We start from the raw sequence: 71,379 nt of genomic DNA on the forward strand, positions 1-71,379 counted from the left end.
AGACCCTGCTGAATGTCACACCCCACTATTTTAAGATTTTTATCTTGCTGCACTCTGACAAAAATGTGCTTTGGAGCCGAGCTTATCATGTGCAGTTTGGCATCCGAGGGGCTGGTGAGGGGTGATGGGGTTTATCCCACGAGCTGGCAGCAGGCAGCGAGGCATCAGAGGGTGCTATCGGCGGAGCCACAGGCACTGCCGTGGGATATAGGCAGGAATGGGCACAGGCATCACCCAGCCAGCCCCTCTGGCAGCTCTCCAGGGGGACAGATAAAGTCCAGGTATCTGAGTCAAATCCCAGCCTAGGTCTGAATCTGGGGAGTGTCAGGCTTCAACGTGCTCCCGCCTTCCCCACTTCACCCAGCCCAAGGACTGGCCTTGGCTGGGACCTTCTCTACCTCCCTTTTCCAAACCTTGGATCTGCCTAAACAGGGTGATACTGCCTACTGCCCACCTTTCCTCAGGGAGCACAGGGCACCGAGTGCACAGGCAAGTGGAATGGGCCAGTGATTGCCACCACCACCACCTCCCGCTGGCTCCTGAGGGAGGGCAAGAGGGTGCTGGGCTGGGGAGGAGACACTGCAGACAGCCCCCTCCCCCTGGGGTGAGGGCAACTCTGCAAACTCTCCAACTGGCAGCACCCCCACCCCCACTGCTGTGGGAGGTGAGAGTTATCACCCTCACCCTCTGGGCTGCTGGGGCTGGAGATTAGGGAGCTGCTCCTTATCGGCTGCCAGCTCCAGCCAGCCCCGCACCCACGGGGCTCCTCTCTCGGTCTTACTCACTGCAGAAATGAGTAAGGCTGTTGTAACCGTCACGCTGCGATGCTCTCAGGCAGCAGCCTCGGCCTGTGCTTGGCTGGGCTGAGGTGAGGTGGGTTTTTTTTAAGCATCTCATATCATAGACCTACAGCAACCAGGATGCACTGCAGACACCCACAGGAGCTGGAGCTGTGCTGGAGTGAGTGCCTTGCATGTACAGAGCTCACTGTGTCTGATATGAGGATGGGAAGAAGAAACTGTGTGTGTGAGATCTGCCACTGCTTCACTCATACAGAGACCTCACACCCACCCCTAAACCCAGTGGCTGTCCACAAAGCTCTTGGTCCAGCCTCTGAACCGAACTCCATAGAAATATGGATTCATTTTGGTTCCATTTTTTGGAAAAAGATCTTTAATTCATAAAGTCCAACCACTCCCCTCACACTGCCAAGCCCACCACTAACCCATAACCCTCAGCACTTCAGCTATGTGGCTTTTAAATATCTCCAGGATGGGGACTCCACCACCTCTCTGGGCAGCCTGTGACAGTGTTTAATAACCCTCTCAGTGAAAAACTCTTCCTAATCTCCAATCTAAACCTGCCCTGATGCAACTTGAAGGCACTTCCTCTTGTCCTATCACTTGTTACTTGGGAGAAGAGACCAGCCCCCACCTCACTACAACCTCCTTTCAGGTAGTTGTGGAGAGTGATCATGTCTCCCCTCAGCCTCCTCCAGACTAAACATCTCCATCTCCCTCAGGCACTCCTCATCACACTTGTTCTCCAGACCCTTAAATCAACTCCAATTCTCATCTTTGGACATGCTCCTGCACCTCAGTGTCTCTCTTGTTGTGAGATCCAGGCTGTGCCCATCCATCCCTCTGTCCGAGCCGCTCTGCACCAAACCAGGATGCTCCATTTCTGGTGGTTTAGATGGCAGCTACAAGGAAATATCTGTGCGCTCCTCAGCTTTACTGGGCACCTGACCTGCACAGTGCCAGTGGTACAAACATCTGGATGCAATTGATTCTTTTTCTGCAGGCTCTGTTTCAGCTGGGTGGCTGCAGAGTGGCTCTGGGGCTGGGGCTTCTCCCCTGCCCAGCAGGACAGGGCCCGGGGAAGCCTGGCACCATTTACCCAACTCGATGGGATATTTTGGGTTTTTTTCCACTGAAGCCTGTGCAGAGCTGCTGGCAGCACTTGAGCTTTCATCCAGATTGCAAATACCAAAAATATCTGTATTCTGGACTGAGCAGACTGAGGCTGAAGTGCCTGTGGTTAGCTGACTGAAGTGAGCATATGGGAATGCAGACAGACAGGCGAAGTGCCTGAGCATCTGTGGCAGCAGTGGGCAGAGGATGGGGAATGCCCCTGGGCACTGCAAGCCCAGAGCTCCCTCCAGCTGGAGCCAAGGATGACCCTGGACTGCGTGAGCCCATCTCCCAGCCACAGCTCTTACACCAGCACATCATCTTTTTACTGATTTTTCCAGCCTGCTGAAACCTGGGCTCAGTCCAGGGCTGTTTTGACCCAGACTAACTTGTGCTCATCCCAGCAATAACTGAGCACAGCTCAAGGGCTGGATACTGCCCAGCCTTGTCCAGTCTCCCAGCAAATCAACTGTGTCCACACCACTGTGTCTTACTGGGACAGAGATGATGTTTCCAGTCCTAAGTGCATCAGAAACACAGTCCCAGATTGAGCCTGCAGGCTAGGGAAGGCTGAGCTGGGGCAACAGTAAGTGCTGGGGCTCCTGCCGAGCTCCAGCAGCCCTTGGGGTGGGCTCAGCAGGTGGGGAGTGGGCAGGAGTGGGGTGAGGGAGCGCAGAACCCAGCGTGGTTGATGTCCTGGCACAAAATGACTGAGCATCCATCAGCTGGTCCTACCTCCTATTAAATGTGGTTAGGTTGCTGTTTATGTCCTCATTTTAAACTCTCTTTTGATCTGTGGCTCAGGTGGCATCTTCAGCAGCCTGGACTTACGTAATGAAAGTTACCACATCAGTTGAAATCAGGCATTGCTTTGTATCCATTCACACACACACAGGTGTGAATACACAGCTACTGCAAGAAAAACCTGCTTGTTCATACATACATGTTTCTAATCACTTTTATGTATAATATAAATATAATAAAGGATTTTTGTACATAAAGAGTTCAGTGGAAACAGGAAATCAAATTAGTTTACCTTACTAAAGTGGTATCAAATAAAAAGTAGTGCACACTGTTGAAAACTAAGTAGGATGTGGTTTTTTGAGGGTTTTTCTTCCCCTGAGGACTCATTCTACCATGTTTATGTCTAAAACCTGCTAATTTTAAAGGCAGCTCACAACAAAACCCTAATGATGTGATTGATTCCTTTAATTTCATTTTCATTTTGCAGAGCTCATGCAAACAGGAACAGCTGACACCACAGGAGGAAGCAAAGGGCTCTTGGTCCCTGCCTGAGAACAGATTAAATGGGAACTACTCAAGGATGCTTAGTCTGATTTTAAAAGAGCTTTTGAGCATTAAACATGTAACAAGATGCTCAGTGCTATTTTCAAACCAAGATACGTTCCTGGCTGATTTACAGAAGGACATGGTCTCAAGCTTTATGTGGGTGAATGCCTTTAACTGGCTCCTCTGATTTTGGGGCTCATCAGTTCAATGACTGAATGATCAGGCTGCCTGAGCTACTTCCTAAAGTGGGAGCTGAACTCCTCTCTCAAGTCAGGCCTTTCTATTATTTCACTTTATGGTTCCTTATCTCATTTCTGCTAAAAGATGAGGATGGCAACTCTTGAAGATGCAAAGCATATTTAATAAGGGGCTAAGGATAATAATGGTGTCCCAGTGCAATTTTTAATACCACTTGTGTCTCCTCTCTGTTGGCCCCAGGAGCCATAGGCCATGCCTGGGATAAGAAGACACCAGCATGCTGGCAGTAAAGGTGCAGCTCATGGCATGTGAGTGCAGCAAGTCTGCTGCAGGACAAAGGTGCCCATGGGGGGGAAGAAAAAATACTGACTTTCTGTATATGTATTTTTTATATAAACTATAGATGTGCATTTAAACATAGCTGTATATAATTCTATATTCCATTTAAATATAAATATGTATACAAATAAACACACACTCATGCATGTATCTTTAGGGATCTCTAGAGAAAGAGCTGTGTGCCCTGTGCTCATGGGCAGCACTGCCCTGAGTCCTTCTGTGGGCAAACTCTTGTGCCTCAGTGCTGGGCACAGCCTGCACCCTCCACAGTCTGCAGGGATGGCCTCTGCTTATTGCCCTGTTTCACCCTAAAACATTGCAACACTTTCAAAACAACAATCTCTGACTTTCCATCTCCAGCCTCTCCATCATCACCATCAGCCTCCCAAGCACAGGCACACAGTTAATCAATCTGAGCCTTTAATTGCTCTTCCACACAGCCTGGCCTTATCTGAGCTATCATCCCTCTCACTGGGCCTTGTCACACCTGTGTTTCCAGCTTTGTGGTGCTGGTGTCAGCAAAAAGATAAAAGAGCAGTTATTTGGCTTTGGTTTAGGGACAAATCCCCCCAGCACCACAGTCCTGGTTGTGTGGTCCCACAACTTCTGATGTGAAGTGGCTCAGCCTGAGAGGGGATTCAAACCCTTTGCTTTTATCTCATGTAAAGTCCCACTTCTTTGATTATGTATCTAGCTAAAACTATGCAAAGATTAAAACAAAAAAGATTAAAACAAAAAAACCCCTCCCAACCCAAACCATAAATCCCATTGCTATAGACATCACTAAGGGCAGAGGGGACTACTGACCTGGAGAGCCAGTGCTGGGACCACTGAGGCTGGAGAAGCCCCAGTCATCACAATCAGCTGGGTGTTAATCAGGTCCCAGGAAAACCTGGTACCAATGGAGATTTATTTCTACCTCCTGGCCCTGGCAGCTGAGGAAGCAGCTCTCCCTGGGGAGAGTGGGGCCAGCACAGGGCAGGCACAGTGGTATCAGCAGCCACAGGTCTATCGGGCTCAGCAGCAGCTTTTCCAGGAACTATCTAGTGAAACATATGATGGTGCCCTGGCCAAGGGCTGATACGTGACAGGCATTCACCGGGCTCCAGAGAGTCAGGCCACTTTGTTATTCAAACTATTTTAGTGATGGGTTTTAATCCTGGGCTTAAGTTTTTCTTTTACTCTTTTTTTTTCCCTCCCACTCTCTTTTTTCCCTTTCTTTTTTTGTCTCTGAACAAGGGAATCTCTACGCTGGCAGGATTCAGAGAGGCACAAAGCAGGGAAAACAAGCCTCAGCCAGACAAAAAAAAAAAAGAGAAAGGATGCTGTTAGCATTGCCTGTATGTGAGGGGGTAAAAACATTTTGCTGTGAACTTGATTTTAAAGGGTAAGTGCAGACAGCAGTGCAGTTCCTATGCAAACCAACCCTGTGCTCAGCTGTTGGGGTCTGGTGCTGGAGCTCGGTGCCCCCTGTATCCCCAGCCTGGTACTGTCTCCTGGGAATGGCCACTGGCTGCGGGTGCCAGTGCAAAGCCTGAGACCTCGATGGGCTCCCCAGCTGTCTCAGGCAGATAATGTGGGGCAGTGGGAACAAGCACTGCGGAGCTGTGGGCTCAGTGCTCCCCTGTGCCCCTTATCATGAGCAGGGTCAGGCAGCAGCTGACAGATGAGCCCTCAGCTGTGCCTCCCTACAGGGGACACTCTGGGACCAGGCAATGCCTGGAAAGTGCCAACTCACCCAGGCCTTCCCCTTCCCACGCTGGCAAGTGGGGAGGGACTGGCACAGGCCATGAGCCTGAGGCATGGAGCTGTGTCTGAGCTCACTGCTGCAGGGCAGAGGGAGGCAATGGCCAAGACCCCAGTACTGGTATTTATAGCGACACTTCCCCATGACAGCAGAGGGGCTGCATGTGCTCCAGTGCACACAAGCCAAAGCTCACCCTGGCAGCCCTGGTGTGATGGCTTCCTACGAAAAAGATTTGAATTTGTCATGCAAATGTCTGGGCACGTGGGCACAGCTGCTGGGAGGTGACCTGGATGGAGCCAGCCACCAGCAAGGTCACAGGGATGTACCCAGGACGGGGTCTGGAGGATTCTGTGCCAAGCAGATGAGGCTGCCCTGCTATGACCATCCAGCCCTTGTCATTCCCTGCGTCCCTGTGGCTGCACAGTGCTGCATCAAAGCTCTTACAATGGCACTCTGATTCCCCAGCTCGTGCCCACTCTAGGCCCTCCTCTGCCCAGAGCAGAGCTGAGCTGCTTTCTTCATGCTGGGACAACACAAGGTCCGTGATACAGTTAAAAGAAGATGCTCTGTTGAGCAATGCTTGCAAACAGAAAAGAAATTAACACTTTTAAGTAATTGCAAAGTGATTTAAACACTTGCCCTGTGACCTGTCAGGAGCCACACAGCCGCTGCCTCACACCACATCCCACTGCTCATACCCTGCATTTAACTCTTGTCCCTCTACCACAGCAGCCCATCAGGCTCTTCCCCCTTCCCCAGCCTCTCACTGAGCCAAGTAAGGTCTCAGGGGGGGCTGTGGGTTTCCCTCACCACCTGCCACCGCACTCCCACTTCCACCTGGGAAGCTGCACGGCGGGTTTCACGATCCTGCCTGGCCAGGATTTCACAGCTGGGTTTTTGCAAACAGGAAGGCAGCAGGTCAGGCTGATGTTTGGATGTGGTTGTTTCTCTGAATGAACGAGCCCAGAGCACAAGCGAGCGGGATGCGGGAGCGGCACTGAGCAGCGGCACCAGGCCGTGAGCTGCTGCTCCTGCCGCCCCCGCTGCCCGCCAGCCTGGGCCATCTCTCAGGAAATCAGAGTCAGCCAAATGGCAAATCATCACTTCAAAACACACTGGACACTTCTTAGGTTTTGAACAACGAATTGGTTTTTGGAGGCCTTGGTCTTCCCATTGACCAGGGAAGATGGGGGTCCTCAGGGAAGACAAAGGCTGAGATTGGCACCCCAATGCAGTGGGGCCAGGGCCGAGGGCTCCCCGGCAGCTCCCACCATCCCATTCTGCCTCCAAAATCCTCCCCTCCCTCTTCTTCCTCCAAAAAAACTCATGACAGGGAGAAAGAGGCATTGCCAAATAATCTCCAGCCCTGATAGTACTTCAAAAGCAGGTTTCTCAGGCCAGGCTGCACTCCCTGCCAGCGCTGCGCTGGATGCGGTGCTCAGCTCGTATCCCTCTGGCAGCCCCACAGCCATATCCAGAAAGTAATTACTTAAAAAGGAAATAAATGTCACCCACAGAGTTGTAAGCAAAACCCCAGGCAGGATGAACAGAGCTCCACCAGGATCTGTATTCTCACACAATATGAACAAGGGAGGAATGAGCTGTTTCCATTCATCCCGATGGGCTGTTTACTCTGAGACCTACCGATGACGTTACACATGCCCACTGTGTGCTTTTAGGTTCACCAAGGCAGTTGATCAGACATGATGAACTGCCTCTGCTTTCATCCTCTAGCACTCTCTTCCCCTGAGATGTCTTTAAGGCATCATCACCTTCAACAAGCACTATTTGCTGGTGCCAAAGATGTGGGGGCTTCCATGCCCCAGTTCTGTCATCACCTTTACAGAGATGATCCAGGTACCTGGCATGACCAAACAGAATAGCTTTATTCACTTTTAAAAATTGAGACTTGAAGTTTGTCAGTCTCAAAACCTGACAACCAAATTTCTAAAGCAAGTTGGCTGGGGAAAGTCAACTGCTGCCATCTCACTGCCACCAGAGAGGCTCAGGGACGTGAGCACCCTGAGAGAGCCTCACTGCTGCCTGCAGCCTGCCTGGGCCCTGCTCATCCCAGGGGCCCTCACCCAGCACAAGCACCCCGCTCTATTGGATGGATTCCATTTTGGAAACAATATTATTCTAAGCAGATAACAGAAGGAAGGTCATATCCTGAGGATTTGGGGATGAGATCTGATCTCAGCTGTCCTGGTTTTCACTGCAGCTGCAGGACAGCAGCTCTCCACCAAGTGGGAACAAGTGCCCAGCCCTGGGGATTCTGTGGCTCTGGCAAACATGGTACCAAAACAGCACTGAGTAAGCTTAAAAGTTAAAATAGTTTATTGCTGTTCTTTGTAGAAATGCACTTAACTTACATTGTCTGTTCTCTTCATTTGGCTGTTGGATCATAGGCATTAACAGGTTATGGTAACCCGTTTGTTCAGTGACATAACTCTTTAGCTCCACTCATGATATTCTCCTACACTGTGCTGGCCAACAGCCCCAGATCTCTTTTACATAAATACTGTAAATGTCTCCATAGGTTGCAGCATTGTAACAAAAGATCTACCAAAGTAGACAAAGTGTTCGGTATTCTTGGTTGGGTTTCTTTTTTGCATTTAAAAATAGACCTAAATTTGAGATAATCTTAACAGAGTAACAATTACAATAAGAAAATAGTACAGTGCGTTGACTAAAGGAATATCCTGCTCTCCTTCAAGCCAATATTCCCTTTTGCATGTTGAAGTGATTCAGCAATTACTTCAGAACCTACATACAATAATTTAGTAAAATGAGAATTAAACAAGGCAGATACTTACTCCTACTCCTGTGTCTGCAATTCACAGCTCATGCGACTCAAATCGCAATAAATATTAAAAAATAGTTTCTTTGTCTTTTGTGGTTTGTTTTTCTTTTTCTTCTGTAAGGCATCTCTGAGTATTACAAAGTTTTTGTACAACCAAAAAATAAGATTGCTCTTTTCCGCGTTCTCCGAGTACCTCTGTAGCTCAGTGTAAATAAGAGGATTGCAGGTTTGATGAGGAAGGAAGGGATGGCAGGGCAGGGGTGGAGAGAAGCCCAGGGGTGATGGAAGCAGCCCACCACGTGTGCAAGGAGCTGCAGCTTTCCTGTGAAACGTTTCAGTCACGTTAAGGACATCTTCGAGACAGTTATCTGTCCAGATTGAAACAAAGAAAAACCCCCAAAAAACCCCCCAAACAAACTTACCAGAAGTCCATTTTCATAAGCACAGTCAGACTGCAAGGGTTTGGGTTGGCCCTTAACACTATAAATAGCTCAGGTATTGATATGCACCTACGTGGAGGGGACAAAGGGGAAAGGGGGTGGGGGGTGATTTATTTTTCCTTTTTTATCCCGTTTTGTTTCTTTTCCTGGGGTTTTTGGTGGTGGTGGTGTCCTAGTTGTATCCTTCCATGGTCAAAGATTGTCCTAGGTGGCAGGGCAGGGCCTCACTGCATGCGGTCGGGCTGCAGCTGCTGGGGCTGGTACTGCACGAAGGCGGTGGCGGGCGCTGCCGGGGTGCCGGCGCTGAGCGGGGGCTGCACCGTGCCCGTGTAGCCGTAGCCCACGAAGCCGGCGGCGGGGGAGGCAGCGTAGGGGTACTGGTCGTAGGCAGCTGTGGTGTACTGGGAATAGGCTTGGCTGGCGGCGGTGTAGTCGATGTAGGGAGAGGTGATGGACTGCACGGGGGTGGGGATCACCACGCTGGGCTGGATGATAGCTTGGGGGTAAACATAGTGAGGCGTGAGTCTGTGGAGGCAAAGGGAGAGAGTCAGTGAGGGGCTGGGCTCTGAGTGCCCCCCTCTTTTCCCCCCAGAGTCATGTGCATCAAGCCACAGAAAGAGTGCGGCCCAGCAGTGCTGCCCTCCAGCGAGGGGTGCTGCTCGGCGTGGAGGGAACGAAAAGCAAAACACTCCTCGGCTCCAAGGGTGGAAGTAGTGCAAGTTGAAGCATGGACTGCAAGGACAGACACACACTCTGGTCTCCATGTCTCCCGTTATCACTGCTGGTCCCCAAAATAACCTCTCTGGATGGCCAGGACACAGCCGCTGCCTGACTGGCTCACCACATCTCTCTGGCCCTCACATGCTCTGCGTGTCCCTGCCAACATCCCCACCTCCTGTACCCTCCAGGTCCAAGCTCTCCCAATGCCCAGACCATGGCAAAGGCTCCTGAGGACCCACAGCCCCCATGGGGCACCTCCAGGGATACTGGATCCTATACTCACCCCATCAGGGGATGGCCACAGCCCTGGGGTAAAGCCACAGGCCTTCCAGCTTGCCAGCTGTCATCAGCCACTACACAGTTCAGCCTGTGTTTCCATAACACTGGATGTTTAGGGCAATGCTACAGGGTGTTTGTTGTAAAACACAAGATAGTAATTCTGGTTTTCCTCACTTCAGTAACACTCCTCGAGAAGCAAACATGCCAGCAGCCCCAACCCTGCAGCAACACTGGTGTGCCCAGGAGCTTTCACACTCACGCTCTGTGGCCAGTCAGCTCCTGGCATTCCCTCTGCCCTCTCCAGGTCCTCAAGTGCTGCTTTTCCCAGCCAGTTTGCCCCTGCCCTGGGGTAACCACACTGGTGAGAGGAATTTAACAACCCCAGAGTCAATTAAAGTCCATAGACTGAAAGATCCTGGAGATGATTAATGCTGGATTCCCCACTAATTTGCTTGAAACTGCTAATGAGGAGGGGGGAAAAAAAGCATCAAAATGAAAGGGCTGTATTTTCCAAAGCACTCACAAGTCAGGCCTCAGACAAGAGCAAAAACTGTGCAAATCTGAAGGTTTACATCCATCCACACAAACTGCCACGGGGAAGACAAAAAGGGGCAACTGCACATTGTGCACATTGTGCTGAGCTGCCCTCAGCAGCTCCACTGTGCACAGGTTTGACAAATCTGGGACTTGTTTAAGAAACAGGGTGCAGACTGTCACCAGCAAACAGCACCTGGCCACTGAAAGATCAGAGCCACGTGCACCAAAAAGCACAGGCCGGAGAAAAGGTCCCTTCGGCTGGCTGCTTGCTGAATGGTGGCAAGGCTTGTTTTACCTTGCCCCCAAATCCAACTGCTTTTGGAAAAAATAAACCCCTAAAAGTAAAAAAAATCCCTCCGTCACTAAGGTAAAACTCTGCAGAGAGCTTCTACAGATTCAAATACTTGGAAGATTTTTGTATGGAGGTGTGCAATAGCACATTTTCAAACACAACCACTTTTAAAAGCCTCCCACAGGCTTTTCACAAGACACGGCCTCTGTGTGCCTTAACTGCTCTATAAAGCCAAGCTCAGCTGCTCAGGGAGTGGCTAGACAGCCCATCAGCCTCATCACACTGCCCAGTAGCTGGACCTGGTGCTCCAGTGCTTCACAGGATCTCACAACCATGTATTGGACACTTCTGATGGATGGGTCCCTGGCCATCTGCATTCTGCCCTAGGTCTCTGCCAGAACCTACTAAGATCCACCTGGGGCTGGTCCCTCCTATCCAGCAGTTATGAAGCTGTTCCCATTTGCTTTGCAACCAGCACTGGATGGTTTAACCTACTCTTCAGGTGGGAGAATGGCTTCTCACAAACAAGTGCTCATGTGAATTGAGTTTTCTCTCATTTTCCCCACTCACATATGTACTTTGGGTTTTCTTGAGGCAATTTGCATGATGAGAGAATGACTATTCTCCTTTCCCCACACTGCCTCTGAAATCAGAGTCCTTAGCCATCTCCAGAGGAACACCACTAGGACAGATGGTGAAGACCTGCACCTCAACCTTTGGCAGGACCATCTGGCACAGTGCAGAGACATACCTCAGCCCTTCAGTCCAGAAATGCACCATATCACTCTGTGACTAATAAGAATAAGATGAGGCAGTAGAAATTCACTAAATCACTTTTGGTTTAGCTCTGATGTAAACTGAGGCCAGCACAGCTGAATCAGAGCTAGAGCTCGTGCAGCAGTTCAGACCAAGGGCACTTCATGTCAGGCACTGGCATCAGGCAGCAGCTGCAGCCTCACTCTGTGGAGCTGGGCCTAGTCCCAACCCAAGGTTCCTCACACTTGGTCACTGTGGGGTTGTTCCATTGTGTTTTAAATAATGCAGAGATACAATACTGTTCTCTTGGCCTGACAGGGTCCGGGGAAAGGCTCCACAGAGGCGTGGCCAGGCAGTGGCCCAGGCCATCATTGGTTGTGAGGCAAGTGGACCTGACATACACTTCTTGCTCTCTCCCCTCATGAGCAACAGCCTGGACTGTTGGACTGAGCTTGGACAACAGCCTGCAGACTGGGGAGGGATGCTCTGGCTGCCTGTCACTTCTCCCTACACGTGGTGTCCCACCACCAGGCTTCCTGCCACTCCAGGGCTTGATAAAAGCTAAAACCACTCCCCCAAATGCAACAAAAACAAAGGCACAGTCCTCACACTTGGAACTCACTTAAAATCACCCCTCAGCAGGAGAATTAGGGCCTGCACTTGTCCTGCATACAGCCATTCAGCCTGCACCTGCAAAATGACCATCTGACAGGCTCTGAGCAATCCAGCCTGAGCATCACTCTGTTTGAGCAGCTCAGCAGGTCACCCCCATGTCCTTCCCAGCACCAGCTGCTCCAGGGGGCCCACACACCCCACACGTGGCTGTCAGACCGAGCACTCGCTCCCAACTCATCCCTGACAAACCACACATTGGCTTTGCTCCTCCGCCGCAGCTCCCACCGCGTGCTCCAGAGACACAGCAAATCCATGACATCCTGCACTACTTTTTGTTTTTCTCAGCAAGAAAAAATTGCAGCTTTTCAATGCTACTTTGAATAAAAAGCACCATCAGCTAGGAAGACAATAAGTACTCCTGCACTCTGGTTCCAGAAACACATTGCAGCCCAGTGCATACACAAGCACACAAGCACTAGAAAAATCACACTGAGCAACTCCAGAATCTGCCTCTATGTAAAAGAGAAAGTTCTTCTGGTCTGTGGGGCTTTAACAATTTAGTTAGAAATTTCAATTAAGATATGATGCTGTTTGGACTTCACAATTAGTTGGACAGATGGCAACTCACTGATCACAACAAGACACACCACCTAAGGTAAGGTCACTTTGATGACTTGCAGCTACAAATCAAACCAGTGCAGTACAATGAAGTTCTCTGCTGGCTGCATTTATCATCCACAGAAAGTCTTAAAATACTCCCCTCTCTTCCATTATTTATTAAGATGTTTCAGGAAAACCCCATCATCTTTTTTGAAGTTCTTTTTCTAGAAATCATCAAACTCTGATCTGAATTGCTACAGAATGAGTCACATCTGTGTTTTAAGATGCCTTTCCCTCCCTGCAGCTTTCCTCTGTCCCCCACGACGAGCCCTGCCAGCCAGAGGAGAACTTCATCTAGAACACACACAATATGATTATAAAACATCAACCAAGTGATCAGCCATTGCCACCACACACCAAAGTCACCCCGTGAACAGCGAGACGTTATGAGATGCTGATGGCGTCACGATCAACCGCGGGCAACGCGCCACAAACACAAGGAACGTGGTCAAACCTAAGGCTCGAGCCGGCGGCGGCCCTGCGCAGGAGGGGCTCGGGAGGGCCGTGGGTGCGGGAGTGCAGGCGGGACCACCTCGTTAGCCCACGGTCCCAACCACGTGGCACGCTGCCACGCTGCTCAGGCAGCCAAGATTGAAAGACATGGAACAAAAGAGACGGTTACAGAGCCATTGGCAGGGGAGACGCCCGCTCGGCTTCTGCTTTTGCTGCGGGAAGTAGGAAGGACAGAATAAAAGCAGCTCGTTTGTGGCAGAGTCCCCAGGGGAGATGCTCAAATGCCTCAGGAGAGGCTTGTGGCTGCCAGCACTCTCATGGCTCCTGGGAGCTGCTGCCTGCTGAAAGAGCAGATGTTTTTCAACCTGCCGTCACTCAGTTCTCCCCCCACCATATCGTCAGGACTGTGGCGGCAAGCAGCAGGACAGGGGTGGCTAGTGGGCAGCCAGGACAAAGGGACAAGTCAGGTGGCCATGTGTCCCACACCTCTTTCCAAACAAGGAAGAACACACTAATGAGGCCCCCCTCGTCAGCAGCTCTATCTGGCAGTGCTCATCTCAGAGGCACTTTATATATTTGATGGTTATACATCAGATTGACACCTAAAATGTGTTTTCTCAGCTCTTCCATCCTGCAGGACTTCCTACACATGAGCCATGAGCAGCTTGTGCAAGCTCATGGGGCTGGGAGAGCACTGAGCAGGAGTTCCTGACCCCCTCCATCTCTGCCAGCCATGCTGGGAGCTGGTCTCGCTGCTTCTGGAGAGGTGGGAGACAACTGCAACCCTCTGTCAGGAGGGACACAGCATCATACACATGCTTGGGAAACAAGGAGGGGCACAGGGCTCTTGGCAGCCTCACGGAGATCAGCACACAAATGCCACCGCCACGACCAGCCTTTTATTTCTTGAAGAATAAAAGAAACAGAGCCCTTTGTGTCTGCCAGCGAAGGCACATATTCTGGCATTTGACCCCAGGAATTTGGCCTCCCTTTCCACTAGAGCTGACCCATTAGCTGCTACAGAAACACCCACACTGTCACAGCATTTGATGGCAGGCAGTGCTGGGCTTTGGTTGGAAGGTGGAACTGCACAAGGAGCCACAGCTGACCACGACATCAACATGAAGACTACCTCTAGTGAAGTAACACCTCCAACCACAGCCTGGATGACAGATTGAGGCTGTGTTTTGCAGTGGGTTAATGAGTTTAGGAGCAGCAGGCAGAAGCTGCTCTTGGAAGCACATCCCAGCGACACCACAGAAAGCAGCAGCCATCTGGGACCTCAACACTTGCAGTAGTGGTGCCACAGGAGCCTCAGGAGCTGGCAATGCAGGCACAGCCTGATGAAACCCACACCCCAGGAGCAGCACTCCTGTAGGGACACTCCCAAGGCAGCAAGCCCAGAGTCACTTTAAGTAAACCTGTCTGGAGCAGTGGCAGGCTCAGCAAGACCTACCATACAGGCCCCAGGCACAATGGCAGGCTGGAGAAACATGACAAACTCAAGTCCTGTTCCCAAATCCATGATGAGGAGAGAGTACAGGCTGGAGCATAGCCAGGGCAATCCCTGCCTGCCAACAAGGGCTCTTGCTCTGGGAGGAGATGACAGAGTTTATGCAGCAGCAGCCTGGTGCAGATCGGGACACTCGGCGTAGCCCAACCACTCCACCAGCCAGCACCATTCCCTGACACGAGCTGGGCTTCAACCACTGACATGGCAAACCTCTGAATCCCGAGACTTCCCTAACAAAAGGTGATTTAAACAAGCATTGAAACGTCAATGGCTTCTGCCCCATCAGCCAGCTCCAAGTAAGACACGAGTGAACTCTGCAGCTCCACAGCACAGCATTTATCCTCACCTACTGCAATATGACAAACACAAAACAGCAAAACACCCAACATGATTTCTGTTCATCTTCTAAGTAATTTGCCTGCCTGTCTATTTGTCCTCCTGAGAAGATTTACACAGCAGCCTGTGCAAACACAACAGTTTCCTGCTTCCCTGTTGGGACCAGTCGTCACCATACTGGTGGCAATCACCAAGAAACAACCTGCTGCAGCAGACTGGCCCAGGATGGAACCAGTACTAGAGAAAAGGAGGATGTTTCAGGATTCAGTGATAACCTCTGCTGGTTGCTGAGCCTACCAAAACCACCGCTCGTGAAATACAAAGGGGAAAAGAGCAATCCATGATTTCAATTTGTTTTTATTTTGGCAGGACAGAGAAAATGTAAGGACCAGGAGGCACAGCAGTAGCTGAGAACCCATCATAGCCCAACCATGTCCTCGTTTTACAGTGTCAGCACATTTTGACTTCACAATGCAAAAAAGTAATGGCCCATGCAGAGGAAGGTGGATCCCATAGAGACAAGTAAAAAGAAATGTCATCTATACCTTCCCCCACAGCTAATGCAGAGGTGTGGTGAAAAGAAAAGGGGGAAAAAGAGATGTTGCAGACCAAAGATGAGAGTACATCTTCTTACAAAGATCTAATCCTTCTTCTCAGCATAACCAAGAGTCCGAGATCAACATGTGGAGCTCCACCGGGAGTTAGCAAGGCTCAACAATTCACAGCTTTATCCTCTGCACCTTGCTTCCCCCACACCCAAAGGAAAAAAAACTAATCCCAAACAAAGGCACATTGGGCCAGACCAAAAATAGTTTTGGAGAGGCAGGCTGAAAAACACAGGTAGAGGAGATAACACCTGCCTGAAACAACAGCCATCTGGCACCAAGGAAAAAGCCACATGGAAGTTTATCTGCAACTAGTCAGCTACCCAGAGAAGGAGAAACACTTTCCCTTTCAAGTTATCACCACAGCCAAAACAGAAATGAACTGACAGGAGAAACAGAAAATGCTTCACACGAGTGCACTACAGGAGCCCAAGTCCTTCAGCATCAGCATGAGAAACTCAGGATGCTAGATTCATCCTGTACGCACAGCAGGAAACCCAGAGGCTCTGACAGGGTAACCCAGAAAGCCACAGGAATTCTGCCTTTGACCAAGCTATCCCCTTTTCTCCTGCAATTTGGAGAAAACTAAAAGCTGCAGAAACATCTCTGAAGTCTTCTCAAGTACCTGACAAGTTTTGGCATAACGTATAGTGAACTGATTACTTTCAACTGGTTCCAGTTTTTGACAGACTTTCTTATACATGATCCCTTCCATTGACTTTTAATTAATACCATCCACACATTTCATTTATCAGAAACTCTTTCTTGGACAGAGGAAGTGTTTTGAAGCAGAACACTTTAGCTCTGGAAGCAGCAATGGAATACCTGTTTTTGCCAAAAGGAGGCCTACACTGATGAAACAAGTCATTTCTCTGTCAAGAGAGAAATTCCATTGTAAGAGTTTCAGTGATCTCTGCTGCCAGTTATGCCTTTGTTGTCCTACAGTGTCTAAGACATCTCTCTGCACACCTTTCCACACGAGCCAGGATCCGAGGGAGCTGAGAGCTTGCTCCCAGCACGGCTTCCCAAGCCTCTGCTGCTTTGGCCAGTGCAGAGCCACAGCTCAGCTGTGACACGGGAGAGTTGAAATGCTCAAAGCTGGAAACAGGGAAATTGCAGGGGACAACACGATCCTGTTTACAGGATTTAGTGACTGAGAAATAGGAGACTCAGTTTTAACTCTGAGGTCCAAGACTTTTCATCTTTTGTGATCACAGAGTATATTTAGCTCTGGTATGTAGCTTGCTCCCATCTGTGGGGAACAAGTTCTTCATATAAGTCATATTTAGAAGTGACCCAGTGTCCTTGCTACCAAATTATCAACACAACAACTGTCTAGCTCCCTTGCTGGTGTCCTCAGCCCAGAGGCAGGCTGGTCTGAGCTGCATTTATCACTAAAATCAGCAGGCATGTGTTTAATACTACAGAGGTGGGGACCAGTATGCCAACAGCTGCGCAAAGGAAAGATGAGATCAAGTACAAGCTGGACTGCTCTGAAAATTCAGACACGTGCGTGAATCTGCCACGCTGGGACTATGTGGCACCTGCCAAGTCAAAACAGAACTCTGCATCTGCCACTCCCCAGCTCCTGCAACAAGGGAAAAGGATTTAGGTCTCTGCTGCTAAGGGGGCTGCTCTTGTACTGATGAGGATGAAGGGCAAAGTCCACTAAAGACAATGGAATTATGGAGAGAAGACAGCACAAATTGAGTGGTGCACTGTAAAGAAAAGTTGGAGGCAGCTCAGCCTGGCTCTCCATCACACACACAGGCTTGTGCCCCAACTGGAATGGCTCCCTTCACCCAGAGCCCGTCCTTTCCAAAGGCCTAATACTGCCTTGAGCTTGGCACACCACCTCTGCAGCTAAATGTAAGGCCAGTGTATCAGGCCATGCTCTCCTTTTGTATTGTTCTGCGGGCCTACACTAGATGCAAGATGTCAGCAAATTGTGTCCAAAACCAAAATGGATTGTGTGCAGCAAGCCCTTGCATCTAACACCAGCATTTGTCAACACTGAAGTAAATGTTCAAGAAAATTCACAAAGCCATCTGATCTGCTTATAAATGTGTCTCTCAGAAAAAGAGAAAAGAAAAAACGCAAAAGGACCTCCTCTGCCTGGCAAGTGTTTGGTCTGAATAGCAGTCCCCATGCCTGAGAACTAGCAGCTGAAGCCATTTGGAAAATGGATTTGAATGTTTTTTAGGAAATTCCCCCCAAAAGCTTTCATGTTATTGGCGCAGGATAAACAACAGGTGCTGGGTGCAGCATCCCCAGGGAGCCAGGGCAGAGCAGGCTGGGGGCTTCGGGTGGGCAGTAACATGGCAAGCGGCAGCACAGGGTGGCAGCTGAGAGAGCTGAGCAGAGCAAGGCCAGTGTGCACCCTTTTATGAGCCTAACCACAGAAAAGATGAAAGTTTGTTTCCTTTTATTTTTAACCCAATAGAGAAGTTTTAAGGATAAACAGCTGTGAGAAAGGGTGGGCTGACACAAAGAGGGACTTTCTTCACTTCCTAACTGTAGCAGCAGCAACGCATGAAATTTTAAACTCGGAGATTTAACTCTTTCTGATGCTGCCTGAGACCACGTGTGGGCTAGAGTCAGGGGGCCAACAAAATAAGCAACTACACAAGGATGGGCAGGAGGCCCTCTGGAGCAACAACATCCAGTGTGCAGATATGGAAAGTGCTAGATTCTACTGCAAGAGACAGCTGTGTGCTTCCAAGAGCTCAACCACTTAACTCAGTCACTGGTAGATCTCCCACACAGATAGCTCCTTCGCTGAGGCAGTGCCACAGGAATGCATCTGCTATACCCTGCTTGTGTCCAGACCAGCAAGCACGGCTGCAAAGATGAGATCCAGGGCATCTTGATTCCCTGCACAGGCTCAAGCCTGTCTTGAGCACTGGAGGCAGAGAGGAGAGGACCACCAAGCAGCTCTGCCACGTCACCACGTGCTGCTTCTCAAGGGGTCAGTAGAGTTGCTTCTAGCAGCTTCCAAGAAGTTTCATATGTTTCTCAAAATTTCTTAGAAGCAACACTGCTGCAGTAAGAGCCAGCTCCAGGAGACCTTCTCCCATCAGGCGTGCTCAGCTCTGTGCTGGCTGGTGGCTGCAGGGCCAGGCTGTGGCACCACCAGCTGCCTCCAAGCAAAGCACCGTCTGTAAGCTCCGTGCTGAGCCCTCAGGCCTAACACCGCTTCCCTAAACTCGGGAGCCAGATCTCCGAGTCACCCTGACACATCCTTTGCCCTACAGTACTGTCAAGAGCTCTGGTTACCACAATCCACAGACTACTTTTCAAAACAGGATTTACTACTGACTCCGTGCTGCCGGCTGTGTGAGTGCCTCCCCTGCCAGGATGGCAGCAGGAAGGAGAGAGGCTCCTCGTGGTTTCTCTTTCTGTTCCGCATACCCCAGGCGATATTTACAGCTGCGTTTGGGTGCCTGGGGCTAGGGGTGGAGGGGGAACCTTCAGTTTATAAATAATCCTCACTGATGTTTGGGTCATTTTCATAGTTTCCATTCATTTCAGCTTTCACCAAAACTTGTGTTTGTGGGTTGAGAGCAGGAACGTGACTGGCTGGCTCTCTCATTTAACCGCCTGGGAGATAACAGCTTGCTCATTCATTGCTTCCTTGCCAAGTCCAGCTTGCACATCTAGTACCCCATAATAACCACCTTTTGGAAACTGCATGCCAACCCCTGGGTACAAGCACTTTGCAGAGACAGGAACTGCACGATGGAGAACTGGCCAATGTCTTGCAACATGGACAAAACAGACAAGCTACTGAGCTTCACTGGTGGAAGAGCAGGATCCATTCCATACAGTGCAGGGCACGTGGACAACAGCACGTTGATGAAGCTTCCAAAGACAGACAGACCCTGATAAACTCCCCAACTACCCTCAAACCCCACAGAGGGCTGAGGAAACCAAGGGTTCAAAGGAAGGCAAAAGTACAGCCTGACAGGCTCTCACATTTGTTGGTCTACTGATGAGACAAAGAAGGAAACAATGGCCAAGTTCCACTGCTTGACTGAGCACCTGATGCTTGGCTCAGAAACCACAGAGCAGCCCCAGTCATGGTGCTCAGCTAAGTGGCTCCACATTTTACCAAACCCCCGCTTTCAGTGATTCTGCTCCAGCAATGAGCGAATGCAACAGAATTCTTGTTTACTGATGCTTGCAAATAATGATATATAATCCCCTTCCTCCAACCCTCCAGTCTCCTGGATCCTGTCTCTTGGCAACTGATAAATAATTTATAGTGCTAACTGCAGCTCTGCTGGTTTAATGATGAAACCAATGCCTAAGAACTGGAACACTAACTATCTAGATCATGAGGAACACACAGTCAGTTGATCTCACACTCCTCTCTAAGTGAAACTAAAAGCAAACTGTTCAAAAAAACGACATTCTCCCAGAGCTGCAGGGCTGTGGCACCCGTAGGAACAGCAGATTATGTGCAAGAGGAACGGGCGTGCACTGGGCACTCCTGCCAACACCACGACTTTAATGCGCTTCACCATTTTGCTCTTTTCTGTTAACACACAGAGAAAAACTCATAAAAGGCAGGATTTACTGTCAGCTTGTCTTGTGCACTGCTGTGCAATTAGGAAAACCTCTGAGGTTCACATCTCAAAGGTACCACTGCTGCCTGCTTTGAGGGCTGAGAAAGCTACTGTAGCACCTAGACAATGAGAGTTATTAAAAAGCAGTATCTTGTCTACGTAGACTACTGTAGCTCTGACACCAAAAAACAGACTCTTCATGAGAGATGTTCTTCGAGGCTCTCCAACTGAGCTGTAACCACTTATGAAAACTGGCATGTTTGAACCATACACAGCACACATACCCTGGGCGTGCACTATTGTGGCAACACAGCCTCTTACATCCATAAACTCTTTGGAATGAGATTACCCAGGCAGCTGGCAACTCCAGCCATGAAGGCAGAGGAGTGAAAGTTTCTGTTTCGTTTTTAGTAGATTTTTCTTTAAAAAGAAAACATCCCAAAAAAACATGAGCCAAGAGCAGGAAAGAGATGAAGTATCTCTGTTGACAAAGGCCAAAATCCCATCTATTTATATTAGTCACACAAAATCTCCCACAACAGAACAGCGCTCAAAAGCTTAAGAAAAATGCACCTACTTTCTTAATGCTCTTAGAAAACAATAATAAAAAACCCCCTATCAATATTCACTTTCTGAAATGGTGTAAAAAAAAGAACGGCATCAATCATTAAACAGTTAAATGAAGGCAGTATGACAGTCACTATTGTTCTCCTGAAGCACACTTGTCTTTTGCCGAGCAGCTGCCAGATCCTATTAGATGTATAAAAAGAGGACTTTTCTAACCGAGTAGGGATGGTATAAGCTATTGAAAACAGCAGACAAAAGCCCACTTTTGCAGACTATTCAAGCCTTGTATAACATCTGTCCAAAATCAATTTTTGACCTAATGTTACTTTCATTAAGTAACAGACTTTGTTTCCAATGCAATTTGTTTTCTGGGATAAAACTGTACCCTAAGCATTACTATGTGGGAAACAGCACAGAGGAAGCAGAAAATCTTATTTGAGAAACATGAGAACAGAATTTGCTTAATTGTTTTGACACCTTAAATACTATAATAGAGAAACCATTTTCCATCTATTTGAATCCTTGAAGCTGGCAAAGCAGCAAGCAATGTATGGGGTTTATTATGACTAAGATTCACTGAGGATAAAGGAGGATCTTTGGGAATTACATTAAAAGCTGACATGCTCAGAACTCCTAAGACTTCACCAGAAATAAAGTACACTGAACATTAAGAACAGCTGTTGGAACTGTCCACTCTTGACAGCTAAGGCTTTTTTTCATGCATTTTAAATAATGAGGAAGTTGATTCGTGAATTTGATTTCAAACAAGCTGTTAAGTAACACTTCCACTTACCCAAAGGGTCTCTGAATGAAGGCTGGATGTAGCTGCTGCACACCTATGGTAAAACCTAAAAAAACATTCAGAAAAGAAGCAGCATTAGTGAGTGGCATCCATGGTACCACTCAGCTCATAATACACACGCATCATCATACCTCAGACTACACGTACATGTGTTTTATCTGCCATCCATGGGAGCAATTCAAAGCCCCATTTAGGAGCAAGTTAATTTTCATATACATATGTGATATACATGAGGATCAGATGGGAATTCAGATTAAAGAATGGGGTAAAAGTGCTGTTATTGAACAGCTAATGGGATATAATGCCTTATTTCACAAACTGGGCACTGCAGTCAGAAAATCAAAGGGCAGAATGATGGCATGGATCTTACTGTTAATATAGAAGTAATGAGGAAGGTAACAGCAAAACAATTAGCCACGGAAGAAAACAGCTTCAGCTCAGTTATATGAGCTTAGGTGCATAACGTTAGTGTAACAGGTATGAGTAAGAAGATACAGAAGAGAGTAACATGGTATTCTCAGTCAACAATCAGAACTATGAGGGATGAGCACACATCCTCAGATCAGATGAATCCAGCCTGAATAACTTGTTTCCTCATCTTAGAAGTTACTCTAATAGAGAGAGACGGGATCTCCTGGATGCCTCACCAGTTTGAATACTCCTTGGTTTTGCTCCCAAATATGCCAGGTTCACGTTTGCTTTCCTGCCATCAATGATGGGGTTTGGGTCTTTGCACGCTCTTTCAGCTGCAGCTCTGTCTGCCATGGTCACCTGGAATTAAGCACAGCCTTGTTTGTAGCAACAGCACTTTGTAAACACTCCAGCAACAGGCACTAAGTGGAGTTTATTTATTGTTCTATTTTGAATTAGGAGCTAAACTCCACTTTGTGCAGTCTCCCTTGCACAGCAAGATGGGATGGGATCTGATAGAAGAAGGGCTCGCCAACTTATCCGTTGGGCTTATGCCAGTTGTTTTCCCGTGCCTTTCCACCTCCTCCCCCGTGCTTTTTTAAGAACTCGGCGGAGCCAGCCCCAATCCTCCCCGCAGCAGAGCAGTTCGGGGGAGGGCTGCCAGGCGAGGATCCGCGCTCCCGAACCGGCAGACCGAGGGCAGCGCGCCTCGCTGCATCCCGCAAAGAAATCAGGCGGCGGGATGAGGGGAAGAAGGTGCCGAAAGGAACGGCACGGCCTCGGCCGGCACGGGGGCTTTCCTCCGGTCGCCTCGCCTTTGTCCTGGCCGAGCCACCCCGCTCCCGCCCGCGCCGAGCGCAGCCCCCCCGGCCCCAGCCATCGCCGCGCAGCAGCAGCGACGGGACGGCGGGCAGGGCAGCACGGCCCGGACACCGGGCGGGCTGCGGGGAGCAGCCCCGACGCCTGTCACCGCCGCGAAGCCGGAGGGACGACGACGACGGACGGGCACAGAGACAGGCGCACGGAACGACACTCACGAAGCCGTATCCCCGGGATTTGCCGGTCTGCCGGTCCGTGATCACCACCGCCTCCTCGATGTCCCCGAAGACCTCGAAGTACTTCCTGAGGGAGGAGTCGGTGGTGTGGTAGGGCAGCCCCCCGACGAAGATCTTGGTGAAGGTGGTGTCCTTCTGCACGGTGTGCATGGTGCCGTGCGCGGCCGGCCCCTGCCGGCATCCACCCCGCGGCCGCCCGCGAACACACCCCCCTCCCCACACACCCCCCTCCCGCTCCGGCCGAAGCGAGCGGTCGGGCCCGGGGGCCTACAGCCGCCTCATGGCCGCGCTTTGTGCCGGGCGCGCGGGCGGCGCCGCGCGCTGCCGCCGGTGTCGGTGCCGGGAGTAGCGGCCGCGCGCCGCCGCCGCCGCCTTTGTAGGGCCGCGCCCGCCCCGCCCCGGCCCGCCCCCGCGCAGGGGCGCTCGGGGCCCGTAGTCCGCCCGCGCGGACCGGCCGGGGCCCTCGGCGCGGGCGGCGGCCCCGGGGGACGGCGCTCCGTGTGTCCGCGCCTCCGCCCCGGCCCCCCGGCGGCCGCGGGCCACCGGGCGCTGCCCCCGGCACGAGCAGCGGAGCGGCCTCGACCCGCCGCCGCCGTGCCCCGCGGGCGGAGTGGGCTCCTGCGGGCAGCGGGGCCCGTTGCCGTCCCCGGGAAGATGGGGGTCCCCTGGCGCTGAGCCCGGCCCAGACTACAAGTCCCGGCGGCTACCGGGGGCAGCTACAAACCCCGCGGGCGGGGGGCGGAGGGCGAGGCGGGGGAGCGCTGCTGCGGGAGCCCGCCAAAGAAAACCGCCTCGAAAGAGGGTTTTTTCACCCCTCCTTCCTTCTTTTCAGTTGCACAATCATCTCAACTGCAAGTGTTTAATCCTCTGCAGGTTCAGACGCCGGGGCAAAGCCATCAAACTCTGATGCACGCTGAGTGGCAAAGGCACGTGAGGAAGCCGAGGCAGGAGGAAAGGATGGTCTTCACCCAAGTCACCAAGGAGCAACAGCCAGGCCTTTAAACATTGAGCAGGGGTCCAAAAGTACCTTTCTTAAGCCAGTTCTTTAGCTGTTCGCATCTCCACTGTACACGTGAGCAACACTTGGCTGCAGCCTGCCTGAGGGACAGGGATGCGTTACTCCCGTTTCCACAGGCAGTCAGCACTGGGGCTCCCCTCCACTGCCCCCTTTTGCATTTTGTTCCCTCAGAGGATGGGCAGTTTATATGAGGGACGCTGTGAAATGCCACTGCCTTTGAGCTGACACTACCATGCTGGAGTGCTTGCAATGCTTTAATTCCTCCCCTCCAACATTGGTTAGGGTCTGGGAGGTGGGAAGGGGCCCTGGGAGGTGTGACTGCCAAGCACAGTTTCTATCACTCAGATATTCATCAGCCAGAACCTCAAGCACTGCCTCTGTGCCCTAGGTGAGTTTTGCATCTACAGGGTTATCACTTTGCAGAGAAAAAGAGACTTTTTTGCCACGTGATAAATGCAGGGGTAACATTTTAGCAAAAAAAGCCAGTGAAGTTGGTGATCTACTTTGGTCCCTGTGCAGCAGGTTCAGGCTCTGCAGACACTTTTCTTTTGTGTAGCCCACAGAGAAAAGCCAGTTATTTCAAGAGAAAGGAATGTGTTAATGTCTGCACTCCATAGTTATTCATTAATATTTTTCTTGCATGGCTTCCATAGTTCTAAACGCTTCATAAAAGAAAGAGAGAGAGAGAGGGAGAGAGAGAGAGAGAGAGAACCAACAAGGAAAGCCATTAAGCTTTTCATTCCTAAAGCGCCAGACTTCAAGACTAGCACACATTTCCATTACTGTGGAAGAAAGATGGAGCTGGGCCAGCAGCACCCAATGCTGAAACATTAACAGCCTGCTGCAGGAGGGGTGGTCCCGTGGGCATCCTGGGAGCCTCTGTGTGTTATGCAGTGATGTGTGTATGTGCAGCCTCTGGCCAGCCCTGCTCCATCCCAGCAGCAAGCACAGAATGCACCTTTGGGATCAGAACACGGCCAGGGGCCGGGGTTGTCCACCACTGAGTCATCCCCCTTCTGTCTGCATGACTTCCACCACAAACTGTGCATCAGCTGCTTCCTGGGCCTCCCGAGCTAATGACAGCCCAGTTGGCATGCAGTCACTGTTCTTTTACAGAGCTTCATTCTGCTCTAAATGATGGCAAAGATTCAAGTCATCCAAATAGGCTCCAGCCCCTCTGCAAGGAAGGGAGAGAAGCCTCACAGAGACCTCAAAGGCTACCAGAGGTGTCTCAGTTCTTGATGCTTACACAGGTCAGGGGGAAGAAAAACATCACACTTTTTTTTCCCCCTTTCAAACACAGGCCTCAACGCCTCTCAAAGGAGGAATTCCAGTTCCATTTCCTTCCTAGAGGCAGGAATGGAAGTTCTCTTAAAGGCAGAACAGAACAAGAAGTTGATTAGGGCTCTAACCCTGTCCTTGGTGAACACTGCAGACCCCACAGCACTGCTGGCATGGCTGGAGGCAGCGTGCATTTGTTTTGCCACATTCTGGAGTGCTAGACGGGAAATGAAATCTCCTGTCTCATGGTACAGCTATTATAAGCACTGGGTCTGATGAGCTGTTACCACAAACACAGCAGGGAAGAGAAGAGAAAGTGAGTAAGGGTAACTTCATGAGAAAGAATTGGTTTTTACTTTTCTTCCCTCTCATTCTTGTGATAAGCAATCATCCTCTCCAAAACATCGATAGATTAAATATGGGCACCAGATCAAGACGGCAGGAGTCTGGCAGAGCTGGCTGACACCTTCCTGTGCTTTTATGACAATGATAAGACTACCTGAGAAGAGCAAGTTTCAAGTGTTTCTGGACCAAGAGAGCTTCTGCAAAGATCAGTGTATCTCGGAGTATGAATCTGCCTGGGGGAGTGCTGGACAATGCTTAGCACAGATCTGAGAGCAGACTGCTATCAGAAAGGGGCACAGCTGTCTGGTACATGCTCTTGTAGGGCTGTATTTAGTTCTCTGAAGCTATTAAGAATTAAAACTACACTGCTCAATCAAGGAGGAAGCTGAGAGAAGTCATCTTTACCCAAGGTGTACAATCATCTATATTCCTAACGTATAGGATTTGTATTGCAAATCCAGAGCACCCTGTTCTCATCCAGATTGGGAAGATTAATGTTATGATAATTCAAGAGAACTCACTGGCTTTTTACTTACATCTTAATGTATTCCTTGAGGCTTATGCAAAACTGATACACAAAGGCTCCTTCTGGTGGACTTCAGCAGCATTATCCAGGATGTGAAACGGAGCAGCTGCAGATCACTGAGCCAAGTGTCCTGGATTCCACTGTGAGAAGGTGGCACTGCAACACCATGCAGGTTCAGAACTACCTACAAATGGTCCCTGGCCACAGGAAGGAAAACAAACTATGGAAGAATTGTACCTCTGTGAGCACAAGAACATGACAGAGAGGTGAAAGAAGCATAACAAATTTGTTGCAGGGGACAAGCTAGCCCTGTTTATTGCCCACTGCAGAGCTGCAAAGTTCTTGTCCCTCCCTTGGCAAGGAGGGGTAGAATGAATGTGAGCAAAGCTCTGAGCATTTCCCTTTCCTGTGCTGATGTCTCTGCAATAAGTGACTTGAGCCATCCCAGGTCTGAGCTGAAAGCCATTGAAGAACTTCCCTCATTTCTTAGGGAACTGATGGGCTTTATTTCTGACAGGGAGCAGGGATACTGTAGAGCTCTGACCTTTTTCAGCGCCCGCTGCTGCTCAGCCAAGACTTCATTGCTGTAGGGCAGTGCCCTTTGGTTTTGTCATGGATACCCGCTTGCTGGTTATTGCAACAACAGTAGATGAAATGTCTCTCTTAGAAGCTCTGCAGTTAAATAAGTTAGCTGGAGAGCAAGGGACTTACTGTGGGAACTGATTGGTTTGTTAGTTTTGCTAATGCTCGCTCTGGATGCCGGCCACCAGTGAGGCTGTGAACAGTAGCGTCGCTGGGAGATCTTGAGGGAAGCTGCATTCAGTGCATTTGGTTTAGGTTATAGCAGGAAATTCTGCAACTGGGCCCTTTGTCTCAGATTTTCTGCTTTGATGCCCTGAATACACCATGACCATTGCTTAACTCAGAGCTGCTGCTGCAACAGGAATGAAAAAAAGAAAGTTCTTCCTCTTCAGGCCACTTGCAACAAAGTATTTGAGCAGAGGGTGTTCCTAATCAGGGTTCCTTTTTGAAGAGACTTTTCCTTCAGCAGGAATCTTCCAATAGGACTATTTCCTCTAGTGAAATATTTCAGAGCAAGGGATGCTGAGTAAGCTCTGTTTCCTTTGCTGGCCATGCTGGTTATATAGCAGAAGAGCACCAGCTCTAGTGGTGACAGAACAATCTGCTTTAATTACACAAGGTACCTGCAATAGAAGAACATAGTAGGATGCCACATGGAGATGGACATCAGTAACTTCAGATTGAGATAAACAACAAATGGACACTTTACCCTGTTCGAAAGCAAACACATTTTAGAAAGCAAGTGGTCACGGGAAATGTCATTAAAAGACTGACTGTTCTCCCCACCTTCCTGACCTTCTTCTTGATATCTCTTTGCAAAACAAAAGTGGAGGGTCTTTGTCATGACAAAGGACAAACTGAACCGTGGTAATGGCTAAAATGATTCCCTAAAAATGAAACAGAGGCTAGGGAGAGAAATGGCAGAGCTCATTACTGCTTGGAGGATCTTGCCACAGAAAGGCAGAACTGCAATGCAACCCTTGGATACAAGTCTGGATTAAAATATAGACATAAGAGGAATAAGGATCAATGAAACTAAGAGGGGAAGAATGAAGCAAGTTTGGGACCAAGAAGGACTGGGTCAGCAAGGAAAGATGCTTCAGTGGACTAGCTGTGAATATGGGGCTCACCACACCTTGAGTGGCCAAACCTACATTTATTGATACCAGTATCAGCAAACTGGTGCTGGTTACTCTGCCCTTGGGGAGTTTCTCCTCTATGATGTACAACACACTGTTTCTCACAGGTGGCCTCCTGGGAGTTGTGTGTGTCAGTGTCCCAGTCAACCAGACCATACCCAGTCTTGGCAAAGTGTGCTGGGGAGCTGGAATGACAATGTACCGAGGCTGCAGTTGGGCCTGCCAACGGGGGATAGTCACAGTCTGACAGCAGGGAGCTGGGCTGGCTTTCTGAGCAATGACAATGCTGCCCTTGATTAGGATGGTGACTTGTTTTCTGGCATTGTTGGCATCGATACCAAACACTTTTGTCATCATCAGTATTGTAATGTCTTGGCCTGGAGCAATGGTAACCCCTGCCTGTCCCGTGACCTTGGGGATGATCACTCTTTGGTCTATTAGTGAACAAACTAATGAGAAGTGCTGTGATGTTCATATTGCAACTAAGTTATCCAACAATTCTCTGAAACCCTTCACTAGCTGATTTCAGTTTCTTCTTTACTTTGTAGGAGGAAAGAGACGATAAAAATTAGCAACAGAAAAAGAACAGGACAAAGCAAATAACTTGGTGTCAGTGTCTTGGGCAGAAGTTGCTATCCAGATTTTCTACCACAACTCCTCCTTTGACAGTACATAATGGTGAACAGAAGCTGTAAGATGAAGATGGATTCAAGCAAATATTTTCCTGCTATTGAGAGCATTAGGTGATGGCAGATGAACATGAAATATGTAGGCCAAACTACTGCCCGTATCCTTGAGTTTACCTTTGGTTATGTTGTGGAGGAAAAGTCTCTTCAGGAACAGGCTCAGGTATCCCTGAATCTGAAGGGCAGGGCAGGGCATGAGGAGAGGAAGATAAAGGGATAAAATCACTAGTCATCATCGATTAAACTCAATCTTCAATGAATATACCGGCCCTTTCCTGAATTTCTGCACAGAAATTGTGTCTCTCTTTCATGGAAATGCTGTCTCATTTCTCTGAGGCTGGGACTGAACCATCAAACAAAAGGGTATCCCTCCCTGGAAAAGCTTTTTAGAAAAAACATTCCACTTGAGTCAAAGTGCAAAGCTTCCATCTCAAAATAGTTCAAAAATGTTTTTACTATTTCAATTTTTTGTTGTATTTTCTGGAAAATGTTAATTGTAACTTCATACTGTTAACATTTTGAAAACTACAAACTGCCCTTGGAAACGAGCAAGAAATCAGTTTGTTTTCTTTAAAGGGACAAAGCAGAAAATTCCAGGTGTGTTGAAACAGCATTATTTTTTTTTCCAAATAGCTTTAACAAAGGAGATCAACAGTTACCTGAAGTCTGCTTTTTACAAAAAACTCAGTTATATCAGCCTACAAGAAGAAAAAACAGCTCTTCCATTTCCTTACCAGAAGGGCAGCTTTGACAGCACTGCCCACAACAATAAGGAGACCAAGTAAGGGCAAGACAGAGAGAGCTATAAGTCAGCATTACAGAATGACTCCCAACTGCATCACATAGCCCATAGTTGGACAAAAGCTCGATAGGAGAAGGGTTCAATGGGAAAGCTTTTGCTAAGCTGTTCTCTTTTCATAGACATTGCCCATCTTTCTGTGTTTTTGGGAAAAGCTGTTTCAGTTGTTTCTGAAATGCTACATAGTAATAGCTGAAGTCTGACAAGATTCAACAGATGTAAAAGTTGCTCTTTATGAATATATAGGTACTGCTCTATAAATTAAATATTGAGCATAAACAATCCCTGTCTGCAACCCTGCTGCTTTAGACCATGAATGAACATCGTGTAGAAAAAGGAGACCTCCAAGGAAGAGTCAGGTATCTGCAGAAAGCAATTACCTGTCAGTAAGTGATAGCTGTCCTTTTGAGTCCATATAAATCCCACTGTGTGTTACAGCAGGAGCATGGCAGACAGCTGTCCTTCCAAAGAGAAAAAAAGATTAACTCTGGTTTTAGTAATTTGAGAATAATTTGAGTTCCTGCATCATGCCTGCAATAACCAAATACAATAACCGTGGCCTATTCGAAACATCATCTCCCTTCCTTGTATTGTAGTTGTATTGTAGGCTGGCAGAGGAAGGTGACTGAAGCAGTTGACAGCTGCTCAGAAAAGACATTTGAACCTACACCTTTCTGGAGAGATGGCATAACTGTGATTAGGTACTTTGGGAGGGTTTGAAGAAAATCTGTTACTTTTTCACTTCAGGGTGTTCCCAGGAACTGAGTGTTACCCTTCTCCTTACCTGGCCCCACAAACCAAACAATGCAGCACTAATAATCTGCATTTAAGAAACACTAATGACAGAAAGCATTCAGTATCAAAATACAAAGCATTTGCTAATACATCATAAAGAAAGAAGGGGAGACTTAACATTCAATGTGCTGTTTCAGCACTTCTCTATTGCTATAACAAACTCATTATCAGATCTCAACATCCACATACTTCACATGTATAGAGCAGTTATTGCAGAAGATATACTGGGCAATAAAGGGTAAACCTTCCCTATTCACAGTTAAGAGCATTACCTTAATCTTTTATCTAGGCCTGCTTTTCAGTGGCACTTGATATGGGAGCTATACGAAACACTTCCTTGAATACATAAAGCCAGAGATTGAGTTACACATGATTGAAGATCTATGCCTCTAGTAAGACAAAAGCTCCTATATTACCTGGCACATGCCTGCTAAATTATTGAAGTGGCTCTTCAAACTGAATATATTCACTGGATAATTAGTCAACAGAAGAAAACGGTCTCTCTTCACAAAGCTAACGTTGACAGGTATTGTGTCTTTTATGCACTGTAACAAAAAGTATTTGCAGAACTGATGCAACACAAACATTTGGAATCACTCTATGTGCAAGTGCTCCCGAGGCACATGCTCCCTTTTGTGATACTGCCTCAGTCTCACGTTACCTCATCAGCAAATCCCAAACGAGGTGAATTCCATTTAGCTCATGGACTCCTATCCCCATTTCAGAAGCAGGTAAAAAGAAATGGAGGTGGTAGAGTCACCATCCCTAGAGATATTCAAAAGACACATAGCTGAGGGACCTGGGCTAGTGGTGAGCTTGGCAGTGGGAGGTGAGTGGTTGGACTCGATGACCTTAAAGGTCTTTTCCAACCATAACAATTCTGTGACTCTCCAGTATGGTACAAATAAATGGAGGTTTGATTTGCAGAGGATGAAGGGGTCTGGTCAAACCAAAATAGCTCTGTGAGGCTGTCTCCAGCCCTGTGCCCTGCAGACCTATTGTGCTAGGCAGGACCTGCCCAGGGCAGTGCAGAGAGATTGCTGCCACTTGTACATTACAGAACCATAGAATCATTACAGTTGGAAAGGATCTTCAGGATCATCAAGTCTAACCACTCATCTCACCCTGCCAAGCACATCACTAAAACACAGCCCTCGGCACTTCAGCTACATGTCTTTAAAATGTCTCCAGGGATAGGGACTCCATCGCACCCCTGGGCAGCCTGGGACAGTGTCTTAACAACCCTCTCGGGAAAAAGTTCTTCCTCATCTCCAACCCTGACACAACTTGAGCCCATTTCTCCTTGTCCTTATCATTCACTACTGGAAAGAAGAGATCAACTCGCACCTCCCCGACTCCCTTTCAGGTAGTTGTAGAGAGTGATCAGATCTCTCAGCCTCCTCTTCTCCAGATTTTAATACTACCTAAGTCCCTAAAACTCAGGCAGACATACAGATGTTTCTCTGAGCAGCTAAAAGAGGATCTCATAGTTGGTTCTAAAAAGATCTTGGGTTACATGGGATAGGTACCACATACACTCCTGTAAAACTCCAATTAAAAAGTATTTCTATCTTGTATGTATCTTCATCTGTTCTCTGAGTATTTTGGGATACCTCGAGATCCCATACAACCTCCTCTTGAGTTACACCACCCATGCAGTAGCTCTGCATGGCACTGCCAGCTCCACAGACAACTTCAGTGCAGCCCGGCGTGCAGGAGCCTGTGCTGCAGGGAAAGCTGACGCAAAGGGGCCACCACTGCTGCCATCTCCTGGCACAACGGAGAACGACAGCAGCAGCTTTCAACGCATTGGGAGCTTTCTGTGCACATTCCAACTGCTACTGCAGAAAAATATTAGGCAATTGTTCTCATCCTGAATTTGTTCCATTCAGTATTTCGTGGGGCAGCACTAGATGATGACTTTCACCTGACTAGTAAGTCCAGCAGCCTTGGGAAGTGTTACTGAATCTCCATCAAAACCTTCTGGAAGGTTTTCTTACTCCAGACTGCAAATGACTCAGTGAGTGAATCTGGAGATGTAAAAATGCAATGACATAAACATTATAACATTGCATTTTGCTCTGGTTCTTCTCTACAAACAGAACATCATTTCAAAGGCCAGACCCTGTAAACCCTTTAAGGGATTGTATCAAGTCTTACACTGGGCAGTTGCCCAGTCCCCTTGTCTGCAAACAGCACTTTAATCACAATTAAAATGACCCCGGCCTAAACCCTAGTTCTATTGAAATTTTCCACATACACCTAATCCCACCCTCTCTCTCAAACCCGTACTTCCCTTGAGAACCACTCAATCTAACCCATTCTCCCAGGCTAGGAGCTGAGCTGGACTAGTCCCCAGTTCAGCTATTGCCTTTCATCTGACAGATGGGAAATGAAGATGCTCTGCCTGACTGCTCGGCCATTGTGCAAACAGGCTTTGCTTTCATTTGTGAAAGGCTTTAGCACACAAACTTTTTGTCAATTGCTTTGTTTTCTGAAATACACTTGATTACACCAACATGCAAGACCACTGACGTGTGACACTAGCAGCAGGAAGGTTAAGAGCTTATCTGAAAATGTTTATAAAATGCCCCCATTTGGGGGAGGCTCAACTGTCTGTATGTCAAAGATTACTTGTCTGCAGTAAATCTGAAACAGTGACAGTAAGCTTCCAAAGAACTAAAGAGTTAAGTCTAGTATTTCTATGATTAAGTTTGTGTGCATACATTAGAATCTTACATTCTACCTCACTCAGGGTTTTTTGGACATGTAACTGCCATAGAACAGCAAGTTCACGCACTTCCAGAACATGCACTCACACTTGTGTGTGAACGAGCTCTCACTCATGTTGGATGCTTGAAGGGATACAGCTGTGTGTACTTTACAACAGAACCCTGCAATAATTCCAGGGAGGAGTAAGTTGTTCATGCATTCTCTTAACTTGGGTAATGGAAAACAAATCGAAGTTTGACTCTGTCCTCCCAAGTGGATATGTGTAAAGTGCACAGCAACGTAATGGAAAACATGTCCTTATAAAATTAGTCCAAACAATTAATGTGATGACTAAATAATGTTGAAACCTTGCTCACAGATAAAAAGAAATTGAGAGCAGGGCCTCAACATGCTAATACAGAACTGTCTTACCAAACAGGAGAGACTTACCAGTGCTGGCTTCATAATGCAAATAATTTCGGCTAAACTTAGTATCCACTCAAGTAGGTGCAACTCCACTGGATCCAGTGAAAACCTACCTGCTGAACTAGAGTCAATCTATTTCTCATCACTCATTTGCACTGTTAAGTACTTAAACAAGAAACAGATGACACATTCCATTCCCCCCTGATTCCAGCAGTGGGAGTTCTGCATACAAGAGATTAGAACTCTGTAAAAGATTCCTTTTGCCATCAATGATCACACAAACTTTCAGCCTGCAATTGCTTGGTGGTGTTCATTAGAGTGGGAAGACTGGAAAAAATGTACTACCAAGCAAAGATTACAGCATACCAATCACATCCTTTTAAAATAGAATTCAACAAAACAAAAACAAATTATTTGAGCAAATGGACAGCTATGGATGTAAGAGCTGTGAACTCCTTAAGGAAACAAGTAGTCCATGAATTTTAAATCTAAACCTATGTAGAACATTGAAATGGCAAAAAAACCAACCACTAACTTGAGAAATAAAACCCAAAGAAAAGCATCTTTAAACAACAGCAGAGTGTATTTCACAGCCTTCCCTCAAGTATACAACTAGAAAACATGAAACACACACCAAACATGAAATACACACCCAATAAAAACTGATGAACATCAGAAAGGGAAGAGCCTGAACTAAAAGGACCAGCAGGCTATAGAGAGTTTGAAGACAATATGATTCATTTGTGCTGAAGACAAACTGTCAGGTGTTTGGCTGTTCAGATAGCAAAGAATTTGACTCATTCTTTTAAAACAAAGGGCCTTCAAACTACTCCTCTTAATTCTTAATGTAAAACCATGAGGAACCATTCATAATGAAATAGTAACTGGAAAAAGCATTCTATTTCCAGCTCAAGCAGCTGCAGAAAAGTACTTCAGTTTCAGAAAACGTATCTGAATTACTGTGAAAGGACAAGAAGCTGCTTTTAGGGGTGAAGCACATCACCTTGCCCAGGTTATTATAACAGAACTTTTGAATATAAAAAAGCATTTAGTACAAATTTTATTTGAAACGTAGCAAGAATCCATTACCCAGAAGTGTTACAACAGACAGGTCAACAGAATTTGTACAATATGACAGGTATTTCTCTGCGTGCAGCTCCCCGGTTTAATTTAGTCATTACCAAACAAACAATAGTTGAATAGGAATAATAAGCATTCACTTCTGAAAAGAAAAACTTTGGCATGTATACAACTGGCTAGTTAAAAGTAAACAGTGGTAGATTTAAGTCAGAAAGAGACTCATTTGTTTTGTTTCACAGCATTTTTATCAGGATCAAACTCACCAGCACTATTTTCTAGTTAGTACAAAAATGAGTACTCTTTTTTTCCGTCCAAAAACTCCTGTTAAGGGACAAAAAACCATGTTAAGAGAGATGTAAAAGAACCAACTTTTAACTCTAGAAGTGTCCATTTCAAGCAGTTTAGGCCTTGAGCATTTTTTGCACACATTGGTTTGGTCATGAACAAAACAAACCCTTTAATGGTTTGCTCATTATTATATACCCTTTGGCACAGCTGACACATTCTCCTTTGGACTAGAATAAGCATGAGTATTGTCGGCTCAAAAGTCTTGTCCATCACTGGAGTACAGGGAAAAAGAATAAAGGAAAATTTGCATTGTGCCCATCTTCTGTCTCAAGTTTCTGTCACTGCTGTTTGCCACTTAACATACCTACTAAATCCAAACAAAAATGAGGAAAAACAATTTGCAAGGCCTTTCTTCCTGGCATACAGTAGGCAATACCTCCATTTTAAAAGTCAGAAAGTGAGGAAAGAAGCCCCTGAATAATGACATGTCTCCTTTGAGAAGAATTACTTGCAATTCTTCAAGTACTTACAAAAAATACAGTATTTATACAACTTCTCCAGAACTATTATAAGTAACATATTTTAATGTAGTACTAATAAAATAAATCCATAGATACAAATGGTCACACTTCTAAGCAGGAATTATCTAACCCAGATTTAAGAGCTTGCCACAATTTCTTTATTGCTGTGGAGCAGACATTAAGTCACATGAATCCGAGTCCTTCCTTACACACATCGCAAGATCTAACCTGAAAAAACATCGGCCAGCAAATCAGAATACATTTAATGTCATTTGTACAGCCCCTGACAAATGTTGGTGATCCAAAGTTGACTGAAGGTGATGCATCTGTAGGGCACAATGGCAGAAGAGCAGTGGAGAAGAGGCAGGAATGGCAGAAAACCAGCAGAGGAGCACAAGTCAGACTCATACTCACTACTTCTTATTCCGAGGCTTTAACTCTTCTGCCGCATTTCGCAGGAAAATGTAGTTTTTCTTTTGGGGATTATAAAATTCATGACCCTGAAAAGAAAAAAAATCTTTGCTTATTCTCTTCAAAGAGGAACTAATCAGCAGTACCTTAAAATGTAATGAATATTTCATTAGTTTGCTTTATTAAGATTTAATCTTCAAGTCAAGAAGAAATTAGACAACGCTGGTGGATTAGAAACAGGTTACCAGAAGTAATTCCAAGAATTGTGCACAGAAAGCAAAATTTCAGGGATGTTTATCTATTTTTGAAGTATTAAAAAACCTTTCCATTAAAAAAAATGACACATTTCTAAGCTCATTACAGAGGCAGTGTAAGAGCTCAATCTAATTTTTATGTCATTCAAAGACAGAACTAAAACTTTAGTGGCTACCCAATTTCACTTTATATTTTTTATCTTTTAAATGAAAAAAGGTCACTTTTTTTTTCCCCCAAAGTGAAGCCCACATTCTACAGGCAATGGCAAAAATATCTGTTCTCCCACTGCAAATATGCCATTTTGCATATTGGCATTATTTGCATACTCATTACCAACTCAATATAAAACTAATCAAAAACCAGGGAGGGTAAACACTAGCAAGGCTATTGAAGTCTAATGCACAACTTGAAAATCACCAACTCCAATTGATAGAAATGGTTCTAGAAAGGAAATTTAGTACCTACTGGTTTTACCACTTCAGATCGGTTTACAGATCCATAGGTATTCCCCACTGCAGTCTAGCCAAGCACTTGTAACAGAAGAAAATCACCTGCCCTGATGTCTTAACAAAATGATTTTACATTGGGCAGCATCCAGAATATTACACACAATATAGTAAAATGTTGCTCTTTGTGGCATGCAGTCAAGTACATCTGTGTGATCTTTGTATTCATTTCACTCAAAACCACAATCTTATCCTCATATTCCAAAGCACTGGTTGTAACAGGAAAGCAATATTTTTTTAGAGAAAGTGCCATTCCATTAAAGTCAGTTACATTTACCTCACTACCTCCTTCTTAAACTATTTTAGTAGTATTGATTGTTCACATATTGTGTTGGCTGTGATTTTCTTGCATTTACATCATCTACTGTAGAGTCATGTTTGGAAGCAAAATAGCCAAATAAATGCTACCAACAAGCTGGAAATTCAGTACACAGCATTCAAACACCAGTTTAAGTGTTTATAACTACAGTCACAGCTTTTCTGAAGTTAAAGAGAATGTGCAGAAGCAGCAGAGATGTGCATTTCAGAGATTTGTGGGAACCTGTCTGGGTGCCACATTGCCACGTGACACTCCCCACAGCAGAATGTGTGGGAGCAACCACCACAACTTCTGATCATGTCATTTACATTCTACTCATCCATATTTGCAGAATAACACTGTTTAGCAATCTTATCCAACTGAAGCTAAAAACCAAAGAATGCACTACTTCAGTGTTAAATTTCATCAGATGTCTAAAACAGCCACTGTAAGCTCTCTTGCTTGTAAAATTAGACTTAGCTATTTATAAAGAACAGGGAAAGCCTCATGGGAAAAGGATACTCCTAGTTGTCAATTATGAAGATGAGTCTCAAGTTTCCTTACCTTTGACCAGTCATAACTGGAAGCATATGCAAATATGTTGCCATTATGGTTGAAACAACAAGCAGATATTGGCTGGTCGAGTTGTTCTGATGTTTTTAGCTTCGTTCGAGCATCTTTATCCCAAAAGCTGAATCTGCCATCAGATCCTACTGTTGCAAGAGTACCGTGGACAGGGTGAAATGCTATCCCATTTACCTGCAGAATCATCAAATGCACAGTGTGAAACACCACACGAGAACACTCACAGTTATGTGCTGAATACTGAGAGTAAATACACAAGGGAGATCTTTTTAACTAGATAAGGTTCTTGGGGTTAAGTGTTTTCAGAGGTTCTCTGTAAAACAAAACAAATCCCACCAAAGCAACAAGGAAAGCATCATCTTTTTTTTTGTAGTACGTAAATATTCAGTGCATAATCCTATTAAACAAATACATTAATACACTAAGCATTGCTTCAATATCTGCAAAATTAACAAGTGTCATCTCTACCAAGAGGATCTGCTTGATCTGGTGCTTGTTTTAAGGCAAGTACAAAAACTTGTACTGCTCCTTAATGTACGACTGACTGGTCTGTAAACGTATATCTAAGATAATTTCAGGAAAGATAACAGGGCAAGGAGAATAAACAATTCAGAGTCAATTTTACATTAAGAGTGTGTATTACCCTGTATAAGAGATCTAGTGGTACATGCTGAATACTTACAGCATAGATATCCTGAGGTGCTGATGTGTTTGTTCCATTGGAGCGATGACACTTAAAAGTGAAATTATCTTTTGCACTGGAAGGAGGAGAAAAAAGTCTTTTTACTTTCCTCCTTGTAAACTGAGCAATAAAGAAAGAATGTTTTACTGAACGACACTTACGGATTTGGGGGGTTGATATAATGAATAGCTACTCTGCCTTCAATACTTCCAAGGGCAAATCCAGTAGGTTTGTTCACTTTGTCTTTAAAAATAGCAACGCAGCGATGCTGAATTTGAGAAAGACAGAGAGGATTTTAGAGGCCTGAGGGCTGGATTTTCTACATGTTGACTGGTTTTTATGGGGACACTAAACACCACATAAATCAATGCAAAGTAAAGTAAAAATACAAACAAGGTCAAGATAGAGGTCAAGTTCTAGGGATAATTTGTGCCATAGTATTTACATTTCTAAATCCTTATGAAGATCAGCAATAAGCCAAGTCAAACCAGGATAAGTGCCACAACAGAACAGAGCACTTGGGTTTTGAAACACTGTTTTAACCAAAACACAGCAAGCCAAGAATTTCAATAAACTGTTTAAACACACTTATAACTACAATAATTTACCTGGTGTTTAAGAGGAGATTCTATTCTTCTAAATTCAGAAGGTTGATTCTCTAACTGATAAACTATCAAACCCCTTTCTGCAGTGGCCACAGCAGCCATGGGATGAACCTGGATAAGGTTGTAAGAGAGGATGGAAGACAGACACCTGTGTTAATTGCATGGCAGAGAATTCTATTTATTATTTTGCAGAAATCCCTGAAGTTGTTAAAAGGAATTAAGGATATTTTCTGGGGAGAAAGTGGGGACAGAAAGAGGAAGAAGAACAAAGTTAATTTGTAGACATATCTTAAAACAAATCCATTTTTCCTGACATTGAGAAATTCAAACATGGCAAAAATCTGCTAATTATTAGCTGACTCTTCCAATGTGAATGGCAGAGGTACACAAACTCATCCAGAAATGAAGAGGCCACTCCCAGAGCCAATTTGGTTTTGTGATGTTAAAAGGATACTAAGAACGCAAATATCTGTTTTCCAGAGCCTGATCAAGAATATCAGTTTATGTTTTACTGCTGAAAGTCACACAGACATTCAATAGTAACAGTCAGTATTTAGTGCTAACCTACAGAAGGCTCAAAGACTACCAGTTCATCCAGTCTTCATCATCCACCTGACACTAACATACTGTACATCATCACTTACCACATCTGCACAGTAACATCTTTCAGGGAGCTGCAATGTCATCATAGGTGTTGGTGAACGGGTGTCCCAGAACTGGTGGAAACAGAAATGAACCAACTTATGCTTGGAGTTGAGGATACACCATTTAAATTACTTCAGTAAAGAGAATGCATTTGGTACAGAGTTGTTTCATTCTTGTCTATGGTCAGAATACTGCAACTCTCCCTGCAGTGAGGCTATTCCATTACTGATTTTTTGCATTAGTGCTTAAAAACATTTTCAGAGACAGAAGTATTTCAGACAGATGACTGGCACACTGTGTCCATTTGTTAAGGTTTAATCCTTACCTTCAAAGTTTTATCCCAGCTTCCTGTCATCACACAGCTATAATTTGGTGCTTTAATCCAATGGATAGTCTTCACAGGAGCATCATGCTGAAGAAAAAAACACATAAGGACAAACGCATACACATTACTAAGATAACAGCCCACATTTCTTGTTTATGGTCCTCATTTTTTGGTATGTATTTACACTTTTTATCCATTCCAGAAAATGATTAATTATTTTAGCCATAGCAGTTAGGATAAATGTTTGGTCATGAACTTATTGTGTTCTTAAGTGCTGTGAAGTCACCCACGTAAGAAAGAAATCATTCCAGACACAAAGAAATATCATCAGAGAAGAAACAAATTATGGACAGCAGGACTTTCTATTCATTTATAAAGGATATTATGCACCATGCTAAAAATCAATACTTTGGGATAAACTACATACTGTTAAACTGATTAATAAACCAACTTCTGACATCAGCTATGGAAGAAAGGCCTGCTAATTACACCAAACTGATTCCAAAAATCGAGGCTGAGAAATCTGAATTTTATCACCTCAAATAAGGCAGAAACAAGCATTAAAAGGACCAACTCTCTTAAATTACCTAACTGGTAACTCATTTCAGTCAGCATAACTATGCATTTTATGGACATTAACTTCTAAAATGAGAATGCAAATTGTAACACCCCAGAATGTAAAGGATAACCTCTGTCACTGCAGCAGAGAGATGGTTATTTCTGAAATTTAATGTTTTCTTATATTTTTTCCCCCTGTGATGCAGCAGAGTGACTTATTGCAGTTAGTGTAGCAATGGCAACAGCTTTCTCAAGTAAAAGAAAGGAAATAGTTGCACAGATTATTCAAATCACTCTGTCTGGAGGTCTTGCTATTCCTGTGCACTTTATTATCTGAAAAATATAAGCAGCACCCTACAGCCTGTTCTTCATACAGCAGAAGCATTAAACATTTATTTGCTATAAAGGTAGCTTTAATAAAAATAAGAAATAAAAACCAATCCTAATAGCTTGGGACTTACTTGTGCAATCTGAATAGCTTGATTACTGTTGAGATCCCACATTTTGGCAGTTTTATCACAGGAAGCTGTAAATACTTTACTCCCATCCTAAAAAAAAATAATCAGAATAGGGCCAGGAGATCAGACAGTCATATCATGTAGTATTTATTAGAAAACTGTCAAGTCTAATTCTCTTCTAGTAATAGTATAACATTAATGTTCCAGTAACAGCATAACATCAATGTAGCATATACAGGCACTGCAAGATGAAAAGACTTAGAAGATTTATTTCTGACTGTATGTTGTAAAAGAGAAAACTACCCCAGCTACAATCTATCTTTAAATACATTCTTACTTTTAAACTCATTTTCCCCTTCTCATGCCCACATTAGTTTAGTCTGTTCTATTAGGACATGAGCAGCACAGTAAAAAAGTCCATCTGATAACCATGGGCTGCACCATGGCCCCATCTGTCTGGAAATGACATGACAGTTGATTTGGGGTTTTTGGGAAAAATTGTATTTGAAAATGTATTTGTCAATAGGAACATACATCACTCCAGCAGCCATCCAGTACAGGCCCTGTGTGCATCTGCTGAGCCTTTGGGATTGTCTGGCCGTTATCTTGAACTTCCCAGCAGCGAACCTGCAACGACACAAGTAACATATTAACACCAAGAACTTCAGAGACTTCTTGAAAACCCCAGCCTTTGTTTATCCAATGAAAACTACGATTATAAGCATCCCTTTTTTTTCAGAATTAGTAGAAGCTTATGTCTTCTAATTATATTCCTTTTATTTGTACAGACACAACTCCACCTCAAAAGTTTCTTATGATCATGTAATACCTCCCCCAGTGCTGTCCTGGAGGACCCTTAACCATCACCTGGGAAGAAGCTGCCTGCTGCAGGCTACTGACCAGCAGACCATACAGGACAGTTAAAAAATTGTGTTCCTGGTCCTTTCACTGGGCAAAGCATAAAGATGTTAGCTTAACTGTATAATAAAATGAAACTAGAACTCAAACAAGTAGGAAAAAGAAAAAAAATAAACCTGAAAAAAAAAAAACTAACAGGGAAAACACTGACTAAATATTCCAAGCAGGGGAATAACTTATCTGAATACTACAAGTGACGTAGCTCGGCTACATTAAGCTTGGTGCCTTGGCACCAGACACAAATTTTGCAGTTCTGCAACGAGGAAGATTTTCAGGGGCCCTGACACAAGTTTTTAGGATCACATTTTGCTGTTTAAACATCAACGCTGCCACTTTACTCATCTGGCAGCCTGACTGTGAGCACTTACATCATTTGCCCATGATCCTGCAATGAGGAAATTACCCGGCAACGTTGGCGGACTAAACGCTAAACATGATATGCTGTCGTCGGGTGGAGATGTTACTTCAATATCCTAAAAAGAATAGAGAACAGAACAAAATTAGCTGTGCACCATTATCCTACGAGTTCTGTAGGGTGAGTTAGTAGGTACTGTCACGACACATTGAAACATGGCAGAACAGAGGTCCCCGTGGGGGATAACGCACGTACCTTCATGGGATTATGGTTATCTGCAGTCGTGCTGCCAAACATGCTAGTACCGCCCGTACCAAACCCTGACGTTGATCCAAACAGACTCATCCTTGCCCTGCGAATGAGAGAAAGGCTTACTGGGACCTGCAAGGCCCTGGAGCATCCCCGGCGTGTCCCCCTATACCAGCACAACCCTCACCCTGCCTCCAAACACCCAGGGGGAAAAACCGCATTAAACGCTATAAATAAATCAACAAATAGATCACATTTCTGGTTGCAGCTGGATGCCCGACACCTCCCAGCCGGCCGCACTGCCACCGCTGTCAGACATCCCTGGTCGTGGCCTGGGGAGTTACCCCGGCTGTGCCCCCCAACCCTTCCTCGGTCCCACCAGCGCCCCGCTCCGGCACCCGCTTCAGCCCCGCGCCTCCGCCTACAGCCTGTGCGGCGGGGCAGCGCCGGCGCCCCGCAGCCGAGGACGCGCCATTCCGGGGGCTCCCACCGGCAGAGCCGGCGGCGGCCGCAGCGGGCGGCGGCTGTTGGGCGCGGGGCCGCTCCAGCGGGTGCGGCCGGGAGCACGGCGCGGGCCGCGGCACCGGCCCTCACTCACCCGCGTGTCGGGCCCGCTGCGGCCCGTTGCCTCCAGCGACACGGCCCAGCGGCGGAGCGGCGCTCAGGCCGCGGCTCAGTGCGCAGGCGCCGCAGGGCGGGGCGGAACCGCGCCTGCGCCAGGGACGGGGCGGGCAGTCACGGGACGGTCGGGGTTGCACGGGAGTCCCGGAGCTCGTCCCCTCCCCTTCCCTGCTAAAACAGAGTACCCACGGGCACGTGACACGGGAACGCGTCCCCGCTGGTTTGGAAACCTCCCGAGGAGGAGACTGGTCCGTTTTGCTGGACAGCGTGTGCCTGGGCTCCCTCACTCGCACAGTAAACAGGTGTTTCCTTGTGTTAAGTGGAACTTTTTGTCTTCTAGCTCATGTCCCTGACCTCTAGTCCTGTCACTGGGCACTTCAGACAAAAATATCGGTCCAACCTCCTGACATCTCTCCTTCAGATATTTATAAGTACCAGGCTAAACAGCCGCAGGGCTTGCAGCTTTTCCTCATAAGAATGACGTTGCAGTCTTTCTGCAACTCTGGACTCTGGAAGGGTGCACCTGAGAACAGATACATAATGCCCCATCACCCTCCTGCTGAGGAAAATGGATGAATTACATTTCCTGTCTGCACACTGTGAGGAAAGGTGCCAGCTGAGAAGTGTAGGTTGGAGCACTGCAGTAGACATTGACAAATTGGTGTTTTTTTCACACATGGAGGCAGTTCAAGTGGTCAGGTGGGTCAAGGCATGTTCAGCTCCACCTGGGGAAATGTCACCTGTTTACATTAACATAGTGTCAGCCCTTGGTAGAATAGTGCTCCAAGTGTTTCAGAAGCTCAGTCCCTATAAAATAATACAGCCTTCTTAAGGCCAGATGTAGAGAAGTTCACTGACGCTGGGCTGTCATTGTCAGCTGGCCTGTGTGTTAGCCCATTCGGCTGTCCCCTTGTGTGCCACCTGCAGAGGGAATGTCCTTTTGTTCCTGCTGGGTCTGGATTGTTTGTGCATTGGGACACTACAAATTACTAGGAGATAGTGATGCTGCTTCTGTGCAGTAAATAAAAAAAGCTTATTTCCTTTTGAATGTAATACTGGTGGACAGGAGTAAAAAAACCCAACTAGCCACGTCTACTGAAAATACTGACTGTAAGATCCATGCTGATGATGGTATAGATCAATTTTGGAAGCATTTCCTATGCAGCCATCTGGTTTCCTCATGTAAAATTTGTTGTACACTTTAATCACCACAGTTTCCTGCTCTTTTTTACTGTTTTAGAGCCAACTAAATAAAGAATATTAACAAGGGATTCTGTTATGATGTGCATCATTAACAGGATTGTTTATTGAAGTCTTAATCAGTAACATCTGCTTGCTTGCTTGTTCATTGAAGACAAATAGTGATTTGGTTGCTGGAATATTTTCAGCTGCTTGAGATAGGCAGTAATGAAGAATTATCTCTGACATTTTGCTCTGAATTTACAGCAAACATAAAATGCCACAATGCCATACTTTATAAAATAGTTTGCCAAAGGAGGCAGATGCAATAAATCATCAACAAAGACTTTTTCTCTCAAATAAAAAGATTGGTACAGCATCATCTTGTGTTTTAAGACAGAAGGTAAAGCAATTCCTTGATACTTTTTTAAACTTAACATTTTCTGTCTAGAAAGAACATATTTCATTGTCTTTAACATTTAACAATATCTTTAACAATGTCTTCGACAATATCTTTGACATTGTTTTGCTGCAGAAACCATAGAATGGAGGCAATAATATTTAGTAAAAGAATCATAATTTCTCTTATGGTTTGAAAGAAGAAAAATAATGATAATCAAGATAGAGTGATAAAGAAACCTAACAAGAAACAGAAGCACACTCCTCTGCCTGCATTTTTTCCAAGACCAGTCAAGGAAATAAATCAATACCAAGAAAAACACTTCATTTGCAAACAAGCTTTCATAACCATCCACCAAACTGCAGTTTGTTTGGTAAATAGACTCTGGAAAGGTAATCTGATGAAAGAGAAGTTAAAACTTGAATTTCAGCCTTCAGTTTTGATGCTTCCATAATATCCAGCTAAAAAAAAATATTTAAAACAAGAACAAATTAATGTGTGGTGCTGTAACAACCTGGGATAGACCTAGGGTTAGGTAATTATTTAAGCGAGAATTACACTTGCTGATGTGTGTGTAACACTGTCATGTCAGTATTACTGGACATGGTGCTGCAGAGTCCCCGTCACTGAGCTGAGAGTCACTTATTGTATGTTCACACATTCTCTAGTGTGTGCCTCACAGTGACACAAACAATTTAGGAGCATAAATAGATAGGAGAAGGTACACAACACCTTTTCTGCCTTTCTAACCATTTTGTGCCATATATGTCTGAATTGAGATATATGCTTTCAAAGCAACAGGCAAGATGAGAGGTTTAGTGTTTGGTAAGCAACTGCTGTAAGCATTCCTCTGCTTGTAAAGACATCCCATATTCTGTAATATTTTGGAAAGCAGTAAAATCCCATGTGATCATCAGATGACTAATGGCTGCCAGTTCTGGCCTGTGAGCCACTACAGCCCACTGATGTAGAGATGTGCCCCAGGGCACAATCTTTCTCAATCTTGCCTTCTTTTAAGACTACAAAACCTTGCTGGTTCTGCTATGCTAGGAGTTTGGCATCATAAAGAGGAACAGGATCACAGATGACAGGATTTGTCCTGTGGGGAGTAAGAACTAGGAAACAATAGTTTTATACATACTTCTTTTTTCCACATTGGCTGGCAAGTGATGTAAGGTCTCTTCTGTATACTTGCTAACTTGTTTTGATCTTGCTTTGTAAATGGAATCAGGGCATCTCTGCGTATATTTAATCTGAAAAGAAAATAAAGTTGTTAAGTCATCAAATACCCTTACAAATTATTTATTCCAACTTATTTCTTTATATTAAGCCAAAATAAGGTAAGAAAAAAATAACAGATTTAAACATCAGTTGTCTTTTTGTGCATTAAATCAGACTGCATTTCCTCTCTGTGAAACAGAAGACTTCTGCTTCATCTGGGGAAATAACTAACCTCTTAAGATCAGATGGAAGGAGACCGAGCCACTTTATAGACGGAACCGTGAGATGGTGGGCCTCAAAAGACATCGACTAAAACAAGAAAGGTCAACTATAACAAGCAGTGACTTTTAGTTTAAATTATTAGAGATATATGCATTCCAAGGTCATGGTTAGGTTTTAGTACAAAGATAAATAGGTATTTTCACTATCAGATTGTATAGGAGCATGTAGTGCAACTGAAGCTTACCATGTCCCCTTGCCAGAAACTGTTCCTTTGCTAATATTTGCACCCTTCAGCCTGTAACAGAGTCTAGACTAGTTCAATTCAGGCTGGTCTAGTCTGAGTAGTTTTGTTTTCTTATCAGTCAATATCAGAAATTGAGCCAGGCAGAGCAATAACAATCAAATCTGGAAATTTCTGATACTCTCTGCTGCAAAAAACAACCTGAACAAAGCTTCACATGGTCTGTATCTCAGCTACAGTAAAAATCTTAGGGAAGAGTGTAGAAGCAAATAAGCAGTTAATGATACTTCTCAGAATACTCCTCCTGCTCCCAGCTTTCTGACCAAGAAGTAGTGGTGCTGTGATACTTGATTTTGTTGGGTTGCTTTTAGAATCCATGTCTTTGTACACTACTGCAAAGTATCACAGGTAAATTACATGTTGTATGAAGCAACACTTCCACTGTTTGTAAACAACTTGATGTATTTGTAACTGATCAGAATAAACTTTAAAAGGAATCTGACAATTTAATCTTGGAAGATGTTTTTTATCAGTTTACACACCTTTGTAGGAGAGCTGAAGGTGTGCCACCTGAAAACTTGACAGTTCCATCTCCCTGGATGTCCTTGAGTCATTTGTTCTGATGAATATTAGAACCCTGACATCATTGATGTCTGACAGTTTTGTGAAGTTTGTTTTGGTTTAGGTGGGTTTTTTTTGCTTTGGAAGCTCTTTCTCCATTGCCCTCCTGAATGGTTTACCACCAGCCCCTACCCTTTTGTTCACCTCAGCCTGCCTGCCTTTTGTATTGCCTCCCTGTACCTTAGCTGTTAGCAATGCAATATAATAATGCCTTCTTGTTCCCTTTGCCTCTTCTTGAATAATGTTCCACACTAACACATGTATCCATAAGCAAATTCTCACCCTGAAACAAAATCTTTACCAACATAACATGATTTTGTGGAGAATCACCCATCTCACAAGTTATGTCCTTCTCCTCCCAAGGTCCCTCCAGCCTTTTATCTTCTAAGGTAAAAACAAAGTGAAATAGGGAACATTTTTCTTTCTGGACTGCCTGAAAACTGCCTGTGCAGCAGGGAAAAACTGAAATACAGTTACGTGAAACACCTGTCATTGCCATCCAGTTTCTTTTTGTTGCAGGAAGAAGCCACATCTGCAGATAAACAAGGCCTGAAAAACGTGTCTTTGTGTTGAAACAAAATTGTAAAAGACAGTAACCATTCTAACAAAAGCTGTAACATTTCCTACATCCAGCTTCAAGGCTGGGCTACAAAACAATTTACTGGAAGTCGAAAAGTTGTACTCACCACAGATCCGTATTTGTAGATACACATTATTTCTATACCTAGGTTGCAGAATAGCAAATGTCAAGTGTGTGTTTATCTGCACACTGGACATGTTTAAGAAAACTGCTTTAAGAAATCAGTTTTATGGTGTAAGTTAGGGCATTATGATTAGTGAGATTCTTTATGGTTTACGATTCATTTTAGAGTATGCCAAAATAATCAGAATTCAAGTATGTCACCTTTATATAGGTAAATATGCATCATCAACTCAAACCCAGGAATAATCATCTCATGGGTTTTTTTCCCCTTTTTTTAGTACAAGGTAAAATTCTTATTAATGCCTCAAAGCCAAAACTCGTGACAGAGGATAAGGGTATATTCAATTTATTCAATTAATGTAAAGCCAGTACTAATGTTTCACTTAAACTCCTCCTGCATTCCTAGATATATTCTGCATAAATCAGGAACCTTCTGATTGTTTTGAACCTCTGTGTTCTGAGAACCTTCCCAGAAAGGTGAGAAAAACCAATCTAAACTAATTTTACTTCTTTTTATATTATTGAACCTCTACAGATTTACCATGTGGATCTGCATCCATAAGGGTGAAAATAGGAATTTGAAAAGAATCCCACAGCTTTCTGACCAAAAGTCGTGTATTAAGATCTGGCACACCTCTCCCCTGAGGAAATAAAAGCACACAGTTTTAAATCAATTAAAACAAAACCTGGGTACATATGTGTTTACAAATGTCATTTAAGAGCAAACAAACAAAATATTGGCAGAAATATTTCTCCAGATGCTGTTTTGCAGGGACAGTTCTATGTTCCTGTTTTGGGTCTTTGAGGAGGGAAGGAGTGGGAACAGCATGGCAGATGTTCTGGGTTACAGACACTGAAGAAGTATCATACATTCCTCTGTTTAAAGAGTTAATTTATAAGGTCTGGAAGTTGATGTATAGTTATACCCTGGTGTCTCTATAAGTTGGTATAAGGTGACTGCATTTTTCTTCTCAGAAGTATTTCTGGCACTAATGAAACCATATAAATTTACTTTTTGCTGTGACTGACGATGACTGGACATAAACATTTACCTCAGGCAAGGGGACTTCTTCCTAACTGTGGGCCAAATTTACCCCAGAACAAGTAGGTGTGCACATGCCATTTACACATTCCTATTAGTTCTCCAGTCTTGTGCTCTCCTACTTCAATCCAAAGTCAACCAATTCTGTTTCATTTGTGCTTGCTAAACTTAGGATCCTGTGGGGCAAAAGGTTTCTCAAGAGCCTTTGTGACACTGTGTGGGGCAGCTACTTTGCAGCAGCACATGAAGTTGATAAGCTAACAAGCTCTAAGGAGGAAGTAAGTCTTGGAGGAAGTAAGTCTTTAGACTGTGTGTTTTATACTTCTATCAGGATAATAACATTTAAAAAAATAACATCAGACATGTTTCATATTCATTTTATGATGGTCTTTTGACCAAGTTTGAACCTTGCTACAATGCTAAGGCATTATTTACATTCTTACATCTAGCTAGACAATATTAAATGTAAGATGCATACCGTGATCATTATGCATGGGGACATTTTATTGCAGAAGTCATCATCCAGGAGTCTCTGAAAAGTTGCATCTTTTTCTACAATTAACATAAATTTGGCATGTGAGATTAAATCTTTTCTGTTAAGGCTAGCTGCATGTAAAACGATCCCTCACACCAATCAATTAAAACTAAATTCTCTAAAATACCTGTTCTGGAGCCAAAAGCAGTGTTCATGACTCAATTTCAGAGCCAATAAGCAAAGAAAAAATTACCAGAACATTGTTTAACTTGGAAAAATCTTTGTTTTTACTTTATTTTTTCAGTCTACACCGAAAGTCCTTGCTCAAAGGATACTTTTAATTCCTTGAACATTAGATGGCACAGTGACTGCCTAAAATAACAAAAATGAGATTAGTCATTTTAAATAGAGAAAATGATATATTTTAAAATAATAACATTAGGTAATGAAGGACACAATTACATCCTGAAACAACCATTTATCTTCTACATGCAGGATCAATCTTGACGTTTTCACCTCCTTATGAATATATTCAACCATTTACATCCTGCTCTATTGTATGGTTGTGTAGGAGTCCTCCTGTTATAAGGAGATACTTTTCAAAAGTGGTTGTGCTACTGTCACAGAAGATTGTTCATCATATGGGTATTACAGAGATAAAAACATTCTGATTAATCTGCTTAGTCAGAAAAATAAAGTCATCTTGGTGTGAAGATTGCAAACTTAATACAGGCTTCAAACATTTAAGTATTCTTTTTGGAAGATCATGCAATCCTTTCTTTCATTAACCTATAACCTGATTTTATAAGTATTTTGGAGCAACAGTTTGAAGACACAGTAACGTTTACTTTACATCTTATATTAGGATTGGCTCAATATCTGGCAAGCATATGGATGAGAAATCAGGAATTGGAGGAAGAACTTGGCAAAAAAGTATGTTTGTATTGAAGTGTGTGGTCCATTTTTACTTCTGACTGATAAATCTCTTCCAGTGCCAGGGTGGAACAACTCAACAAATAAAAACATAAAGAGCTGGAGAAGAGCATTAGTAAGAGGGGACTTCATGCTCTGCTTAAAACTGAAGTATAGTAGGCAGCTAAGGTTATCTGTCTTTCCATTTTGAAATTACTGGTTGAGGCTTACAATGAACACATTTCCAGGAAATCATTACTATAGTCAGCAAGTTTGAGTTCTGTTCCTGCTTTCCTATTCTGCATGGCTATAGGCAATCTTTCAGGACTAAATTAATTGAATCTTATCTCTTCAAATCACTTTCTGGCTCATGACTCCTATGAAAATCTAGTTATAAAGTTCTCTTTAGCTAAATTCCACCTTTCATAAAACTACTTGACAATGACTTGTCAATGCCTTTCTAATGTCTGTAATTCCTGTATAAGTGATTATTCCTGAGACCAAACAGCTTGACATTATACACCTCTGGCTTTACAGTGCTGGGCACATGAAGACAACATCCACTTTTATGCTGAGGGACTATCATCATTAAACTTCAATAAATAAGAACATAATCTGGGTCCAGAAAGAGTTTTATTACTCTAATTATAGAGGCTCAGTTCAGTTTCTTGTCTGTGCTGTTACTACTAGAGGAGTCTGCCCAGTGTGACAGAAGCAGCTCATTGAGGATCATATGAGTTTGACAATTTGTTCACTAGAAAGAAACAAGTATCTTCAGAGTGCTCAGGATTCTTTGATTTAGAGCACTTATTTGACTTACTGTATTGTAATATAAAGCCTAAGATACATAATAATATACATGTTGCTCTGCAAGTCTCTTGTGATAGAAGGTAAAAACCACAAGTGAAGGATATATTCCTGGTGAGTGCACAGCTGAGCTTCAGAATTGCAAAGCAGTTGAGCAATACTTTTTACCTCTCTTTCTCACCCAGATTGTAATTTCTCCATTTGCCACAGGTACAGGTCTGTACACAGTAACCTGAGCTACAAGTGCAGGCTATCATGCAAAGGTGGATGCTATGAATTACTGTTACTGTTTTATAATACATACTGTTGCACTGCAGGTACAATTCACTTTTGTACCATCTGCCTCAGTGTAACTTAAATCACCGGCAACAAAACCTTTACTTGTAGAGAGCTGAAAAAAAATTAAAAAGTTGTACACAGTAACTGGGAAGTTACATGCTGTTCTGTTACTATATTGCACAGGCAAAACAAGACACTTCTAAAAGAATTCTGACCAGTAATAAGCAGTTACCAACTGCCATCAACACTAAGCAATGCAGTTGTCGGCATGGACACACAGGCATGCTTACAATAGATTATGTTAACAACTGCATTTTTAGATCCAAAGGAATTCATGTAAGGCATGAGATAGAAGTACATTTGAAAGGTTGTTAGGTCTCTGATAAAGTTTTCATTTAACTCCCAAGGTAGCAAATCATTTGAGTATAAACTGCTAATAGGTGTCTTGCATCCTGAAGTTTAAGCACTCCCTTCACTGGACAATGACAAGCCTTGTCGTTTTAGCTGGCAGTTTGTCCCAAACTCTTTGGAGTAAGCAAACTCTAAATTTTCTCTGAAGAATCGTTTTCAACGCTATGATAAACCATAATTAAGCTTTATTTGCACAAATGACACTTCTTATTTTAACTCTGCATTTCCTACTGATAACTTTTCTTGATATTTCACTGTTCAGTTCACTCTACATGATTTGGAAATAACAACATTTAGAATAAGCCACTTACTATATGTAGACTTCTCCGAGGTATCTTAAGCATGCAAGAAATGTCAGTGATTATATTGTCCACAACACTTTGGCTACCAAACAGTAGTGTGTCTGAATAATATATATCTCTATTAAGAAAAAATAGTGTATTTGTAATTATAATACTGAAACAGCCATAGGCTTAGGAGAATTTTATAGAGGACGTGGATAATAAGATCAAACTAAAGCATTGTACCTACAGGAAGTCACTATCCCACAGGTTTGCATCCCATAGGCTGCTTTTCACATAACATTCTTAAAATGCAACTTTAATTTGAAATTACAGAAATGTAGTATGTTACCTTTTAGTTGCGTAAGTATTGCTCTGCACCATCTTATAGATTATAGATAGCATTTTGAGTATCAGAGCTGAAAGAAATACATTTTGCAAAATATTTTATCCGTTTTCAGAAATGCCTACACAATAATTTGCCTTTATATGGACTGCTGTTTGGGTCTGATAAATTAAAACTTTGAAACATACACTTTAATGTGCTGTGAAAATACAGATAAACTGTACTAATCAATAGACTCAATAATTTCTAGCATAATTAGAAAAAATATGATGGAATTAAAGGAACATATGCCCTGCTGTTCAGATCAAGAAACTAAATGACTGAGTTAGAAAAAGAAATTATTTTATTGACTGTATTCCAAGTTTCCTTTAACTAGAGAGCTTTTTGAAAGAGAAATGTTTATACTTTAAAACCTTTTGAATATCCCTTCAACTGATATTCATTCGGGGAGGGTAGAAACTATAAGAATGCTGTATTAATTTCACCGTCACTCACTATAATTTAATAGAGAAGAGAAAAGCTGAAGGGCTTTATAAGGTCATAATACCAGGTTACATTAACCATATACTTCTAAATCACAGGGTATAATATTTTTTAATGGCTTGTTTGTGGTTTTTTTGTACAAAGCTTTGAACTAAAAGACAAGAAAAAACAAGAATTTTGGGTTTGGACTTTTTTAACTTACCAAATTTTGGTGCAGATCTAGGGCAGTCACTTCTTATTTGTTTTGTAGTACAATGTGATACCATCTGTAGACCTACAGAGTCTTTAAATCTGATACATTGCAAACAAACACAATAAAACTGTAAACTTATGGAATATAGGTAAATGGTTCTCTGCAAGGTAATTCAGACTCAGACCTCTTTCCTATAGTCAAATACGCTAGTGCTATTCTCAGACATAGCACAGAAACCATCAACTTGAGTGGAGTTGGAGTGGCCAAAGGAAAGAGGCAGGCAGTGGCCATCATCTGCCAAAATGACCCATTCAAAACACTACTCAACCGCTCTCTTCTGATCATTGGCTTCAAAATGTGAAAGCATTTCTCAAGAAGATGCTTCAAGACTGAATTTAAGCCTAAAATTTGTAAGTTTCCTGACAAAGCTAGAGACAAGAAAAATATTTAATACATGTTTATAACTCTTAATATATCAACATCAATTATTATTTAGCATGAAAACACAGGAATAAATGACAGGACAAAATATGAATTATTATTCAGACATAAAAAGAGTCTCTCAGTTACTTTCTGATGTAGAATGTATGATAAAGTGTTACTAATTCATAACAAAATAACATTATCTAACTTAGGCCCTTAAATTATTATCAGAATAACTTACAAAAATAAAATGTGGTCCATCCTGTTCTCTAAACAGCTGTTTAATCTAAGTCAGTCTCACTGTTTCATTCTTCACCATTTCAGTTCTGAAGGTGCAAACTGCACCAAAACAATCATTCATTCTCTTACAGTCACTTAAAATCATTTTACTGCCTTATGATACGACAGTCCTGTCTTTGGAGAATTCCTTTTCATTTCAGAGCTTTCTATGTACCTTTTTAAAGTACTGGTGGTAAAATGGCTATAATATTCTCTAAAACTACATAATGTTTCTAAATTTCTTTGTCAAAGGTTTTGCTCGATGCATCCTTTGGGTGGCAGAACACACCACGGTGCATGAATGTAAAGTGACAGCAACAACTGACAGGACAGTGTAGCATCTGCCCGCCAGCTTTACAGTAACTTTCTTGCATTCCTACTGCAACATTTCAAAGATACTTGTGCTTTTCACTTGCAGGCTGCCTAAGGGCATGGGAAGAAAACAATAATCAACACTTTGCTGGATGGCTCTTTCAGGGGAAATATGGAACACTCCAAAAACTGTATGCTGAGGAACATAGTCAATGTGGCTCCCACAAGTATTTCTTAAAGGCAACTGCAAAATGATGCTGGATGGGACATCCAGCACTTCTTCCTAGGACTGTGTTTACCCCAGTAGAATAGTTTTCTATACAAATTCAATACAGCTGGGCAACAGAAACAACTTTAGGCCTGGCATTCTCACTGACTGACATCATTCTCAGGTAAATATCTCTCTAGGCATCCAGAAATATTTACAAGGAACATGTCAAACATGAAAACTTTCTCTTGTTCTATTAGTTCCTGCATAGTAGTTTCCAGCTGTGTAGTTTAGGTATGAAAAGGCTGCCTAAAAATAAAAACAAAATGCCCCCCGACTGCATTTTCTTCCATTTGTATCATATTTTGTCATTGTGTTTTTATTTGTCTATTCATTTTTCTTTTAGTCTTCTTAAACAACTGTACTAGAGTAAGACAGAGGTCGCTATGCAATGGAAACATGTAGCTGAGGTTACATTTGTCCACCAGAAATAGTGGTTCAGCTTTTCAGAATGTGATTGATGAGTCTTATTTTTAACATACTGTGATGTTGACTTGTTTTAATTTCAACCTTTTCCCCTCTATGTGTTCTGATGGCAAATAACATCTCACGTTTGTTTTTCTAGCCTGGAATGCCATTTCCCTGAAGATTGCCAAAAATTACAAAACTTTGTTATAGTATTTTAATTTTACAGACATCCGGGCTAAACATTTTTTTGTCAAACTATCGAAACACAAACCATTAAATTCCCTGGAACATACAAGCCTTTCAGTTAACTGATTTCCTTTGGGCCCCTCAGGTTTTTTGATTGACAGAAATTTATTGTTCTCATTAAATGAGTATTCCACCAGTGTGTTACACGTGGAAGGTTTGCTATGCTTTCTCAACCTCAAATGTTTGTACTGTGTCCACTTACAAGCACCTCTGCAGTCTTATCAATGTAAATATCCTTTAACTCACTGATGTCCAAAGCTATTAAAAGGCAAGAAATAGATTTGAGACTTCCTTTATGCCTTTGTTTCTGTATTATAGAAAGCAATTAATCTCTCAGTTTCAGGTATTTTCAGTTTAAACAAGCTCCTTGCAAAAAGACTGTTGTTTGTTAAAAAGGAGGACAGGTTGCTTTTTCTCTGATCCTGTCTAGATAAGCTGCCACAGGATCTGAAATTAAAATAACATATTAGAAACTTGCTTTGCTGTATTTGCCTGGTAACGAATTTAGGATGCAACACAAAGGTAAGAAATACAACACTAAGGAGCAGATGCATCTTCTGTGAAGAACAAAAGGATAAGTTTATCGCTATCATTTTAAGAAATAAGATACCATGAGGAAAACCAGGAAAAAAAGGAAAGAGGAAGCACAGAAAGTGCATTGGAGAATGAAATTGCTAGTAATTGTTTCCAGCTTGAAACAGATTTTTTCAATCTAACACAACTTATCATTTCTGGTTTCTACTGCTTCCAGAAAATGGTTGTTTATAGGACCTCCCTTTCCTTTCCAGCCCCTATTACAGTAGGTTTACATTCCCCTTTATGCTATGGTCTGCTATGACTTACCACAAGATGCCTGCTCATGCAGAGTGGTTACTAAGCATCACATTTTATTTATCCATTACTTTTTAAGAACTCATTAGTTCTGATACTTAGAGAACTACATATGATTAACTCTCCTGGAAGCTACATAATCAAATATATAGTCATGGCATTTATCTTAATATAAGGCAGGACTTTAAAAATGTGATACTTACTCTATGTTCCTCCAATTTGATCTGTTAGACAGTGTGAGAACAGGTGCTTTTTTTTGGGCCAAGGTTTTAAGTACATCTTCAATAACATTTTCTATTGCTTCAAGAACTGCAGAACTGAAACAAAGAAAATTAATGATACATATTATAGGATAGAATCTAGTTCTACTTTGAGTTTTGATCATCTACACTCACTCCTACAAAAATCACATAACCCAGAACTGCTTCAAGGATATATTTATTTCAAAAATGTGGAAGAACTCTTCTGGTTTTTAACTTTGTTTTGCCCAGTTTCCCAAATTTTTTTGACTTCGCATTCCAGATGCATGACTGAGGACAAAATGAAAAGTAGATTTCTATTCAATCCTGAAACCATCAAATTTTTCACCAGATGAACTTTTAGACCAACTGGCTGGTTTGTGACTAATGATTAATGTTTTACTATAAATGATGTAATATTGGCTTTGGCTATGATTTGGGCTAAATTGTTTTTAAATGCTGTAAATTTTAAAATGTTCAAGAGTACAAATAATTCCTGTTGTATCATTGCATGTCAACCTCTTGATCTACTGCCCTGAACAAACTGTTAAGGGCTTTAATTATATGAAGGCTCAAAAGATGCACTGTGAAAATAACAAAATCTGTATCTTTCACCTAAAAAGACAAAGTAAACCTTGCAGCAGATCCCTTACAGCAAAACTGTAGACTGGTTTGAGTGTTATGACAGATGCTTTTTATTTTCACAAGCAATCTGACTCCAACATTTCATCTGTCCTTAAAATTACAAGTGTACTACACAGCATCGTAAGTTTAGGTTGGAATTAAAAGAATGGACAAAACTTATTCTACCTCCAAGTTTTATCAACAAAGTCCAATTTTTGTCATTAAATAATATGCTAAGAAAAGATGAGTCAATACCAGTGCACACCACACAAAATTATCCCACTGTTACAAAATCAGCAAGAATGATTTTTAAAAGCTAGCTATGAGTCGCCTTTAACAATAATGAAGTCCCATTAAAGCTTTCTTCCATTTTATAGCTCAGCTTCCACTTACTCCTTGGTCTGCTCACACTAGATTATCATTTTTTAAAGCAATTTCTGGCAAGTATTAACCTTTTATTTGCAATAGAATCTGTGTAAAAAAAGAATCTTACAAGTATTATTAACATTTTTGTCCAATAACATAAAACTGTTCAACAAACACAGTGTAAGGGTTTTTTTTGTTTTTCAGCTGAATAAACTCGGACACAGAGACACTAATGGCCTTCCAAAGGTGAAATGGTGAAGCTTTTGCATTGCTGATAATACAAGAAGGCTGGTCATACAGCCAATATGTAAATTCATTTTCTCCTGTAAAACAGCTTCATAATCAAGTCCAAGATTCCCTAACTTTCAGACTTATAGCCTCTTTCTCCAGATTAAAAACCTACATCTCACTTCCATATCCAAAACAGAAATTCTATTAAGCACAGAGGAAATGGTTGGCTGGTGAGCCAAATCTGTAATGCAACAAGTAGTAAAATACGTAAGCAAAGCTGATTGGTGCAGACCTCTAACATAGCAAAAATTAGAGTGCTGAAGACAATACAAATATTTCTGGGCAGATGGGTGAAAGAAAAGATAGGTAGACAGGAAATCTAAACCATGTAATTGCATTGATAATCATATTTTACTTATTCATTTGGTTCTCTCAATCATAACTGTCTTAATATTCCAGATGTACTTTCAAGTCTGCTGCAGATTTTGAAAGTCTGGGTTTCCGATCCCAATTTTCCAATTTATTGGCCAACAGAAGTTGTAAATGTGGCAAAAGAGAAGGAAGAGAACAGCAATTCTCTGTGTACCACCTGCTGATACTGTTTCCTTCTGCAGAGATTAACTGAATTTTAATAAGCAAACATACCATCCTGGCCAAGTATGCCTACTTAAAATTCAATCTGGTTTATTTACCAATGAAATCTGAGCAGAGAAGGGGTAGGCACTGTATATCTCACAGGGTTTGACTGATCATTTCTAACAAGTTGCAGAATGAGTAAACACTTGTTTCTGTATAGAACAAGAAATTACTTTCAACATTATTAGCATAAAGATTAATGTTATAGCAGCTTTAGCAAGGAAACAATATAAATACACAAGGTAAAGTTAAAACTGCAATGCAATAGACCAACATAGTCCAGACTCCAGAACTGTACATCACCAAAGCCATGGGATTCCCATACTCTGTTACAAAGTCTTCCTTTTCCTTTTAAAACACTTTTATGATTCTCATAATCTGTTCTGGATTCTGAAGCCAATTGTTTAGACTTTTAAAAAAATGGTGGGAGTTTTTAGTTAGTGAAATTCAGTATGTTTGACTTTTTACACTTTTCTGTATTTCCACCTTACCCACAGACTCTTCTGGAGAGATCTGAGGGAAGCGCGATGCTCTCTGCAGTGTGAGAGCCCACTTGGTTTTGTAGAGGAGTACGTTTTTCAGTTTCACACAAGCACCTTAGGTACAGTGGTGCACTATCCCCTTCATTATTACCACAGAAAAAGACTATGGGTGCTATTTTTCACATCTTTTACCTAGGGACATGGCTCTCATGACCAGACAGACTTGTTTCCCTGAAGCAGTCCTTGTTCCCAGCTGGTATTTCAGTCGAACTCTCACCATGGTCCTCCATGAAGACTTGGTGCAAACCAATCCAACTTCTCTGGAAGAGATGAAGCCATCTTAAAAAAAGAGGCAAAAAAAAAATTACCAAAGAAAATAGAAAAGACTGTTCTGCATCCTGAATTTAAAAACTCATGAGGGCAAACCGTAGGGCTGGAGATAAAAAGTAGAAAATTTCTGTGGAAAACAAAGTTAAGGATTTCACACTATTGCTGATGGACTGATTGATCAACTGAGGCCTATTCCTGCCCTTACAGGTTGACCAACTGAGGGCTATTCCCGCCCTTACAGATTGACCAACTGAGGGCTTTCCCTGCCCTTCCAGATCGACCAACTGAGGCCTATTCCTGCCCTTCCAGACCGACCAACTGAGGGCTTTCCCTGCCCTTCCAGACCAACCAACTGAGGGCTTTCCCTGCCCTTCCAGACCAACCAACTGAGGGCTTTCCCTGCCCTTCCAGACTGACCAACTGAGGCCTATTCTTGCCCTTCTAGACCGACCAACTGAGGGCTTTCCCTGCCCTTCCAGACCGACTGAGGGCTTTCCGTGCCCTTTCAGATCGACCAACCGAGGGCTTTCCCTGCCCTTCCTGACCAACCGATTGAGGGCTTTTCCCGCCCTTCCTGACTGACAGGAGCTGGCTCTACCCTTCCGGACTGACAGGGCTCTTCCCGCCCTTCCGGATTGACCGAGCTTTTTCCCGCCCTTCCGGACTGACCGAGCTTTTTCCCGCCCTTCCGGACTGACCAATGGCTTTTCCCGCCCTTCCAGACTGACCAATGGCTTTTGCTGCTCCTGCTAATGGACAGGAGATGGCACTGCCCACAGACCCTTCTCCCGCCATTCCTGACTGACCACATCCGTTGCTCTGGGCCTGACCCTCCAAACTGCCTCTGGAGCTGCTGTGCATGAGCAGATGTTTAGTCACAAACTCTGCAGCACCCACGTTTTCAGAATAAATCTGGCTAGAAAGTGGCCAAATGGTTGTTTTCTTCCCTTAATATCAAATGCCTTTTCCTGACTGTTCCAAGTGGCTGGAGGAAAGCTGAAAAAGCTGAAAGATCCAGATGTTGAATAATCAGCTTCTTTCCCCAAAATGGAACTCGACTTCTAACTAAGATTAAAGATTTAACACTATTTTCATCATTTGTCTTCAACATTGTGAACTTTTACAACAGGCTTGGGATATGATTTCAAATCTTTCTCAATACGTAGTTAAAGATTTGTCTTCTGAACAAACAATGAACTCCCAGTTCTGGGTCATGAATCACTGGCTTCCAAGGAACATTTATGAAAAAAAACAAAGCTAAATTCTGTAAGGCTTATGGCTGAAAAAGGACTTTTTATGTTTCATGTGCACTAGAATATGGCCAGTTCTTGTTCACTGCTGAAAGATCTCCCAGCAGCCCTGGGTATTCCTAGAGCAGAACCACATGCTCCATCTCCTCAAGTAGTTTCCAAGTGCAGAAATCAGGGATCCTTCACTGGCAGCTCCACGATGAAAAAATCCACTAAATCCTAGAAATTTAAACAGCTCTTACCTTTGTAGCTATGATATGCTAAAGTGTGTTTTCAGCTCCCAGCTACTTCATTGGAATTGACTGCCTGATAGTGGTCATTCTGAGAATGTTAGCAGTTACTTAGGAGATAAGTATCTTAATGCTTGTCCTTTCTAGAGTAAAACTTTTAAGGCACTGTTGATAACATCCTCTTTTATGCACAGCAGTCAGTAATACTGGAAGCTGTGCTCCATCTAGCTCACTGCCAACAGCATTTCAAATGTTGCAATGCTTAGACTTGTTGTTAGCAAGTTAGATGATGTAGTGTTCAAAATGTGTTGGAGGCAGCTGTTTTCTCCTGCTGTTCCATTAGCTGCTGAACCTTTCTTCTGTGGTATTTGTAAGCGTAAGCTGTCCAAATCCAGCTTGGGTAGGTAACTGAAAAAATGGTGCATTGATTTATTTGAGGAAAACCTCAGGCTATGATGATATGAGCACAAAGTGCCTCAATTAACAGAGGCAAGCAAAAGAAAGGTGAATTAATAAACTGAAATGTTCAGATCTTTCATCTGAAGTCTTTGGCCTTTAGCTACCTTGAGATCACTCCGGAAATATTTATGTAAAATCTCTGTAGCTCTTTCCAACAACTCAACATCAAAATCAACAGATTTTTGTTTGATATAGAACTGGCAAAATTATATCATGCAACAGATTGCAAAGCAATATACATCAACTGGCAAGAAGCTAATTTAATGACATTTATTCTTAGCAGCAAATAGCGACTATGAAAAAGTATAACCAAAATACTCAATGCTGATGCCTGAGTTAACAAAAGAGAGGTTGAAGAACAAGCAACAATAACAAAAATTCCTGTGCTTCAACCTTAATACTGCACTCAATAATTTAAATACATATACGTACATATAGCCACATAAACTAGTATCCAGCATATGACCAGCAAATGAACTACAATCAATAAATGAATGAGCAGGTTAATTTCCTATAGCCCTATTTATTTATTTATTACCCCTTTAAAAACCTTGCCTGGAAAATAAAGAAAAATAATGTCAATTGAAAACAGTGGCTGCATTTTTTATATATATTAGAAAGAAAATTATTAGGAAAACAAACAAGGAATCATTATTAAATATCACGATGAGAAGAAAAAGATGTGAAATAAGCAGTGTGACCGATGTGGTTCTGTGTCTGTCTTGCTTCTACACAGATGTGCAGTAGAGGGCACCACAGATGGCAGAGAAAAGATTACACCTTTGAAGCTGTTAAATTTAATACTATGATTTCACTAATCCCTGATAAAACAAGTATGATAGGTAATGAAACACTTTGGAAACTACAGTAATAACAAGAGAGGGAAAATGCCTACCAGCTATTGAAGAGCTTCTTGGGAACATGCCTACTGTGTTCCAGCAAGCTTCAATTTCTTTCCATCTTTCTTGCTTGTGATCCTTGGAGGGACAGATAGTTTGTGAGTCAACAGATTTTATTGTGAATAAGTTAGGATGAAACAGGTACCAGATCTATCACCTGCCAGTTACACGAAAAGTTATGGATCTTAATCTAATGAGCAAAGCCCAGAGAAATAGGAGATAAAAAGTCATTCACTGCTAACAGCTAACAACTTCAAATGGGATATCTCCTTCCAACTAACAGTGTTAGTTATAAAAAAAACCGAACAAACCACACACACAAATATATGTTTTCAGTTTACCTAGCTCTGGAGTGAGAAACACCTGTAAAATATTTGTTCTGTGGTGAGCCAAATCACCCTAAGAGGAAGTGAGGGTTTGTTACCATCACTTCTTTTTGTGTTTTATCTTTCAGCCAGAAATAAACTTTTAACAGGCTTTTCTTAAAAAGAAAAGTAACTTTCATCTAACTTCTGACAGAGTTATTTTCAGATGCAACATTTTCACTACAGGGCCTGCTAAAAAGTCTGTCCCCATCTTTCTTACAATCTCCTTTTAAGGCTGCTAGGAGGTCTCTCTCCTGGAGCCTTCTCCCTAGGCTGAACATCCTCAACCCTCTCAGCCTGTCCTCACAGGAGAGGTCCCCTCTGCTCGTTTTTCTGGCCTATGAGATTTAGATATTAGGAGGAATTTCTTCCCTGTGAGGGTGGTAAGGCATTCGGACAAGTTGCCCACAGAGATTGTGGCTAGCAGTCCTTGGAAATGTTCAAAGCCAGGTTGGATGGAACTTGGAGCAACTAGGTCTAGTGGACAGTATCCCTGCCCACAGCAAGAGGGTTGCAACTAGATGATCTTTAAGGTCCCTTCCAACCTAAACCATTCTATGATATGATAAATAAGTAATAAGGCTAGAGGATTCCAGGTGACTTATACCTAATTCTCTCCAGTCTCTCTGGCAACTCCCAGAAGTTATCTGCTCTCATAGTTTGTACAGTAAAAGTCTGACCAAACCCATACCATAGAGGCAGAAATAATATCTAATTAATGGATTTGTAAACATATACATACTTGTAAAGATCTAAATCTGGTTTTAACTGAACATTGAATAAAAATGTTGTTAAGAAAAAAATATTTTAATAAATGTATTAAAGGGAAAATATCTTGAAACAAACCAATGGATGATATTTGTGCTAAAACACAGCTGGAAAGCAAGAACATCTTCCATTCCATGTTCATCTGACAGCTCGAACATAGCACTCTTGGAAACAGCTGCATCATTTCTTTTAGCTCTAAAAAGGTAAAATATCTTGTTTATTTTCTGTTTTCCTTTTGTTGGCAAAATCCTAGAAAGCACGAAAACTCAGGTGTGATTTTATTCTTTAAACCCAAAAATGCCAGCTGCTGTACATTAAAAATACTTCAGCCAAAATCTGTTCTTTCATTTATATTAATGTTACACCAGTGCTGTCATGGCCCCAGATTTATGCCAACAGGTAAAACTCAGGATGGACTTCAGGCCTTTGTTATTAACAATTTAATAGTGCCTGGGGACAGTGAAGTAAGAGGATGACGTAGGAGTCTGTTCTGACACAGAGTACTGTGGGCCATATAAATAACAAAATGGGTGGGGCAGCTGATTAACAGATTTCTGCCTCGGTTTTGAAAGTCTAGATTAAAATCAACCTTATGTCACCCTTCAAAATGCATTTGCTGATTTTAATTAAGCTGCTGATGTTAATTCATCCACACCACAAAGATGCCAGGGGCACTGGGATATATTCTTGGATAAATGGCAACCTTTGCTTTTGAGGGTCTTAAGGCTCAGCAAGACATAAATTAAATTTAAAAACAGCATAATGTCTTATCTTAACTTGCTGGTGGTTTTTTTACTGCAGGACAAGAAAAAAAAAACAGGTTTCAAATACAAATACGAATGCAGCCCAAAATTTGCCTTACTGAGTTGCTGTATAAGTAGTTCTGGATCCAGTGAGACTGTTAACCAGTCTTCAGCAAAGACTTCTCTGTGCAGCCCTTCCAGAACACACTTTTTAGTCCATTCAAATGTTCTGTAAAATCTTTCAGTATATTTATAGGCAACTCTGTACTCAGGGCAAAGTAAAAGGTGTCAGCTGGATGTCATTGCCATAAACCATCTTCTGTATTTGGGCATGGGGATGACATTTTGCTCTGGTTTGGGTTGTTTCACTGCTGTTGGTGATGAAAGATGCCAACCATCCCAGGTCTGGTTTGATGGATCTTCAAGACAACTTTCTGTCATCTGGCTCAGGACTAGCCTGGTATTGGACCAGAAGAATCACATGGATGTCCCACAGCCAAAAAGGTATCCAGCTCAAGGCCACAATAAGGTGTTAATTAAATGTTTAGTCAATAAAATGATGGAGTCCATGCACATAAATTCAAGCTTTTACAATATAAAGCTCTCTGTGGCTGATCTCATGTATTGATCCCAAAGGGAGTTCAGTGGTGAATTCGGGCCTTAAAGAATTGAATAGAAAAAATTTATACTGTTCTCTGAAGACAAAATCTGGCACAAACAGGAGTTTGTAGGGCTCTTCTACATGGAAAATTGACTGGAAAGGCTATTGCAGAATATTCTGCAACACTTAGCATCTGACCCGTGACTCCTCCAGACTAGAATATCCACACAGGGAGCTATTACGATGGTTTATTCAGAAATAGCTTTTTGTAGTGGCCATTTTTCCCATATGGATAAATGCAGTGTCCATGCATAGTGTAGTAAGGAAAAAGCTTAGGGTTTTTACAGACAAATACTTTTTCCTGATATATAACATATGGTAAAATGGTAAAGTAGATGGGGAAACTTTCAATTAGATTCAGATGCAATTGATTAAGACTATCAAATTTACTAATAAAATATAGATTATTATAATTTACTATGATTACTTACATACTAAGAACATCTCTACATCTGCAATCTTATGTCCATTACAGGATGTTGCATCAGCTTAACTAAATAATTTAAAAAAACCCACATCTAATTAAGCCGGTGCAAAAAATATTGATGAAATTATTTGCTGTAGTCCCTGATTGATGAATCTCACATCTCAGTCATCGGCCTCTGATATCACACATGTTGTTAGAAAGAAATATACAGCAGTTCCAGGCTCTGCAAAAGCCCAGTTTTTTTGATGTTAGCTTATTAATTTTAATAAACAAGAAATAGCCACTTGCTGTCAGCAGTACCTCTTCTAGGTTAAGAATTCCTGTTTCTGTTTTAGGCACAGGTGGATGACTGGTGAGTCTTGCACTTGTTACCAGAGAGAGAGTTCCTTCCTAAAAAGCTGATGTACTGGGAATTTATTATTTCAATATTTTTTTTCTGCATGTCTTCTACCCTGTAATGTTAAATAGTTTCTCACACATTGTGCTAGAATGCTTCCATGACTGGATCCACTCATGATGAGTTTTTAGTGCCAGGAATGGGACCCTAACAGAGTCCAGAAATAACTGGTGTAGAACTGGCATGGTTGAAGATACTGATGTCCATCTAAAAACACAATATTTAAAGCTTTCTCTATAAGTAAGCTGAAGATTTTCTTTCAGCTGTTTAATAAAGTTTGATATTTCACCAGAAAGAAAACTAACATGCTCATCAACCAATCCAGATTCTTATTTGGTGTGGTGAGCTGGATGAGATCATATCCTCAGCAAAATTATAGAATGCTAAGAAGCGAATCAGGAGAGCTAATTCCTAACTCTCATTTTAACGACAGGGTGCCTCATATTAGTGATGTAATGTAGGCAAATAATAGGTGTTTCTGAACAGCTGCTATTACACTATATTGGCTCATCTCAAAGATTCAAGCAGGAGGGAGGTATTCCCTTAAGTTTTAAAGAAATGGATTTTCTAAGCGTTTCAGCTATGAATGGAGAAATCTATCTCTCTATATATCTCCATGATGGATAATACATAAACACCTTCATTTTAGCTTACTGGGAGAGAGCAGGCAGAGTATTATTCCATGTAAATCAGTTAATTGCTGTAGAACATGCTTATTCTCTAGAGATGACATTTGCTGAAATGCAGATTTACTTCCAGAAAAATGGATTTGCCAAACAAAGAAAAGCAAAACATTGCCATTTGGAGACTTTTTAAGTATTTTTTTACTTTCTATAGTATTTCAAGTACTTCTGATTATAAAGATTCACAATCTAAAATAAATATTCATAGAGATGATATAGTCTGACAAAGTAAAAAACTTTACATCAAGCCATTTTTGCCAACAAACAAACAAAAAAATTGCCACAGGAAAATAAATACTCAGACTCGCACAAACATATCAGCAATAAAATGATAATTTGAATAAGTAATAGGAGGAAGGCAATTACACCACATCAGTTTTCTGGAAGAATACAGAGACATACACCCCCTGTTGAGGTTTAGATTGTGGTTACTAACATGCTAGTGAAATATAGGCACTTCTGGCCTGGCATTTGGAAGCCAGTCTATCAGTTCTAAGAAGTGCTGTGCTGATGGTATGTTTTCTGGGAATCGTGGCTCTACCCATGGGAATTGATGAGAATGAGATTGTCCACTCCTACTGACAGAATGAATGGCCACAAGGACAATTTTGTATAATCTCCTTGGGGAGAAAAAGACTGTGGCAAAAGGATTTCCAGGGAGTCCTGGGAAAAAAGAAATGAGGTTTCATTCTGGTGCAGCAATCCATTACAAGATTATTACCCTTAAAGCCTTTCATGTCACTCTTACATAGGAAAGAGCCAAAAGAGTGGCTAGGGGGAAGAAAATGATAAATAGACACTGGAAAGCCAAACTAGACATCTCTCAAGGCTAGAACTGGAAGAGACAGAACAAAGAAAGGTGAAAATAAGAGAATCCAGTTATGCAAACAGGTGGAATTATGGAAGAAAACATGGTTTGGGTTGGTTTCTTGAAGAAATAAACTGAAAGTAAACTTTGAAATGATACGCTTCGGTGTTTTGTACGACACAGTTGTAATAAATACATTAAATAATACACTGAGGTCAGCCAATAAAAACACTACAATAAAAATACTTTCTGCTGAGTGTTTGGGAAATGATTATCAAAGCTGTTTCAAGTTTTCGTAATTGTAAAATCCCCAAAACTGGACTTAATATTTGAAACATTTCCATGCAGCACAAATGAGTATTTTAACCACAACTTGAAAAAGAAAAAGCTGTAAGTTTTGCCAGCTGACATCCTAGGTAAAAGCCTTGCCTATAAATGCAGTGAGGTAGGTTGGTGCTAATGATACATGAAGTTCATCTTTGTACTCCATTCATTCTCACCTCATTACTGGCAAGGTTAGTAACAGCGCATTGGCATTGATTTATACCAGCTATTTACAGTCCCCAGGGCAGAAGGTATTCATCCATGGAAAAACCTGTCATACTCTCCTTTTTTCTAGTCATGCCCCTATGTATGTGCTCATAGAGAGATGGAGTCACTGTAGTGTCCTGCACTGAAGTCTAAAGTCAAGTATAACAGAAAAATATGGCTTTGCTAATCATTGGGGAAGGGGATCTAAAGATGCCAATGAGAAAAAGTCCGAAGTTCTTAAATCCTTTTTTGCACTGATTTGCACACACCCCTGGACATCTGTGTGTACCAGCACAATTTGCAAGGAAAAGGACAGTCAGCAGAGCAACACAGGGACTCCACAGTGAAGTTGGATGTAATTAAATAGATGGGGCTGGTTATGAAGCACCCAGTTTTGGCTCCTCCAATTCAAGAGCAGTGTGCAGAATCAGTTCAGCAGAGGGTTATTGAGGTGCTCTGAGCCAAGAGCATGTGACCTAAATGGAGAGACTGAAGGTGCTGGGCTTGTTAGCCTGGCAAAAAGAGGCTAAGGACTGATCTCTGCCTGAATGGTAGATACAGTCAGGATGGCCAAGTTCTTCTTGGTAGGTAGTGTCGTATGACAGAATGAGGAGCAATGGCCATAAATCACAACATGGGAGTTTCTGTTGAAAATTAGGAAAAAATATTACTCATTTTTCAGGCATTCTTTGAAAAACAAACAAAAAAAACCCCAAACCCTCAACAACTACAAAAACAACAGCCGAGTATGACTACACTTGAAAAACAATACAAAATAAAGAATTGCCGTCCTCTCGTCTCTTACTGTTCCTCCTACCTCCAATATTACACATATGACATTATTACATGTACTTACCACATATGTATGTTATGGATATTATATTTTTGTTTCAAATTCTTTGTATGCAATTAGTAGTTGACAGAATGCCATTTTTTTGGAGAGGAATGAGCTCTTTTTCTACAAGTGAATACCACAAGTGCTTAGTTTGCAACGTAATGTATCACTTCCCTGGATCAAAAACGAGCCTTTTGTAACGAATGCATTGAATTCTTTGGGCATCATTGGATCACTTTGTCCAACAGGATAGAGAAACAAAATTGGAAAAGAAAAATGGAAAGTACATAGCAAAAAGTCCCTTGGCCCACACAAGGTGAGCATGCTGATTAACTGGCAGCAGTTACTTGAAGAATCGAGACAGGTTATTTCTTGTATTTATTACAGGACCTTCCAGGTATTTATTACATCAGTCATGATATTTATCAAATAGTCTCTTTAGAGCACCACACTGGAATATGTGTGTTAGGGCTTAATTTCAATCATTTAAACTGCAGATATTCTATTTAAGGCACATTGTGACACCAAAAAGTTTAAACCTTTCCCTTAGGACTTACTTTAAATGTACTGGCACTTTTCAGAAGGCCTATATTAACTTTAGTGCTTCCCAAACACAGTTCTAATAATTCTAATCAGTATCAAAGGGAGAAAGTTGGTTTCCTTTCCTTTGCACCTTTTCAGTTTCCACAGCCCAGTGGTTAATATTTTCAGTACAGGCTCTCTAGTCATTAAACAGAAAATATTTACAATATGGGTGACAATTACCTCTCAATCTGTGAAACTCTTTATTTTGAACATTTAACTACTCACTCACAAAGACACATGTCCTTGAACCTGCTGTCTACTACTTACTGCACTGGACAGTGAACAATCAGCCTATGCCCACTTTTCCCACTCCAATCATTTGGGGTTTTTTCTGTTTAGGTTTTTAACAGAGCCACACGCTGCTTCCCCTGACTCACACTGTCATGGACAGGGGAAGGGGAAAAAAAAAAAGAACTGCAGAGGAAAATGGGAAAAAGCAAAGACAGAAATACTTAAGGGTCTGAACTGATGAACCAAGGAGGAGGGAACACAGTGCTCAGGGTGTTTGCAGGACGATACCTGGGACAAAGAGTCAGAGCTGGAAAATGGGCTGGGAAGCTGGGAACAAACACACAGGAAAGAGAGTGGAAATTCCTAAACCACAGGAAGAGGTGATAATTCCAGCCAAGATCCTCTGTCTTGTTTTCAATGATAGAGGTACCAAGACTCAGAAGGAAGTTGAGCCATCTGAGCTTGTCTGGAAGCTATGCACTCCCTCTATTACTCCCTTCCCCCACACATGTTAGTTCTGCCATGTAATAAAAAAATCAGGTTTTAAATTCCTTACCACTGGGCATACATGGGCAGGTTTTGCCTCTCTTATGCTCCCTGCAGTCCCACTGATATTTCAGCCCATGGGAATCTGAGATCATAGTTTGGCTTCAAGGAAATACAACATACAGAAGGACATTAATGAGATATACCATCTTTTCTCACAACTGGAGGGAACTTATTTTTTGCCCTGGCTTGAAAAAGAACTTGGGTGTGATTAAGATAAAATAGATTATGGAGAATTTGATATACGTGTAAATGCCTCCAGATATTTAATCAATGGAGAAGCAGTGGAACAGGTTTGGACAGCCTACAGGTTGATGACCTGTTCTGATAAAACCCGGTTGGACTGTAGAAGTCATTCAATACCCATTCTTGCTGCAGTTTCACCTGGACAGCTAGCTACATGGAGCACAGATCCCCAATTTTATTAGACTTTAACTTGCCACCCTCATACAGGCTCATTCCATTAGGATATAAGAAAATACTCTGAAAGGATTGTTTAAATTTTACCTAATAAGAAAAAAAAAAGAATATATGGGATGAAGAGGAGGAAACTGAAGGAAATATTGGCTGGGAGTCCTTCTATATGCATAGACATGAAATCTTGGCTGCCCACTGTATGAGCTAAAATGTTGGAAAGTAACAGTGCTCTAGAAAAGATTGAACCCTGGGGCTTACTGTAAGGCAATGGTGGATTTAATTAGCAGGGTGTGTCTACAGGGAATGTCGAGGAGATTCTTCTCAGGACATGCCTACACTTGAAACTGTGTGGGTTTTGTGCATCTCTGTTAAATGATTTGAAAAAAACACTATTGTATGATCAATGCACACATACCTCCCCACAACACTCTCCTCCATCTAAGAGATTCTTATTTTCTGTCACTGCAGCTCTTCGTGCAATAACACACTCTTTATGAGCTTAATTTAATTCCTCATCTTGTTCAAACTCCTTTTAGTGTTTCATGCTGTTTCCCATATGTTCAGTAGAGAACTATTTCACACCTTTTCTGGTACAAATAGAATAAAAACTGGCAACTGAAACAAAAATACCCAGTAAAAATGCTAATGTTATGGTTTTGCCTCTGATCAGGAGATGACATGAAATAGCACATTTCCATTTATGCAACAGAAGACTTTGTTAGCCAATAAATTCATGCAATCTTAGAGGAAAGAATTAATCTTACATAATTGGAGTTTTGTTTCAGGAAATTAATTTATACTAAGAGATTCAGTCTCTTAATTGAAAAGATTTAGTGTGCTTGTGTTCCACTTAGCAGTTTGATTTGTTCTTGAATTTGCCAGAGTCCATACTAGGAAATAATTTAACAAAAATGGCAAAAGGAAAGGGATGTGCACATCAGGTTAGTGTGCAGACAAGAAACAGGGTCTCTTGAGCTATGTTACTAGTTGTGACTCCTAAAGACATCAGAAAATCTCTGAACATTACATGTTAGTTGCTCTGTCTGTAAGATGGAAATTGAGCACTTGGTTATCTCACCTACCTGCTGTTAGCATTGGTATCCACTGAATGCAGGGTTGGTAAGTGAACTACTAGCATTACCAAGGTAACAAAATCAAAGAAAGCAGGATAAGATTTCATGGATGGGAAACGCTGCCTTTATAAGAGCCTTTTTCAAAAGAAAAAGACAAGAGCCTGACAAAAGATGAGGAAATTCCTAGCAAATGCATGAAATTGTATTCTAGGAGGGGAAAAAAAAGTTGCCATCTTTATATTCTGCCAAGAGGAGAAAACCAGCACTGAGCTGTACTATGTACAAAGATGTTCGTACCTTGAGAGTGATCCTGCCTCAAGCTTGTGTCTCATTGTGGGAATTTCGTTTGCAAAAGAGCTGCAGAGATTGTTTTGCACAGAGCATCTAAGCCTGTAGATCCCCTGCCTTTCCCAGGAACTCTTGCTGCTTCGCTTACTCTTCCTGGCTGTGAAGTCTGAAAAGAGTTCACAGAGGAGCAACAGGATCAGGCTTCCCTCCTCACCTTTTGTTGCAGAAAAAAAGACAAGAGTTTGATCCAGTCCTCTAAAACCACTTCAGATTGAATCAGACCACAAACAACCCCCTATTACACACAAAACATACGCTCACAAAAACCTTCCCAACTCCTGGAATTAAAACTTTTGAAGCTGTGATTTGAGACCAAATATCAACAAATATCTTCAAGACCTAATACAAATGAAACTGGCATTCTACAATACTGAAACTGTCATTTGCCACGACTTCAATTAAGTATTCCACAGGTCAAGTTTTTGCTTCCACTGAAGGCTGACGTAAGGAATCACCCCTGGACACCCACATACAACCCGGCAGGTATTTCATCCAACCTGCCACTACCAGTTCCAGCTCACACTGATCAACATTTTTTCATATAAACACACTTTTTTTTCTTTCAAATGTTAATGCCTGCTTAGTGCAAGGTGAAAGTCTATCCAACGATAGAACCCTTTAAGAGTGTTAATTAAACAGGACAATAATAATCCACTGGTGATTTATAGTGAGGTGGATTACTAGACCGTGGTGGTTGGTCTGATAGGCATTTATTGCCTACTTAACCATTTAAGTATAACAAAAAAAATCATTGTGGTACAAAAGGTGATGAATGTTTCTGCTAAAACAGTCCATTAAGATGATTCATTAACATTACAAAGAGGTCTGCAGCCTGTGTGCCACTCGGAGCCTTTAAAAGTCTGGGAAAGTGAGAAGCATTACCATAGGAAATGCTTTATGCTAAATGTGAGCTGATAGAATCTAAAGTCCACTTTCTGCAGATAACATCACTTCTTACATTTTGCACTACAAGGTCTAAGGATGCTTTGTACTTCAGTTCTCCAGCTAGAGAATGTATCTTCCTAACAGAGGAGTGCAGGAGGAGAGGAGTAATAAAAGTCACA

The 71,379-nt window shown here is 43.0% G+C and overlaps 3 protein-coding genes across 6 annotated transcripts; all 3 read right to left on the reverse strand.

Moving 5' to 3' along the window:
* Positions 1 to 7,801: 7,801 nt before the first annotated feature.
* RBM38 (RNA binding motif protein 38) lies at positions 7,802 to 23,234 on the reverse strand. Of its 2 annotated transcripts, XR_009819832.1 has the most exons (5): positions 22,882 to 23,234; positions 22,081 to 22,204; positions 21,425 to 21,479; positions 8,713 to 9,255; positions 7,802 to 8,612 (listed from the first exon to the last, which is right to left on the reverse strand). XR_009819832.1 is itself a non-coding variant. In XM_062008852.1 (4 exons), exons 1-4 carry the CDS (start codon positions 23,047 to 23,049, stop codon positions 8,955 to 8,957), a joined length of 648 nt encoding a protein of 215 aa, XP_061864836.1. In that variant the 5' UTR covers positions 23,050 to 23,234; the 3' UTR covers positions 7,802 to 8,954. The 2 variants fall into 2 exon arrangements, 1 of the variants encoding a protein (XP_061864836.1); XM_062008852.1 differs by having other exon boundaries at positions 7,802 to 9,255.
* Positions 23,235 to 34,245: 11,011 nt separating this feature from the next.
* On the reverse strand, positions 34,246 to 42,637 carry RAE1 (ribonucleic acid export 1). 3 transcript variants are annotated; one of them, XM_062009195.1, is made up of 13 exons: positions 42,202 to 42,305; positions 41,954 to 42,050; positions 41,712 to 41,816; positions 40,960 to 41,052; positions 40,429 to 40,515; positions 39,410 to 39,496; positions 39,084 to 39,155; positions 38,443 to 38,550; positions 37,996 to 38,102; positions 37,835 to 37,910; positions 37,132 to 37,326; positions 35,512 to 35,597; positions 34,246 to 34,609 (listed from the first exon to the last, which is right to left on the reverse strand). In XM_062009195.1, coding segments are annotated over exons 1-13 (1,179 nt in total). In that variant the 5' UTR covers positions 42,267 to 42,305; the 3' UTR covers positions 34,246 to 34,608. The 3 variants fall into 3 exon arrangements, with proteins under 3 accessions (XP_061865179.1, XP_061865180.1, XP_061865178.1); XM_062009196.1 differs by lacking the exon at positions 42,202 to 42,305 and adding an exon at positions 42,546 to 42,637 and having other exon boundaries at positions 34,246 to 35,597; XM_062009194.1 differs by having other exon boundaries at positions 34,246 to 35,597.
* A 1,851-nt stretch (positions 42,638 to 44,488) lies between these two features.
* On the reverse strand, positions 44,489 to 58,019 carry SPO11 (SPO11 initiator of meiotic double strand breaks). The gene is made up of 13 exons (XM_062009220.1): positions 57,922 to 58,019; positions 55,355 to 55,468; positions 52,394 to 52,482; positions 51,715 to 51,781; positions 51,393 to 51,501; positions 50,696 to 50,782; positions 49,008 to 49,044; positions 48,676 to 48,785; positions 47,697 to 47,796; positions 47,139 to 47,176; positions 45,601 to 45,677; positions 45,289 to 45,400; positions 44,489 to 44,608 (listed from the first exon to the last, which is right to left on the reverse strand). Exons 1-13 carry the CDS (start codon positions 58,017 to 58,019, stop codon positions 44,489 to 44,491), a joined length of 1,158 nt encoding a protein of 385 aa, XP_061865204.1.
* Positions 58,020 to 71,379: the final 13,360 nt, after the last annotated feature.

This window comes from Colius striatus, chromosome 16 (genome assembly GCF_028858725.1).
Source record: "Colius striatus isolate bColStr4 chromosome 16, bColStr4.1.hap1, whole genome shotgun sequence".
Lineage (NCBI taxonomy): Eukaryota > Metazoa > Chordata > Aves > Coliiformes > Coliidae > Colius > Colius striatus.

Coding starts and splice junctions, on each gene's coding strand:
- RAE1 (XM_062009195.1), bottom strand. CDS start 42,266: ATGTCTGACAGCGGTGGCAGTGCGGCCGGCTGGGAGGTGTCGGGCATC. Junction 39,497..40,428: donor AAGCTATTCAGATTGCACAA/GTAAGTCCCAAG, acceptor TTTTTTCTTCAG/CATGATGCTCCTGTGAAGAC. Junction 39,156..39,409: donor GCTGGGATAAAACTTTGAAG/GTAAGGATTAAA, acceptor TGTTTCCACCAG/TTCTGGGACACCCGTTCACC.
- SPO11 (XM_062009220.1), bottom strand. CDS start 58,019: ATGGAGGACCATGGTGAGAGTTCGACTGAAATACCAGCTGGGAACAAG. Junction 51,782..52,393: donor TAGATCTGCACCAAAATTTG/GTAAGTTAAAAA, acceptor TATTTCTTTCAG/CTCTGATACTCAAAATGCTA. Junction 51,502..51,714: donor AATACTTACGCAACTAAAAG/GTAACATACTAC, acceptor TTTTCTTAATAG/AGATATATATTATTCAGACA.
- RBM38 (XM_062008852.1), bottom strand. CDS start 23,049: ATGCACACCGTGCAGAAGGACACCACCTTCACCAAGATCTTCGTCGGG. Junction 21,480..22,080: donor ACCAAGGAGTATTCAAACTG/GTGAGGCATCCA, acceptor ATGTTTTTTTAG/GTTTTACCATAGGTGTGCAG. Junction 9,256..21,424: donor TTCATTCAGAGACCCTTTGG/GTAAGTGGAAGT, acceptor TTGCCTCCACAG/ACTCACGCCTCACTATGTTT.